This window comes from Lynx rufus, unplaced genomic scaffold (genome assembly GCF_022079265.1).
Source record: "Lynx rufus isolate CCGP_SWC_20201006 ecotype Redwood Valley unplaced genomic scaffold, mLynRuf1.p SCAF_3, whole genome shotgun sequence".
Taxonomy (NCBI): domain Eukaryota; kingdom Metazoa; phylum Chordata; class Mammalia; order Carnivora; family Felidae; genus Lynx; species Lynx rufus.
This window is the reverse complement of record NW_025814845.1, coordinates 187,914,884-187,986,972: the sequence shown is the minus strand read 5'-3', so window position 1 is coordinate 187,986,972 and position 72,089 is coordinate 187,914,884.

Here is a 72,089-nt window from a genome sequence, read left to right as displayed (position 1 = left end):
AAAACTCCAGACAGTGTTTTCTAACTCAAGTTGAGTGATCAAGGGATGCCGGGGTGGCTCAGTTGCCTAGGTGACCAACTCTTCATTTCGATTCAGGTCATGATCTCACGGTTTCGTGAGTTCAAGCCCTGCATCGTGCTCTGCGTGCTGACCTTGCACAAGTGCTTGGGATTCTGTCTCTCCCTCTTTCTCTACCCCTCCCCCACTCAAGTTCTGTCTCTCTCAAAATAAAGAAGTAATTTTTTTTAAATGTTTATTTTTGACAGAGATAGATAGAGCATGAGTGAGGGAGAGGGGCAGAGAGAGAGGGAGACACAGAATCCAGAGAGGGGCAGAGAGAGAGGGAGACACAGAATCCGAAGCAGGCTCCAGGCTCTGAGCTGTCAGCCCAGAGCCCTATGCGGGGCTCGAACTCACAGACCATGAGATCATGACCTGAGCCGAAGTCAGCTGCTCAACTTACTGAGCCACCCAGGTGCCCCAAGAAGTAATTTTTAAAATCAAGTGATCTGGGGATGCCTGGGTGGCTCAGTCGGTTGGGGGTCCAATTTTGGTTCAGGTCATGATCTAACAGTTTGTAGGTTCGAGCCCCGCATTGGGCTCTGTGCTGAGAGCTCAGAGCCTGGAGCCTGTTTCAGATTCTGTGTCTCCCTCTCTCTCTGCCCCTCCCTTGTTCACGCTCTGTCTCTATCTCAAGAATAAATAAACATTAAAAAAATTGTTTTAAGTAAAAACAAACCAAGTGATCCACATTGAAGTGTACATACATTTGCTAAAAATACTAGGGTTGAGTTAGTAGGTTGTCAAAATCCAGGATAACATTCAAATCTCTGACCTCTCCTGGACTAAATGTTCAAACACTTGAGTGAATTGCTTCATTAGGCGTCCTCACACTGAAACAACTTCTCTCTCCAGCTTCTCCATTTCTATCAGTTGTATTGCACTCTTGTGGGCTCCTGAGCTCCAAACTGGGAAGAAGGGAAGAGGTGTCTCCTCCATATTGTAACTCAGGAATACCAGAACATTGTTTTCTCTTTTCCTCGTCCTCTCCATTCAGATTCTTCCTGGTTCACTGATGCCTGAAATTTCACAATTTACTGTTTTGGCTTAAATCCAGGAGGAAAAAGATGTAAATTTCTTCTTTTCTAGTGCTGACTGTGTGTCAGATACAATCTTATTTATTCTCCATATCAATCTTATGCTTTAGACCCTTTTATAAATGAGGGAAGTTAAGTGATTTTTTTCAGGGTCACAAAGCAGGTAAATAGAAGAGATTATAATTGAGCCCAAGTTGGGTTGACTCTAGAATCTGATTTATCTACTACTCCAGGGTGATATTTCTGTGAGCCTAGCACTGTATTAAATATTTGTCTTATTAGATATATATATTCTGAAAGTAAACAATTTTATCAGTGTAGTTCCTGATGAAGGTGTCCCACCCATGCCTCCTTACAGTTTATGATGGTAATCACCCTGTGGGATTTCTGATGCCTGAGGTCTTTCTTTGGCTACAGAGCCTGTCTCCTCAGAAATGTTAGTATAGCAGACTAAAAGTACATAATCAACCCCTCACCCCAACCCCACCAATCCTCAGTCAGTGACTGATGGAAATGGTGTACTAAGATCAAAGTTCCCTTGTCCCTAAGGTGGGCTAACCCTCCACTGAGTCCCAGAACTCTCCACTGGCCTTAACCTCCAGTTGTCCACAAAGAGATGTGCTTCGTAATACACCTTTTATTGGCTGCCGTTCTTTTCGTTTCTCAGTTTCCAAGTTACCCACAGATGTTCCTGGGATCCTTTCCAAAATAAACAACTCACACTTGAATACTTTTCTCAGGATTCTCAGGGTCTGCTTCTTTGGAATCCAAACTAAGGCAATCAGTAACTGTCCTTTTTTTTTTTTTTTTTTTTTTTTAGTTTATTTATTTATTTTTGAGAGAGAGAGAGAGAGAGAGAGGGCATGCACATGGGGCAGAGAAAGAGGGAGATGGAGAATCTCAAGCAGGCTCTGCACTGTGAGCACAGAGCCCAACATGTGGCTTGAACTTTCAAATCATGAGATCATGACCTGAGGCAAGATCAAGAGTTGGACACGTAACTGAGTCACCCAGGGCATCCCACAACTGTCCTACATATAGCTTTTCATGAGAAGAAGAATCAGCAGACTTTAAGATCATCAAACATTAGAAGGAAAAGAAGAACCTGTCAGCTCTCATTTGTTCCCAAAATAGTCTTTACTAAGTCAGCTGTTTATTCGTTATCTCATTAGCTCCAGCCAGGGAGATGAAGGCGTGTATTTGTCTACGAACAAATATCATTCCAGTTCTAGGGAACAGGGATAAAGCAGGGCACTAAGTGCACTAAAATGCCCTACCCTTGTGGTGGTTATATTCTAGTGCCTGCAAGGAGATTTTGAAAAAGAGCCAAATAGATCTCCTGGAATTAAATAATACATTTCTGATATAAAACATTGATTTGATACACTTAACAGCAGAAGAAAGAATCAGTGAATTTAAAGACAGATGGATAGAAATCATTCAAGCTGAAGCAAATAGAATAAAAAGACTTAAAAAACATAAACAGAGCCTCAATGATCGTGGGACAATATCTAACATGGGGTCCTAGAAGAAGAGGAGAGAGAGAAAATATGGCAGAACAGTCATGTGAAAAACAATAATGGCCCCAAACTTCCAAATTTGATTAAAAAGTATTTCAACCTATAGACCCGAGAAGCTCAGCATATCCCAAGCAAGATAAATTCAAAGAAAACTATCATTGGGTAAATCATCAACAAACTGCTAAAAACCAAAAGATAAGCAGCCAAAGAAAAAAAGCACTTCACATCTAGAAGAACAATGATCAGAAACAGTGGAGGGAGAAGACAATGGAAAAACATCTTTATAGTGTTTAAGGAAGAAAAGATTGCCAACTTAGAATTTCATGTCCAGTAAAAATATCCTAATCATCCAAAATGAAGCTGAGTGAATTATCTGGATAATTTACTCTGTGAAAACAACGGATTTGGTTGATTTAAGCTCCAAAGTGCATCATATGTGCAGTAGAGCATGATTCTGGAACCAATACGCCTGAGTCCAACTTTTTTTTTTAATTTTTAAAAAATGGAGAGAGGTATAGAGTGCAAGCAGGGGAGGAGCAGAGAGAGAGGGAGACACAGAATCCAAAGCAGGCTCCAGGCTCTGAGCTGTCAGCACAGAGCCTGACGCAGGGCTTGAACTCAGGGACTGTGAGATCATGACCTGAGCCAAAGTCGGACGCTTTACCAACTGAGCCACCCGGGTACCCCGTCCAACTTCTTATTGCAACATTCACTAGCTTTCTTCACAACATTCAGACCACCTCCGAGGGTCATTGTAAAGATTAGATGAGTTGACCCATGCAAAATACTTAGCATGGTGTCTGCAAAATGGTAATCTCTCAACAAACCGCATGTATTGATTTCAACAGCAACTGTCTAAATTGACTGAATGAACCAGGCAGAACAGGACCTTGAATGAGTTACCCAGGGCTGCCAAAACTAAGTACCACAAACTGGGTGGCTTTAAACAACAGAAATCTCACAGCTCTGGAGACTAGAACTCAGCAATTCAGGTGCTGGCAGAGCCATTCTCTTTCTGAAAGCTCTAGGGAGGATCCTTCCTTGCCCCTTCCAGCTCCTGGTGTCTGTTGGCACTTCTTGGTGCTCCTTGGCTCGTGGCATTATTGCAATCTCAGCCTTTGTTGTCACATGGCCCTCTTCCGTCGTGTGTCTATTCCAAGTTCTTTCTTTTTCTGAGGATAGCAGTCGTTGGATTAGGGCCCACCCAAGTCCAATGGGACCTCATGTTAGCTTGATTACAACTGCAAATACACTCTTTCAAAATAAAGTCATATTTACAGATTCTGGGTAGACAAGAATTTTGGGGAGACACTATTCAACCCAGGATAGACCTCAACTGTCCACATCTCTTGACAACTTTATGTAGATAGGCAAGTTTCTATTTTTCTTCATCCCCTTCGGACAAAATATTTTCAAACTCCCTTGCTTACTTTTCCACATTTTAAAATCAGATGTACTGATTGCAATTGTGCCTTTTTTTTTTTTTTTGGTAGATTTAGGCCATCAAATGTGTGTCACAGGGTCTGTGATGAGGTTTGAAGTCTGCTATGCTCTCTGGTAGTTGGGTTGGCACTAGAGAGTTTATCTCTTTCCTTTCCCTTTGTTTGTTATTACCTGTCACTTCTTGCTGATGTTAGTGTTTGTGTGTGGGTAAATAAAGCCTCTGTCATTTCTAACTTCTGTGAGTTAGAAAGCCAGAAGTTTGCTGTAACTGTAGAATTTAGCCTTAACCAGTCTCAATAACAGGCTGAGGGGCTTCCCTTGAACAGAATAGATTCTATTGAATGCAAGTGTTGTTTGCAGCACTCCCAAAAATAAGCCAGGAATCTAAAGGTTTACTAACTTGGAACTTGTTGAGAAAGCTTGAAATCAATGAGACAATATTATAGCCCATTTAGACAGGAATATAAACAGTTGTAGGTATTGATATTGCTTGCCTATTCCTTGTAATTAGGGTCAGCTGCTAACATTTTGTCCTCACAGCTAAGGGCAGAGACCCTGTCCCAGCCATCTAGGGCACCTGCCCTCTTTGCATTGTCCTTGTGTCTGGCTCTTCTCTTCTGTGTTGAGTTGCCCCTCCCCTTTTTTTTAATGCTTGTATCACTAACCATGGCTCAGTGCAGTTGTTCAAAGCAGTCTTGAAGCATACAAGTTTCATTAATGGATTTCTTTAGAAAACTTTGCTTCACTCCAAAATACTCTACAAAACGTGGGCTGCCTGCTTTGTGGTTTAGTAGGAATGGCTGCACAGTTCTCTGTCTGTTTGTCTGACCGATTGTCCCTCTGTCTCTACCCCAAGCATTGTTTTCCAATGCCTATAATCTCTACTCCATCACAAGCCCTTGTCTGCTTTCCTGGTTCCCCCTTATGCATTTGCTGTATAGTTGGGTTGTAGATGAGTGAGGTGTTACTGTATTTATTCAGTCTGATAATGTGTAGAGGTTCAAGTGATGATGGAATGCACAGTTCTTGTATCACTGGGCCTTGGATTCCCAAGTCCATTAACCTCTGGCCCCTTTCTGCGAGGATTCAACAAAGAAGTCAGAAGTTAGCTCCCGGGTAGGAGAAAATTGACTGCGTAAATGCAGATTCTTCTAAGCATTAAAACGAAGGCTCAAATACTGACCCCATTGTGTCTTGCAGTAGTCTCTTCTGAGAAGAGAATCAGCAGACTGTTTTCACTGAGCGTATTTTTAGACACTCTGCATTAAATCCAATTTTGCAGGTATAGGCCTGGCTCTGGGTAAAACATGGCCACGTTTGACTTTGCTGCCTTTGCAGCTCCTGTCTGATTCCTCTGCCTGTCTGATAGCCCTTTCTCTGCCCCAGGTCCCCCACTGGAACTCGCTCCTGTAGGCAACACCCAATGCTCCAGACCTTCTCATTTCTAAAAGCCTAGGCCTGTCCTATGTTCTGTTTCCTCAGGGTTGAGCTACATAACTAATGCAATGCGGAATCCTGGAATATTCAAGCTAGAGGAACTCTAGAGGTAAATTAGATGGATTAATTTTAGTTAAGAGCTGGACAAAGGATATATGTATATGTGTATATACATATTTATATGGGGGTGGGTAGGTGCATATGCATATATATATACATATATACACACAGAGATACTATAGAAGTATAGTGTAGTACTAGGATGCTATGAGGGGAGTCCTCCCAATGATTCCACGTCAAAGATTTACTCTCTCAAAAGACCTGCCCAGTAAATGATACACAGCTGAAATGATCTTATCTCTTTGGTTCATTGAGCCACCCAAGACATAGCATTATACCAAACAGGAGATATTAGTGAGCCATTATCTTCTTGGAGAATTTTTGCCATGAGAGTTCATTCTTTACTTATGAGGGCACAAGTGTCCTTGAAATCTTGGAATTCAGTAATTTTTTTAAATTAGAATTTTTATTTTGAGGTAATGAGCTGATCACGTGCAGTGCAAGAAATGTATTCAGTACTTTTAATTTAGGTAACGATTTCACAATGCCTTACATACTGTAGGCGTGCTCAATGTGTAATGACTGATGGATACATTGATGAAACAACTATAATTTGTGCCATACAAGAGGTCTCTTGAGGGAAATATGTTCGGAAGTTACTGGGCCCAGGGATAGAAAGTAAGTCTCCTGGATTATTCAGTGGCTTTGTGTTTTGTTTCTTACACGTTTCTCACTCTTAGGGTAGTTTGATTTCATTTCCGCACATGCAGTATGCACTTAGTCTCACTGTGTTTAGCTATTGTTAGTGGGCATGAGGAAATCTAACCTGTGAAATGCTAGTATTCTCTTCACTGAGTTGGTCAGGGGAGAGAAAGAACTGAGGGGCGCAGTGGCCGGGTCGAGCCAAGAGCTGGATAGCAGCACCTTCCTGAAGGCCACGGGCATCTCTGGTTGTGTGGCTCCGAGGAACAGCCTGGCTCACAGATCTGTCTCCCACGGCGCAAAAGGAACATCACTCCCTTTCGACCCAACTCACCCACAGTGGATTCTATTTATCATTCTTTTCTCTGCCTCTAGAATCCTGCCAGGCAAGAATGCTGCCTCAGGGCCACCAGGCTGCAAAGTACGACAGCCTGCTCTCAGGGAACCATAAATATTTGGAATTTGAAGTGCATTACAAACTTAGAAAAGAAAAGAAAAGAAAAGAAAAGAAAAGAAAAGAAAAGAAAAAGAAAGAAAGAACGAACACCTCAGGAAACTAAAGTTTGGGAACAAGTTAGCTAAACCCTGGATTCCTTGAAATGCATTTGATAAACATTGCCTTAAAGTTGACCTTTTTGCAAGAGTTTCTGGAAAGTGATGGTTAGTGGGTTTTTTTTTTCTTTTAATGTGATAAGAATTCACTCTGCCAGCTGAGCATGTACTTTGGGGTGAGAGCAGGTTCCTTTCTCTGTGGGAGACAGAAGCGTTCGAGTGAGGCCCTCTGGGGGAGTTCTTGATGCTGGCTACAGCTTTGATGAAGGCTTAAGCTGAAAGATACATCAAGTTTGAAATACATATTTTACAAGTGGAGGGCGTGGGGCACTGTCCTGGATTCCGTCAGGCATGCACAGAGCATCCTGTCACGCAAGGCAGAGGGCGGGTTGGGCTTACTGCTCAAGTCCCTGAGGAGACAAGGTCCCCTCACTCACCCTCAGGAGCAAAGTCACACAACTTCTTCTGAGATCTGTCTAAACTAGGAAAATGAAATTATCTAATTCTGAGGAAGGCAAAAAGCAATGTTACACAAAGAAAGAACAAAGTAATCATTTGGCTAAATTGTTTGGTGAAGTTTTAATGCTTCCTCCTCCATAGTCCTAAATGGGAAACTCCCGGAGCCGTGGTTTACTGTGCATAGACCAGAGTTCTCGAGGCCGTGAGCACAATGGACTGTCAGGGTCAAAGGCAGGGCCTTGTATCCTAAACCACCACATCCTTTTGGGGAGCTATCACAACTGGAGAGGGAGCGGTGGTAGGAGTCAGGGCTGGGGCTGGGATCTGGGACGTGGGGAGAGAGCAATGTCGGCAGATAGGAAATCAGACCCTTCAGACTTGTGCAGTAGGACTGTTTTCAAATCATTTCCCTCCTTCCACCCCAAGACCGCTGTCACTGGCGGTGGGGCTAACCCAAATTTCAGTGTGAGGGTTAACCCCCTGTGTTATTTATCCTTCCTCTTGACGTCTCACAGAGGGAAAATCTGGTGATGGCCTACATCGAGGGGAGAGCTAAAAGGAAAGAAGGACAGAAAGCATCATAAGCATCATCAAAGGCCCCAAGGTGTGGAAGGCAGACACTCAGCTCTGACCGCCCTCGTACTTGGGGCATGACTGGCTCAGACCCTTTTACCACCAACTGGAGCACCAGCTCCTTCTCCATCCTGTGCCTCTGACCCCTGCCAGCTTCACCACCCCCAATCCTGTCACCTTAAGCATAGTTCTGATCCCTGGTCTCCAAATCCAGAGTGGCAAATTCTAGGAATCCGAAGGAGATGTGAGAATTTGATAGAATAGCTCCAGGGATCAGTTTGGATCAGAGTCTGGTAGTAAAGAACAGTTTTTTTTTTTTAACCTTATATTAGGCAAAATGGTTCTATTTCATATTGCCTTTTGATTAGCATTGCCAGATGTAGAAATAAAAACACAGATGCGCTGACATATGCTACAATGTGAATGGACCTTGAAATCAGGCTAAGTGAAGAAGCCAGTCACAGAAGACCACATATTGCATGAGTCCATATAGGTCAAATGTCCAGAATGGTCAAATCTGCAAAGACAGAAAGTAAATTAGTGGTCGTCTAGGGCTGCAGAATAAGGGGACCCTGGGGATGGGGAGTGACTGATAATGGCTACAGGGTTTCTTTTTAGGGTGATAAAATGTTTTAAAATTAGGTTGTAATAATGGCTGCACAACTCTGTGGTATACTAAAATCTATTGCCTTGTATAATTAAAATGGTGACATTTCATGGTACATGAATATCTTAATAAAGCTGTTTTAAAAAGTATAAGATAAGAAGTTAAATTTGAATTTCAGATAAACTATGAAAATAAATTTAGCATAAGTATATGCTATGCAGTATTTGGGACATATTTATACTAAAAACATTTTCATTACTTATTTGAAATTCACATTTAACTGGATATCCTGTATCTTAGTTGGCAACCCTACTTAGGATTTGATTAGATGTCTCAGAAAGCACCAATCAACAGCAAAAGTAAGAAGAAATAGTTCATGAGATGTCATTTAAATGAGATTTATGGGGACCCCTACATACTACTTTGGGGCATCAGAATGCTTAACAATTAACCAAGGCCAAGAACTTCTTGATTTAATAATACTTATTTTTAAAAAGTCTAAATGTAGCTTCCATTGTGAAGAAATCCAGGAAGAAAAGAAATAGCCTTGAAATTCTACATTAAAAAATTTCTAAAAATTATAGAAAATGTTTAGAAGTGAGAAGAGCTGGATATTTTATAAGAGCCTTCTGATCTTTACATTTAATGAATCTTGCCATCAAATTAGAAACATTTTGGGGGAAGTTCATCAGTGTGGATCTTAAAAATTTTTGACTTGTTCAAGTAGATGAAAAATTATTATAACATATTTACTATACAGTGTTCTTACACGGTAAGATTTGCTATAAAGTAAATATTGTCATGCTTATGGAAGAAAATGAAGGCAGCACCTCTGAAGGTGTTACATGTATATATATCATACACACATGTATATGTATATACATGTTATATATGTGTATATCATACACACGCACGTGCACACACATATGTGTATGTACATATATATGTATACATGTGATACATGTATCTATATCATACACACACCCACTCACGCTGGTACATACACATTCTTTGGGTGTTTTGTATTTGTTTTAATGGGATGTCTCGAGTTGCAAATTCTGATAAGCAGAATTGTTTTTTTTTTTTTTTAATTTTTTTTTTTCAACGTTTATTTATTTTTGGGACAGAGAGAGACAGAGCATGAACGGGGGAGGGGCAGAGAGAGAGGGAGACACAGAATCGGAAACAGGCTCCAGGCTCTGAGCCATCAGCCCAGAGCCTGACGCGGGGCTCGAACTCACAGACCGCGAGATCGTGACCTGGCTGAAGTCGGACGCTTAACCGACTGCGCCACCCAGGCGCCCCAAGCAGAATTGTTTAAGTTGGCACTCGCATAATGGTCGTCTCTACAGAATGACTACATCCCTGCTTTGATCCTGGAAAATCTAGCATAAAATTGCTACAGCGGTATAAATCAGTGCTGGATTGGGGCACCTGGGTGGCCGAGCCAGTTAAGCATCCAACTTCAGCCCAGGTCGAGATCTCACGGTCCGTGGGTTCATGCCCCATGACGGGCTCTGTGCTGACAGCTTGGAGACCGGAGCCTGCTTCGGATACTGTGTCTGCCTCTCTCTCTCTGCCCCTCCCCGGCTCATGCTCTACCTCTCTGTCTCTCAAAAATAAATAAACTTAAAAAATCAGTGCTGGATTATGTAGCAATTATTAGCAAGTTGTGCTTGCAATACTCGTATTCAGGCTCTTAGGCCAGTGGTAACAGCAGCCAGTATTATTTTTCTTATCTTACAACTGAGAAAACATAAAACTGCAATACATTTTTCTGAATTTAATAATTTTATAAATTGAAATTCCAATATGTTGGGGTTACATGGCATGACATATAACCAAACCTTAGATTTTTGATTACATATTTTGAGTAAGTAATAGGTGTTGAGTTAATTCCTTATACTGTGAAAGCCCAACTTTCCCAGTGATATTGGTGAGATAAAGGATACCATTTTCTAAATAAAAATTAAAATTACACATTAAAAGATACTAAAATTAAATTAAATTGGCAAGTTCCACATAAGTTCAGTGGAAGAGACCAGTCTTGCCCCTTGAATAATTTCAAAGAGCATAAGTGATGGATGTTATACATGATCTCAACAGTGGGCGATGATTTTCAGAACACTTTTCCTCTTCCTACTTACACCTGGAGTTTTAAAAAATCATTCATTTAGGTCACATCTTGAGAATTAGATCCCTAAGAGGCCGTTACATAATTGTTCTCTTTTGCAAAAATTCCTTTTAAGGGCTGAGGTCTTTATATAAGAAAGAGTTTTCAAAAAGAGAGAGTGTGTATTTTTTTTTTTTCAAAATAAGAAGCAAAGAGTACAAAGAGCATTTGGGGATTGAATCTGTTTAAAAGAAGAAAAATTCAGGCAGCTAATGTTGTTCCTTAGATTCATGAGGGTGCTTTCTGCTGAAACTTTCCAGGACTGGGGTGTTTCTGGGGACCGGAGCAGGGAGAATGCTGAGCACCCCGGAGCTGGCACTGTATCCGGGCGTCTCCCTTTTCCACCTTATCTAGTGCTGCCTCATGTGGGCTGTTGGATTCTGGCCCCAGCCATGTTAATTAAAGCCACAATACAAATGAAGACGTTCCAACTTCCCTAACATGCCAAGATAGGAAATTTGGGGTCGTAACTGAAAAGTCACAGAACCGGTGGACTCAATAGTCCCCTCAACTGGAGAGAGAGCTCGCTAGATTCAACCAAATGGACAGATACCACAGGAGAAGGAACAGCTGGAAAGAGAGGAAGGTTTGTGTGCTTGCATGGCTAAGTGATTTAATTAGAATCTCTCATTAAAATTAACCACATCGCCCAGACGTTATTTAGCAGGCAAGAATATTTGCAGATCGCAATGGTACACAAGGCTGGGGAAGAAAATGACCCATGATGTTCCCACTTGGGATTAGTGTAAAAAACAGAGATGAACTTCACAAGGGCTGAATCTCTTAGACGTGAATCACAAAGTAACCCATTCCTTTTCATTCGTTCCTAAAGACGGAATATATTTGAAGTCGGTACCACCATTTTCCATTTTCTTTTCACCCAGTGGCAGACCCTTTCTGTGCTATCTCATTAAAGTCTTAGTGTCCTATCTGTGGGTCCAGGTAACCAAGTTACCAGGTTTCAGTCAACCAAATAAGGAAAGTGTTAGAGCCACTACCTGCCACTTGGCTAACACATTGAATCAAGAACACATTGAATCTCTGTTTCAATTTATATTATGTTAACATACATTATTATATATTTCCGTAAACAAATTCAAAAACCCAATTCAACATTGTATTCCTTCCACTATGCTCCAACATGTTTACTGGGTTCACAAGCATGCCCTCAAAGTTCCTATTGATATAAAGTGGTAAAATCTTGCAGTTCTTCTGGTGTGTATGGCATAGGTCCTATGTTGTACCTGTTGGGGCCTGCTGGAATTTGAATCTGGTCTAGAATGAATAAGTTCACCCTGAGGAAGGTCACCAGTCTCTTGTGTATGGCCTCAGAAGAGACCACGTCAGGATCTTCAAGCACAGGGATGAAAACTTCCTCAGACATAGGAGAAAGAATTTCTTCTACTGGTAAAAAACACTCGGCAGAACTTGGGGACTCAAGGTCCCTAGCTGTGTTGATTTCCTATATCTCCCCTTCCCAGTTTTTAGGCTCCTCCTCCTTTCTAATTATTGCCTTAACTTTAGCAAAAGAGATCCTGTAAAGTTGGAAATTCAATTGGATTGGACTTTAGGTTTGGTTTTCAGAAACCTTGGCCCCATAGCTACAGAAAAAAGGTTTGAGGCGCGCCTGGGTGGCGCAGTCGGTTAAGCGTCCGACTTCAGCCAGGTCACGATCTCGCGGTCCGTGAGTTCGAGCCCCGCGTCGGGCTCTGGGCTGATGGCTCAGAGCCTGGAGCCTGTTTCCAATTCTGTGTCTCCCTCTCTCTCTGCCCCTCGCCCGTTCATGCTCTGTCTCTCTCTGTCCCAAAAATAAATAAACGTTGGAAAAAAAAATTAAAAAAAAAAAAAAAGAAGAAAGCCGTGGTGTAGAAATTAAGATCATCCTGACTGACATGCTAGGAATCTGCAGTCAGACGTTAATATTAGAAAAAAAAAAAGAAAAGAAAAAAGGTTTGACTTTGGGGAAAAAAAGCATAGATTTCTTGTCCCTTAGTCAGAACTTGAGTTAGGAATTTAAAGCCCTGAGCGTGTCATTTCCCCCCCAAGTTCTCCCGAATGCAACTAAACAACCCCATTATATATACGAAGTTTTTTATGGAACAAACTACTTCATCACCCAAAGCTTTGTTTGCTAGAGACATTTGATTGCCAGTAACCATTAAAGTAACTTTTGCTGTGCATCTCACAGACCACCATTACCAATTATTACTAATGATCCTGGTCATTAGTGCCTTTCAGTTGAATAAGGTCAGAGAACCAATTTCAGATAGTCTAGAACTGGTTCAGAGAACATCCTCTGACAACAGTTGCCAAGTCCAGGCTCAGTCAGAAAAGCCAGATCGCTGTAAGTGATGCAGAATAATGGGATTATTTTAGGAATCAGAGCTTACACAGTTGTGGAAGCTGCTTGGGGACTCTGTGCAAGGCTGTCGCCCCTCCGTCTGGTGATGGTCCCGAAGTCCTTATAAGTTACCTAGACCTATAGCTCATAGGTACCGGGGCAGTTCGCAGTCAAAACCCATGGCAGTAATTGTTCCTCCGTTCTGTTTATTCTGCATGAAGCCTTCCCCAGGCACTCAAACTGCACAGTGCTTTCAGGTGATATCACAGATTGTGGCCGTTTATTGCATTCATACTGTTTTGTCCTGTAATTTATTGTTGCATTTATTGATAATCCTCTCCAGCTAGACATAAATCTGAGCAACAATATGACTTTTATTTTTGCATGCCGGCTCAGCTGCTAATAGCGTGCATTTAGCGGGCACTGTTGCTCTTTGTTGTGCTTGCTTAATGCCGTTGATGGAGCAAGGTGTGTGTACCTGCGGCCTGAGCAACACTGAATCCGAAAGAAATCTTTCCTCAATTGCTTTTGTCAGTTCTTTGAAATGTGCCGAAGAAAAGAGAAAACAGTCAGGGCTCCATCAAGGGTCCCCCGGTGTGCTGGTCTTGTGATAATCACATAATCCAGACAAGTCGGGGCAAGAGAAGAGCCGGGGAAGAATGAGGGGTCAGCGCAGAAGCTGGTCAGGTGGTGCTCTGTGCTTCCATCTTCCACGAAGAAGGATCATTCCACAGGATTATTAAATGAATTCCTGTAGTTCACTCAGCCGATGGAAGGTCTCAGAGACTTGAACCTTCAGGACCGGGCCCTGCAGTTTTGTATGTCCCCGGATGAAAAGGACCTTTGTTGACTCTCGCTTAGATTGATTTAACATTCGGCCCACAGAAAACGGAAGGTGGTGTATGACATTGAGGGGAAAGGGGCCCCCACCCAGCTCCCATCACTTTGGGCATCAGCTGTTATTGGCCTCCCATGAAAACACTGGAAGGGAATTTGTTTTGTGGTCAGGTTTCCTTTTTAACATCATTACAGTTATATCTGCAGTATTTCCTCAAATATGTGAGGGGAAGGGAGCGGTGACTTCCTAAAGGAAAGTATTTATATTTTTAGACTGAAATATGCTTTTATAAAGCTTTTCTCAAAAAAAATACATTAAAAAAAGAGAGCTCTGAATAACAAGAAAATACCTCTGAAACCATAGTTAAGGCAGTGTGGCCTGTAAAATATAGTTTAATGTAACAGGGAAAAGATGAGCAATTTTGGTTTATTTCAAAGGTCGAGCAGAAAGAAAGTGCTTCTGGATTGTGGAATATCTGCCTTGACCCCACTGTATTTTGCGTTGTCTTGCTTTAGGCTCACAGGCCGGCAGAGTCAGGAGAGCCATTCTCTTTGGGGTGATAGGGTCCAGCTCGCGCTGTGAATGATGGAGGGGTGTGAGTGGGGAAGTGGGGGAAGCCTGGGAGAGATGCTGTCTTGTGAGGACACAACCCATGCTGTGTTATAAACTCCCGTGGATTATTGCTCAGGAGGGTCCTAGAGGGCATCCAGTCCAGTGTTGTGCATGTTGTTAACCACGTCTGCCGGCGGGGGGAGGGGAGCCCAGGAGTCCACACGCTTAGTGTGCAGCCCAGGGGAGCTAGTCCAGCACCTACTGGTGCGGTGGCCTCATTTCATAAATGAGCAGTCTGTGGTCTAGAGAGGTAATGGGACTCAGAACAGCAGCCAGTTTAAGACAGAACCCACTTGAGACATGTGGCTTAAAGAGGGACACTGTGTCGTGCAAGCATGGGTATAGACGGGCAGACAGAGCCTCCACGATATGCTTTATGGGGCTCTGAGAAGACAGCCTCCCTGGCCCTCCAATTGTCTCTTACTTGCTCGTGCTGAAATCCTTTAAAGAAGACACAAAATCTTGGGGCGCCTGGGTGGCTCAGTCGGTTAAGCATCCGACTCTTGATTTCAGCTCAGGTCATGGTCTCATGGTTCTTGAGTTTGAGCCCCACATCAGTCTCTGTGTTGACAGCATGGAGCCTGCTTGGGTTTCTCTGTCTCCCTCTCTGCCTCTCTCTCTCAAAAATAAATAAATAAGCATTTTTTTAAAGACCCAAAATCTTTATGTCACAGTTAGAGTAACATATGAATGCTCTTTTAAAAAGTAACCAGAGTGTGCCCTGAATAGAGGGAAAGTCACAGGTCACAGATGGAGGACGGTTGGAAGGTAGGAATTTTATTTCCTAAAATTTTTGTTATGAAAGTTTCAAACATTCATAAAAATTAAAAGAATAGTATAGTGATCACCCAGATACCTATCATTTATATTAAAAAATTTTAAACATATCCCCCCATATTTGTATATTTGTATCACCTATCCATGCATATACATCTGTGTGTGTGTGTGTGTGTGTGTGTGTGTGTGTGTGTGTGTGTGCGTGTGTGCTCCAGGATGAGCATTTGTCTAAGAATATGGAGTGCAAGATAGAGGAAAATACCAAGATCCACCGCATAGACATTTAGAATTTACTCAGGGTCATGGAGTCAGAGGAAGGAACTAGACCCAAGATTTCTGGGATCTCAGACTCTGCTCTTTCCTCTGTGCAAAACATCCTATTATTAATCATGATGATTCATACCCAGCACTTTGATCACGTGTTAGAGCCTTCAAGTTGCTTTCGCATAATGCATATTATGTTCACTGCCACTCGACCTAGTGTTAGGGAAAGAGGAGAATGTCAGGGGAAGGGGGATGACACAGGGTGTGGGATGTCCTGAAAGCCCAGGTCTTTCCAAGGAGTTAAAACTCAAAAGATGAGGCGCTGTGTTTTCTCTTGTTGGTTCTTTTGAAGTTTCAAGCAGGAAAAGTTGGAAAAACTAACTGGGAGCTGTCAATATGTAAGGAAGAGGCCGCACATTTCGTGGGGAGACAAATGGGGTGGTGACGCTGGGATCTTGGGGACACACACCTGCTTACACTGTGTGTCGGCACCTGTCTCTCCTCTAGCCTTCTCACCTGAGACTGCTTCTTTCCGGGATTCCCTTTTTCCCATCTTTTCAGCTGGGTTGGGTGCCCCTCCCCCCCACCCCCAGCCTCTGCCCGCCACCCCCACCCAGTGCTTAGTCCTATGCTTGCATTTTCACTCTGGGCTGTGATTTCCTGTTTATTTATTTGTTTCCCCCGCTGACCCACAGACATCACAATGGCTGAAATTGTGTCCTCATCGCTTGTATTGAGTTCCATCCCTGCCACCGGCAGACACACAATAACATTTGTTGAACAAATGACCAGAGACCATAAACGTGTGAAGGTTTGAACTTAAACTCGGTGTAGAGGGTTTAACTGCACGCGGAATAACGTGGAGCGGGGTTTGTTTTCATTTCATTTTATGCTTTGTTTTTCGAGAGTGAGAGGCCAGTGAAAGAGTTCAACAAGTATCTGAGGAAGAGAGGAAACAGAGTTCAATGCAGTCAGGACAGAGGCTTAAGCAGGTTGGCAGGTACCCCACGGGAATATTTGAGGCGCTAATGACTCATTCTTGGGGACAGAAAAAAGTGAAACGAAGAGTTTATTGAGTCCTGTGCTGTAGTCAGCAGGGTTGGAGGGTGCAAACCGCAGGTGGAGGAAAACACCAGGGGCAAGAGAGGGACATGGGTGTGGCCGCAGCACTGCCCCCCCCCCCCCCCCCCCCCCCCCGAGCAGCCACTGCATTGCTGGGTTTTCACAAAGGGCAAAGGTGACTAGTTCAAAATAAGCTCAAACGCACCCTCAGCAGGTCTTTTCTAGTCTCCAAAGGAAGAGGCTTAAGTTCCCAGAAAAAATTTTAAATGTATATTTTCATTTAAAATATGCATAACATAGGGACGCCTGGGTGGCTCAGTCGGTTAAGCGTCTGACTTCAGCTCAGGTCATGATCTCATGGCTCGTGAGTTCAATCCCTGCGTTGGGCTCTGTGCTGACAGCTCAGAGCCTGGAGCCTACTTTGGATTCTTCTCCCTCTCCTTCTGCCCCTCCACCGCTCGCACTCTGTCTCTTTCTCAAAGATAAATCAACGTTAAAAAATTTAACATATACATAATATAAAATGTGTCATTTTAACTATTTGAAAAACGTTTTAAAAATTGTGGTAAAATAGGGGCGCCGGGGTGGCTCAGTCAGTTGAGTGTCCAACTTCGGCTCAGGTCGTGATCTTGTGGTTTGTGGGTTCAAGCCCCGCATAGGGCTCTGTGCGGACAGCTCGGAGCCTGGAGCCTGCTTCGGATTCTGTGTCTCCCTCTCTCTCTGCCCCTCCCCTGCTCATGCTCTGTCTCTCTCTCCTTCCAAAATAAATAAACATTAAAAAATTTTTTTTAATTGTGGCAAAAGACATAACATAAATTTACCATGTTAATCATCAGAAAGCATATAATTCAGTGGCATTAAGTACTTTCACATTGTCGTGCAGCCAACAGTACCATTTATCTCCGGAACTTGTGTCATCTTCCCAAACTCCATACCCACAACAATAACTTCCCACTCACCCCTCTCCCTAGTCCCTGGCAACCACCATTCTACTAAATCTACCATAACTATAATTACTATCACTGCCATATCTATGAATTCGACTCCTCTGGGTGCACGTATAAGTAGAATCATACAGTATTTGTCCTGTTGTGATTGCCTTATTTCACTTAACCAATAATGTCTTCAAGCCTCATCTATGTTGTAGCATGTGTCAGAATTTCCTTCCTTTTTAAGGCCAAATAATGGAATAATATTCCATTGTATGTATGGACCACATTCTGTTTATCCATTTATCTGTCGATGGATACTTGGGTTGCTTTTTGGCTTTGGTGAATAAGGCTTCCGTGAACACGGGTGCACAAATGTCTCTTCGAGAACCTGCTTTCGGTTCTATATATACCCAGGAGTGAAATTGATGGATTATATGGTAATTCTATTTTTGATTTATTGAGGAACCACCATGCTTTTATAGTGGTTGCACCATTTTACATCCCACTAGCAGAGTACAAGGGTTCCAATTTTTTTTCACATCCTCACCAACCCTTCTGTTTTGTTGTTGTTTATGTTTGTTTTGTTTTTGATAATAGCCATCCGAATGGGTATGAAGTCGTATCTCACTGTGGTTTCGATTTGTATTGCCCTGATGATTAATGATGCTGAGCATCTTTTCATGTGCCTGTTGGCCATATGGATGTCTTCTTTGGAGAAATGTCTATTCAAGTCTACTCGTTTATAAATCAGGTTTTTTTTTAATTGTTATTGTTTAATTGTAGGAGTTCTTTGTGTTCTGGACATTAAATTTCCAGGAGGTTTAACCAATGTCCTCTTAGTATTGGCCACGGGTTGTTCCTGATCAGACATACTCATTTCCCCTTTTTGCCTATTGACAAGTCTAGATTCATCAGAGTGACAAATTAGGTCCTCCATGCACACTCTGGTTACACCAGCTCCCCATAGATTCACCCCACCATCTGGACCTCCTTTTCCCAGCACATCCAGCCTGCAATGTTCAACTCACTTTTCAAGATCCATCTCAAAGACAAGTTTTCCCAATTTCCATTTAAAATTAATAATTTCTTTTTTAATTTCTAGGGTACTTGGTCTTCAAACTTTTTGGTCAAACACCCCCTTAAAAAGATTTTGGAAAACTGCTTGGCCCTTATAATATGATCAAGTTGAGGGGTGCCTGGGTGGCTCAGTTGGTTAAGCACCCAGCTCTTGATTTTGGCTCAGGTCATAATCTCATAGTCGTGCGATGGAGCCCCACATTGGGCTCTGAGCTATCAGCGCAGACAGCTCAGAGCCAGCTTGGGATTCTTTCTCTTCCCCTCTCGATGCCCCTCCCCTGCTTGCACTCACTCTCTTTCAAAATAAATAAGCTGAAAAAAAAGATAAAGCTGATGATACTCCCAAGTTTTTTCATTGTAAGTTTAAATAGATTTAAGCGAGATTTAATTTCCAGAGTATTATAAAACTGATAGTTTCAAATACAATTATTGTGTTTCTCTTTTAAACGTATCCGGCAGTGGTACAGTATTCCCTCTGAAGGCTCTTGCTGTGCGACCGGATCCTGGAGCATCCCGTGTGTGTGCAAACCATTTGCCCCTTTCGACATGGAGATTTCATCTCCACCCTTACCCATTAAAAAACATACAAGAAGAGCTTTTTTCCTAGTAAGAATGGAATGAAAGTGATAGAAGGCAGCGAGAGTGTAGACGTTGGTCAGTTCCAGAAGGATGAGCCCCACATCTGCTTCTCCCATCACGGTTAGCAAAACCAGACAGGTTGTGTGTCAGAGGGCAGAGAGAGTGTGTGTTCCCTGCCCTCCTCGTGCCCCAGGAAGCCACCGGATCCTGGAGAAGAGGTGACCATGGGATGAGTTAGACATCCTGCACCTCCACATGTCACAGAAACATCTGGATGATTCTCGGGGCCCCACAAGGAGCCCAGGATTCAGGGAGAGAACCCTAAAACTCAAGGGAGCAAGTGTATTGAAAGGGAACTATCTCTGTGATCACGTGTATAGACCAAATTCTAAGGGCCAGGCAACGCATGTCTAAGCAGATGCCGGCGTGGACAGATGACAGCAAGGGACTGGTTCACTCTTCTCCACTTCTGGACACCTTGGCATGACATATGACCCCCACACCCCCCCACCCCAAAATGTAGAGACAACCTCGGGTAAAGAATGAGATTTTGTTTCTACCACTCTGATGTAATGGTGATGGTGTAATGGTGGCCTGAAAGATAAAATACTATGAGTTGAAGAAAAATAGAGCTGTATTTCTTACAGATCTGGGGGTGCAAGAAAAAATACACTGAGATATAGACTAGCTACAAATGTATAGAACATATTATTCTTGCTTCTCTCATTAGACATATGCTCTGAGAATGGAGGTTGTATCTGCTTTACATTAAGTGTTTGCACACTTGTGCTTGTGGAACGTGTGTGTGTGTGTGTGTGTGTGTGAGATGGTTAGGGTGGCTGTGATGTATGAAGAAGAACCATCCTGATTCCAGACAACTCAACCAATATTTCCACCATTCAATTTGATTGATTTATGCCTTTTTTTTTTAATCTTATTTTGGAATCACAAAGTCTCTCATGAGTGTTGGGAAGTAAGCATTTTCACTGAGGAAGAAAATGAACATTAGAGAGCAAACAAGTAAGAAAAAGCAGAAATTGGAGAAGGTAGAAAAGTACTAATGAGAATGAAGGAAATTGTGAGAATTTCTACCCGTTGGGGAACCAGAAGAAAGCAAGAGGTCGGGTCAAGTTCACTGGGCCATCAGACAGCAGTCCAGGGGGGCCTCCAACTAGGCACAGGATGGCAGTCTAAGGTTCTCAGATTTAAATCCATTTCATAAATGGGCTTTCAAATCCAATTAAACGGGGCCAGAATTATAATAGCTTCAAGTTAAGCTGTTAACTGAAATCTGAGGCCTGGAAGTTGACTCATTCCTGTGCTTTTGATCAGAGCACGAATAGATGGTTAGACACAGCAAAAGCAATAGTAAAGCAATTTTATATCTTTAGAATGTTGCCGTTTACACACGCCAACCTGTGCTGTTCATTCTATCGGGTGAGGAGTTTTGGAAGGGCTCTGTGCAAAATTCATGTCCCGGACTTGAAATAAGGGCTTAGATGAATAAGGTGCCTTGTGTTGGAAAGGTGCGTGGGTAATGTAAGCACCATGAGAACGCACATCATGGGCTTGATCTTAAAAGGTCACTGGGGAAAAGAGGCTGGTTAAGAGTTTCCTTCACTGGGAGAGGCGAGGTACTTGAAAAGATACATATTCGAATGGGAAGCATGTTACAAAAAAGAGGAACCCTTGTGTGCATGTGCATTTAGTCACGGAAGCAACACCTACTCATTTTTAAATATATAAACAATTACACAGCAGGGTAAAATAAAATGTTAAACCGTTTATCAATTCCTCCTAATTGCACTCACCGATGGTAGCTCCTTTTTTATCGCTTGGATTGTGGCAGGAAACAGATGGCACTCTCAAAACCGGTCATTGAAGACAGTCTTATGAGGGGAATATTAACAAAGGAGCGGGGAGGGTTAAGGGACTCTAACAAGGGGAGTGGGGCGTCCTGGGGCTAGCTGCCACAGGGACTCTGCTACTCTCTCCGAGGCCTGAGGAGCAACATAAGGGATCGGATGCTGGCCCAGCCAGACCGGCATCGTAGACAAGGGCCCTGGAGAAGCACTCGGGTAGAGGACCACACTATGCTACTCTCACCCCAGCTGTCTGACCAGGAAGAGCTGGGGCGAAAAATACCCCGTTGTCTCCCTCCCATGTCTTCACCAATTTCTGTTCCTAGGCCAGACACCCGGAAGTAAGAGGGAAGAGACCCTGGCGGTGGAGTATATGGCGGTCCATGTCTCTTGGCGGAGAGCAGGAGAGAGGGAGGTGGAGATGGAGTCTGGAGGGGAAATGGAGAAAACCAGTGGGTAGCTTGCCCACGGCCCCGGTGAGTCCCCATCCCTAAAAGTCTCTCCACAGCCCACGCTTGTGCAGATTTCCCCGGGCTTCCCCTTAGGGCAGAGGCAGCCTCCATGGAGGATGACCCCTTAGAGAGGAGGGCTGGCAGGGGAGGGGCAGAGCCTGGGGACCTGAGCCTCCCACACAGTTAGGGTCTCCAGCCTCGAAAGGGCAGATCTGAGCAACAGACATGGCCTGCGGTGATGTTTTAATATTTAGAGTCTGACTCATCAAATCCAGGTGGTAATCACTTAGATCCTTGGGCCACCAAGCAAGGATCTATGAAAGAGCACTTTGCTCTTAATTAAGGCATGACAAAACACTGAAGCATTTTCCCTTTCCGCGAATACAATGCTTGGGCTGGTCTGACCACATTCACCAGCACAGCATTGCTTTTGTTCAGATGCCATGCCTTCCCAGCTCGCCGCACTCTGTTGTTCTTTTAGATATTGGGCAATTCTGCATAGATGCTGAATTATATCGAAATGATGACTGAGTACGCTATTTTTATTTTCGACATGTTGTTTCTTTAATTTACCCGTGGCGTTGATTAGGACAGACTTAAAGGGGATAATGATGCATAAAATGGACCATAAATTGAGTGCTAGGAGTTAGGAGCTGTGGCTTAGAGGAAAATTTATCTGTGAGTTTCATTGAATTGTGAATTGAAGACTAGGCTAGGAGAGGATTCAGTGATAGGAAACTTCTGGAGGAAATGGAGAACTCAAGGGTAACACGTTCTCAGCTTGAAGTGTGTACTTTCTCGAGACCGTGTGGTGACTAGCAGAACTGTGGAGTGAAAGAGAACCCTAAGTACTTTAAAGTGGTAGGGTCTAATGCAGCCTCCATTAGCGTGACTAGAACTTTCTAAATCCCTGTGCATTTTCCCCACTCTCTTTAGCATGGTACTCAAGCTAGTCACCCACTTTGTGGGGCTTGATTCCTAGTGTGAACACAGCCCTGTGTGCCTGGTCTCACTCGTGACCATGACAGGCTGTCCCTCACATAAATGGAGACCCACTTACTGCACGTTTACATAGTCTACAGTTTTGTGTCAAGCTAACAAACTATTCAAATATGCTCTGAGAAATTGGGGTACCTGGGTGGCTCAGTCATTTGAGCATCCAAGTCTTGATTTCGACTCAGGTCATGATCCGTGGGTTGTGGGCTCGAGCCTTGCGTCAGGCTCCATGATGACAGAGTAGAGCCTGCTTAAGAGTCTCTCTCTGCCCCTCTCCCCTGCCTGTGCACATTCTCTCTCTTTCTCTAAAATAAAATTTAAAAACTATGTTCTGAGAACGTACTTCATTTGCTTAATTGATTATTTTTACTTTATTTTTAATTTTAACTGCTTTATTGAGATATAATTTACATAGTATGACATTCACCTCTATCAAGAGTTTTAGCATACTTAGGGATGTACATTTACTACCACAATCTGAATTGAGAACATTTCCATCACCCCTAAAGAGAAACCTACTGCCCATTAGCAATCACTCCCCATTTCTACCCCAGCCCTAGGGAACCACTAATCTACTTTTTTTCTCTACAAAGTTATCTTTTTTGGAGATTTCATGCAAATAAAAACATACAGCCTGTGGTATTTTGTGTCTGGCTTGCTTCACTGAGAATTGTGGTTTTGAGGTTCTCCCACTTTTTAGCATGTATTAGTACGTCATTCCTTTTTATTGCCAAATCCATTCCATTGTATGGATATATGACATTTTGTTTTCCGTTTAGCTGTTCTTGGACACTTGGGTTGTTTCCACTCTTTGGCTATTATGAATAATGCTGGTATGACCGTTGTGTACAAGTGTTTGTGTAGATATATGTTTTCATTTCATTTCTTTCGGGTAGATAGTGAGAAGTGGAATTGCTAGTCACATGTAAGTCTGTATTTCATCTTTTGAAACACTGCTGAACTGTTTTCCAAAGTGGCTACACCATTCCATTCGACATTCCCCCCAGCACTATGTCAGGGCTCTAATTCATCCACATCCTGGACAACACTTGTTCCTCCCTGTCTTTTTCATCATAACCACCGAGTAGGTAAGAAATGGTATCTCACTGTGGTTTTGTCATGTTGACAGTGTGCATTTTCCTAATGATGAATCACGTTGAGCATCTTTACTTTCTTAATAAATTGTTTTAATGTTTATTTATTTTTGAGGGAGAACAGGACAGAGTACCAGTGAGGGGGTGGGCAGAGAAAGAGGGAGAATCCAAAGCAGACTCGAGGCTCTGAGCTGTCAGCACAGAGCCTGACGTGGGGCTCGAACTCACGGACTGGGAGATCATGACCTGGGCCGAAGTTGGACGCTTAACTAACTGAGTGAGCCAGGTGCCCCACATCTTTTCTTTAAAAACAAAACAAAACAAAACAAAACAAAGTTTATTTGTTTTGAGAGGGAGAGAGAGAGAGAAAGAGCGGGGGAGAGAGCGAGACTGGGGGAGGTGCAGAGAGAGAGGAAGAGAGAGAATCTCCACACTGACAGTGTGGAGCCCCATGTGGGGCTCTATCTCACTAAACTGTGAGATCATGACCTGAACCAAAATGAAGAGTCAGATGCTTAGCTCACTGAGCCACAGGTGTCCCCGAGCATCTTTTCATGTGTCTGTTGGTCATTTTTACATCTTCTTTGGGAAAATATCGATTGAAATCATTTGCCTTTTTAAAAAATTGAGGGATAATTGACATGCAACATTATATTAGTTTCAGATGTACTATATACACCCTTTTTTAACTGAAATTTTTATTGAGGTAACTGTAGATTCATGGGCCTATGTAAGAAAAAATTCAGAGACTCTATACACTTGCCCAGTTTCTCCCACTGGTAACATATCGTAGAATATCACGACCAGGATATTGACATCGATATAATCTACCAATCTTACTCAGATTTCTCATTTTGTTTGTACTCGTGTGTGTGCATGCGCGTGCACGTGTGCTTGGTTCTATGCATTTTTGTCATCGGTGAAGGTTTGAGTGCCATCAAAATCAGAACATGATGTCTTGTGTGGTTCTTTATAACCATATCCACCCACCTACCCCCGCCGTCCCTAACCTCTGGCAACTGCTAACCTGCTCTCCATTTGTACAATTTGTTATTTCAAGAATGTCACATCATGGAATCCTAGAGTATGTGACCTTTGGAGATTGGCCTTTTTTTCACTTCGTGTAATTCTCTGGAAATTCATCCAAGCTGCTGCGTGCATCAGCGGTTCCTGTTGAAGGACATTGAGCTGTTGTGTTTTTCACTATTGTGAAGAAAGCCTCTGCGAGCATTTATGTACAAATGTTCGTGTGACTTGAGTTTTCATTGCTCTGACATAAAAGCCCAAGAGTGCCGTTGCCGGGCTGTGTGGTAACCGCGTTTACATTTATAAGAAACTGCCACACCGTTTCCCAGGGTGCCTGTACCATTTTGTGTTTCCACCAGCAATATATGAGTGATAACAGTTTCTCTGCATCCTCATCAGCATTGATGATGTCCCTCTTTTAAATTTTCACCGTTCTGATGGGTGTATAATGGTAGCTTATTGTGGTTTTAATTTGCATTTTCCTGATGGTTAATGATGTTGAACATCTTTTCATGTGCTTCCTTGATACCTGTATGTCCTCTCCGGTGAAATATCTCTTTATGTCTTTTGCTGATTTTCTAATTGAGCTGCTTATCTTTTTGCCATCGAAATTTGAAGGTTATTTATGTACTCTGAATACACATTCCTTATCAGATGCATGATTTGCAAATATTTTCTCCCAGTGTGTGGGTTGCTTTTTATTTTCATGATAGTATCTTTTGATGTACACAAGCTTTTAATTTTCATTAAGTCCAATTTCTCATTTAAAAAAAAATTGCATGTGTTTCTGGTGTCGTAGGTAAGAAGTCATGGCCTAACCCAAGATCATGAAGATTCATTCCCATTCCTTGTAGGATGTTTATAGTTTTAGCTCTTACATTTCAGTCTGTGATAATTTTTAAAAATTTTTTTTTAATATTTATTTTTGAGACAGAGAGAGACAGAGCATGAATGGGGGAGGGTCAGAGAGACAGGGAGACACAGAATCTGAAGCAGGCTCCAGGCTCTGAGCTGTCAGCACAGAGCCCGACGCGGAGCTCGAACTCACGGACCGTGAGATCATGACCTGAGCCAAAGTCAGACGCTTAACCGACCGAGCCACCCAGGCACCCCAGCCTGTGATAATTTTTGAGTAAAGTTTTTTTATATGATGTGAAGTGTTTTTTGTTTGTGAGTATTCAGTTGTCCCAGCACTATTTGTTGGAAAGGATATTTCTTTCTTTTCATTTTTCATTTTTTTTTATTTGAGAGAGAGAGAGAGAGAGAATGAGATTATCTTTTTTTTTAAATATTTTTTTTAACATTTATTTATTTTTGAGACAGAGAGAGACAGAGCATGAACGGGAGAGGGTCAGAGAGAGGGAGACACAGAATCTGAAACAGGCTCCAGGCTCTGAGCTGTCCGCACAGAGCCCGACGAACTCACAGACTGTGAGATCATGACCCGAGCTGAATTCGGCCGCTTAACTGACCGAGCCACCCAGGCGCCCCGAGAATGAGATTATCTTAAGCAGGCTCCATGCCCAATGTGGAGTCTGACATGGGGTTCAATCCCACAGCTGTGGGTTCATGACCTGAGCCAAAATCAAGAGTCAGACACTCAACCGGCTGAGCCACCCAGGTGCCCCAAGGATAGTTCTTTCTTATTGCTTTTTTTTTTTTTTTTGGCATGCTTACTGAAAACCAGTTAACTATAAATGTAAGGCATTTATTTCTGGGCTCTCAATTCTTTTTCATTGATCTACATGCCTGTCCATATGCTAGTACCATACTGTCTTGATTACTATAGTATATCTCTTTATTTTGATAAATACACAGTTATGATCTCCTGTAGAACCTTTTGATCCCTTGGCATTATACCTGAGGACATTCAGAGACAGGCCCTTGCTCCCAGCCTTCCCTTCCCCCTTCTCTTTACACTCCCATCTCTGTCTCATAGTGCTAGAAGTCTCCTGTGCACATGTTCAGATGCCCCAACCCTCACACGTGGTACTAGGTTCTGTTTCTGTGCTGCCTGTCCATTGTGGAACACCATCAGCTCCTAGAGGCCTCTCTCTCATTCTTGCACATGGGCTTGATTATCTCAGAGCTCACCATGATGCACTGAAGTCTCCCTGACCTTCCTTTCTGCTATATCTTTCTCCTGCCTTTCTCTTCACCTTTGGCTGTAAGGAAACTCTGCTTGTAAAGGCTCATATGATTGTGCATGGTTCACTCAGATAAACTAAGGTAATCTTCCTATTTTCAGGTCAGCTGATTAGCAATCTTAATTACCTCCTCAAAGCCCCTTTTGCTATGTAATGTAACATATTCATGGCTTCTGGTAATTAGGACGTGGACATCTTTGGAAGGCCATTATTCAGTCTATCGCATGGGGGTTAGAATTATTAAGTTATTGCTATGGTTTTGATGGTCTGAAAATATTTTTAGTTCACCTTCACTTTGTAAGAGTGTTGTCACTGACTATAAAATTGTAGGTCAACAGTTATTTTCCTTCTGTATTTAAATTTTTTTTTTTTCTCAACGTTTTTATTTATTTTTGGGACAGAGAGAGACAGAGCATGAACGGGGGAGGGGCAGAGAGAGAGGGAGACACAGAACCGGAAACAGGCTCCAGGCTCTGAGCCATCAACCCAGAGCCCGACGCGGGGCTCGAACTCACGGACCGCGAGACCGTGACCTGGCTGATGTCGGACGCTTAACCGACTGCACCACCCAGGCGCCCCTTCCTTCTGTATTTAAAGAGGAATCACTCCATTGTCTTCTAGATTCCATCATTTCTACGGAGAAGTCAGCTGTTAATCTCATTATTACGCTTTTGAAGATAATGTGCTTTCTTTTCCTTTGGCTTCTTTTAGGGTATTGTTTTTGTCTTTGGTTTCCAGCAGTTTTATTTTGATATGCCTGTGTGTGATTTTCTTTGTGTTTATTTTGCTTTAGCTTCTGAAGTCTGTGAGATGATGTTACACATTAGTTTTGGAAAATTCTTTGTTGTGTCTTCAAATATTTCTTCCGTCCCATTCTTACTTTCTAATCGAATTCGAATTATACACATAATTAAACTTTTCCAGTATATCCTGCATATTTCTGTGCTCCTCATTCTTGTTTTCCTTTGTGCTTTAAAACATATATTTCCTGTGGACCTATTTTTCAGTTCGCCAATTCTTTCTTGTACTATATATTGTTCATAGAGCCATGTATTCAGTTTTAATTTTGGTGATTGTACTTTCCATTTTAGAGTTTCACTGATGTTTTTAAAAAAGATTTCCGTTCTGGGGTAAAATCCTCTAATGGTTTATTTTTCTCCATCTTTTCCTCTATTTTCTTGAACATATTAGTTATTTTAAAAATTCTTGTCTACTGTGGGTCTGTTTCTAGTACATATATTTCTTCCATAAGGACTCAGTAGAGTTGTTTTCCTTGGCATGCCTTGTAATTTTTAAATAAATAGAGTGTGTGTGTGTGTGTGTGTGTGCACGTGTGTATGTGTGTGTGTGTGTGTGTTTCAAATATCATCTTCTTCCAGAGAGAGTTCACCTTTTTCCTTGCTAAGTAGATAGACTGGGGGCTGATCACATTGGTTCAATAAGGGACTAAAGTGGACCATAGTCTGGGTTGCAGTTTGGGCACAGCTCAGTTTACATTTGGTTCACGCTCTTCACATCCTGATGTCTCTTAAGGCTTTCGGCTGACAGCTTGTTGTGTGTGCTGGGACTCCTCCCCCTGGCAGATCAGGAACTCCAGTCTTTGTCTCATCGTTACAATGAGGTTGCCAAAAGCTTTACTTTACTTTTCTGAGGGTTTCAGCCCAGCTTTTCTTTGTCCCATCCTTTGCGGCTATCTTGAAGAGAAAACTTCCTCATTTGAGGCCTTTCAATTATGTCACTGAAGCTGCATAAAACTGCCGTAAGTCTGTTGGCTTCTCCATCAACCAGAAGCAGCTCTTTCATCAGGCAAAGACTGGGTTTTCGGCTTATTGCTTGCACCTAGGGATTGAATTAACCAGTTTCCTTTGGGGAAAGTGGCTGCAAAAAGATCGGCTCCCTGCTTTACGGGTTTCCCCTCCGAAATGTTATTACTTTCTTTCCTTCTTGCTTCAGCAACTATGTGATGCATTTAAGCAATGTTTGTATTAAAAATTTTTTTAAATTTTTTTAATGTTTATTTTTGAGAGAGAGAGGGAGAGGAGCAGAGAGAGAGGGAGACACAGAATCTGGAGCAGGCTCCATTCTCTGCACTATCAGCACAGAGCCTGACATGGGGCTCAAACTCACAAACTGTGAGATCATGACCTGAGCCAAAGTCAGACGCTTAACCTACTGAGCCACCCAGTTGCCCCTAAAATTTTTTTTAATGTTTATTTATTTTTGAGAGAGGGGGAGAGAGACAGAGAGAGAGAGACAGACAGACAGACAGAGCATGAATGGGGGAGGGTCAGAGAGAGAGAGGGAGACACAGAATCTGAAGCAGGCTCCAGGCCATGAGCTGTCAGCACAGAGCCCAACGTGGCCCTCGAACTCACAAACCGTGAGGTCGTGATCTGAGCTAAAGTCAAACGCTTAACCTACTGAGCCACCCAGTTGCCCCTAAATTTTTTTTAATGTTTATTTATTTTTGAGAGGGGGAGAGAGAGAGAGAGAGAGAGAGAGAGAGACAGAGCATGAATGGGGGAGGGTCAGAGAGAGAGAGGGAGACACAGAATCTGAAGCAGGCTCCAGGCCATGAGCTGTCAGCACAGAGCCCAACGTGGCACTCGAACTCACAAACCATGAGGTCATGATCTGAGCTAAAGTCAGATGCGTAACTGACTGAGCCACCCAGGTGCCCCCAGTGTTTGTATTTTATATAGCTTTTCTAGGTTCCTGGAAAAATCACTGGTCTAAGTAAGCAACTCCATCCTACTTAGAAGCATAATGTCAGTGCTAGAGGTGGTATTTTTGATACACATCACTTTAAATGCTTGCACTAAGGTTTAGGATAGGTAGTGTGCTCCATTGCCAGAAATGGAAGGTCTAAAATGCACTTTTTCCTTTTTAATCAATATGTTTTCTATTAAAATATGTCTTTGTTGCATGTATATAGTTAATTCTTTTTAAAAAATGTTTATTTATTTTGAAAGAGAGATTGTGTGCGTGCATGAGTGAGGAAGGGGCAGGGAGAGAATCCCAAACAGGCTCCACGCTGTCAGCACAGAGCCCGCCATGCGGCTCAATCTCGTGAACCTTGAGATCATGATCTGAGCTGAAATCAAGAGTCAGACACTTAACTGAGCCACCCAGGCGCCCCTGTATGTATTTAATTATGATATGAAATACAATATTTAGACATGAAATGTTTATGTAGTTGCTTTTCCAAATTATATTTATACCTTTTAAAATATTTAAGTAGGATAAATAGGACGAATTGAAAGTGGTGAGCTGAAAAGACACCAGGGTTTGCACCAACTGTCGCAGGTGGTAGACAGTTCTCGTTGATGTGCCACTTACCTTGTGCTTCTAAATTTTCAAAACAACCCCCATTAAGAGTATAAAGGAAATGGGAACAAATTGCAAATAAAACTACTATTTTTTGCAAGAGAAGGTATTTATAGTTTTTCATCTGCAATACATGGGTTAAATATTTAGAAGTTAATAACTTTATCTTGAATCATTAAGAGTAACCAACTACATTAAATATCTTTTCTAAACTCTTTGGTTAGTCACATTTCTAAAGTAATTATGTGTAAAAACAGCCTAAGAACCTAATTCCATTTATAATTGAATGCCCAAGATACATGTTTTGAAGTTCCACTTTTTGACAATTACAACATGAATTAGATCATTAAGCTTTCTCTTGTGAATGCCTGTGTTTCTGCCTTTTAAAATGTTTTGATATCTGCATGTTTCAGATAGCAGTTATCTGATTAACTATAGCATTTTCCTAAAACCGTCTATTTTTAGTCGGCCCTTCTCTTGCCTTTGGAGATCTGCCATCTGCAGTGATCTCAGAGGAGGGAGGGAGGGCCTGTTTACTGGAGAGTACGTACTTTGGGTGACATGGCAGGGTCCTGGCAGGTTATAATTTCCACTGTTGGAGATCTCAGACACTGAGCACTTCCTTATTTGGAGGAGACATAGTCAAGGGTAGAACTTGGCAATTACATTAAAAAAAAATCAACAGATAAGGAACTTACTGCATTCTAGCAAGTAGGAGAAAATATACAAAAATTGTGTTTGCTTTATCATGTTGCTTTATTATTAATATTAGCTTTTGTCATTTAATGAAATATCAACAAAGTGTTCTATATGTTCATCTATATACTTATAAAATTAATGACACTATAATATGTATTATAGTAGTACTTTGCCAAGTTTTTTTTTCTCCCACATAACAGCTTTTGTGGGAAATGCCATTTACATGAGGGTGACAGCCCCATGGGAAAGCTAGTGAAATGCACAAATTCTGGCAAAGTACTTGTAACTCTACTCTTTTCTTTCCCTATGTAAGGAAGCCTAGTTATTTGCAAAGGGATGAGAGTAAACTTATTGTTGGAGGAACTTTGAATCTACCCTAACTTAAAAACAAATAGAAAGGAATCAATCCCAAACTGATACTCTGTTGTTAATAACCATTTTCTAGGACACATTTCCCAGTGATAGAAACTCACTAGGAGATCATATCCCTTAGTTTGGAAAGAGTGTGCATAAATACATCAACATCATACGGTAAATACTTCCCTTCCAGGTGTTAGCTCAGTATTTTCAAGCTTCATACCTAATGTATGAAATCTTATTCTCAATGTCACCCACTTAATGAACTTCCCCTTCATTTTATCTTCCTCCCTCTTTTCTGCTCACATTGATATGTACATGTTTCTACCATTGCACCAATAAGGCATAATTTCATTTTAGGGAGATTATTTGTTTCCTCTTATAAACTGTGAGAACTCCCCCCTCCCCCAAATAAAGACTAGGTCATATTTATCTAGTACTCAGCACACTGCCTAGAATACAATAGTTGCTTGCTATATGATTGTTAATGAACGGGAACAAGATTTAGTAACTCTCAATCACTCAGAGTTAAAGCCTGAGGCATGCATGGTAATGATGTGGACATCTAGTATTATAAAACACTTCATGAAAAAATGAAACACACGAATTTTGTGTGGCTGATGGAATTTTTGTTCAAATAAAAATGATTTTAGCATGAAATTTGGGGAATATTGAATTGGGTTTACAATAATAGGCAGGAAGATCGTAAAATACTTTAATGGGGGAAAATATATTACTCTAGACTGGTTTCTACTTTTTTTCTACTTTTTTTTTAATGTTTATTTATTTTTGAGACAGAGAGAGACAGAGCATGAACAGGGGAGGGTCAGAGAGAGAGGGAGACACAGAATCTGAAGCAGGCTCCAGGCTCTGAGCTGTCAGCACAGAGCCCGACGCAGGGCTTGAACTCATAGACTGTGAGATCATGACCTGAGCCGAAGTCAGACCCTCAACTGACTGAGCCACCCAGGCGCCCCTAAACTGGTTTCTACTCTTAATTGCTGCCCTGCACAGCTATAGGAATTGAACATGAATTAATAATTAATAGAAACATAAGACAGAGAAAAATATATTTTGTACGCTGCTCTTTGAAAATTGGTTTTGGTTAGGATGGGCTTCTGCCACTGTAATTGAGATGCCATGGCTGATGTCATATGAAAGCCACAGTATAGAGGGGTCATGGCTGGGTGATTGTCAACAAAGCATTATTCGGAAGCATCTCAAGAACCATCTAGATGGACCATCTTAACTTTTAGGTCATGTGAGTCTCTCAGTTATGGTGGCAATAATAAATTTTGTCCTAGAACAGATTAATTCTTTGGGGGAAAACTGAGTGAGGAATCAGAGGAGCATCTAGGAGCATTTTGAGTCATTTTGGAAAGGTGTCGCAGGCAATGAAAAAGGAAGATCATTATAGGTCTTGAAGTAAGGTATAGGTCAGGTAAGAATCTTTGGTAGGTTGTTGGGAGAAGTGAAGCATCTGTGATACTTTTGCAGTCTTTCCAATCTCAAATTAATTCTAAACCACAAATATAGCCAATATCCTCAAGCAAGTGATTCACACATGTGTGGCTACAGTAACAAGATGATCGCTAAACTCTTTGCGGAAGAGTGGAGGGGACCTTATAGTATAGTTGTCAAGAGCACAGATGCTGGAACCAGACTGCCTGGATTTGAATCCTGGCTTGGTGACTTGGCAACTGAGCCCTTGACTGTGTTGCTTAACATCTCTGTGGATCAGTTTCTTATCTATAAAAATAGAGTAACAACAGTATTTACCCCACCGGGTCATTGTGTGGACTAAATGAATGAATATACATAAAGTGCTTAGCATGGTAAGTGATACATAGGAAGCACCATATAAATGTTAGTTATTTTTGTTATTAATCTAGGATAAGCAGTTACAGACATGTAATTCAGGGCATCAATGATCAACGTATGTTCTTCTTTCCAGCTAGTTGGTAAGCATGTAGTCATAAGGGTCAAACAAAATCATTAATACTGCATAAATGGTGTGATACAATTAAGGATGTAGGTTGATTACCCTTGAAAGAACTTTTAGGAAGCTTTTTTTTCTTTTTAAGTTTATTTATTTATTTATTTTTTTAGTAATCTCAATACCCAATGTGGGGCTTGAACGCATGACTCTGAGATCAAGAGTCACATGCTAGCTAGCCAGGTGCCCCTCGTTTTAAAAAGTTTGTTTGTTTGTTTGTTTGTTTGTTTATGAGGCTTTATTAGAACAGGTGATTACTGCATGGTTATAGAAGCTCTGTGGAAATTCTGGACTCCTAGTGCAGCAAGATTTTATTAAGTGTTTTGTGCAGATGCCATGGTTTCTGACACATTCATTAATTAGTGCCTTAAATTATTAGTCTAAATCCAACTACAACACTTGTGACATAAACATAACATAGCAGGACTTCCTTTTTCTTTATACAAGTTGACTTTCCATAGATACCACACTCAGGATGTCATTGAAATATTATTTCCTGCCTGGATTCTTATACATTTGAATTCCATAAGAAGTATGCAAATGCTGCAGGAGCCAACAGTGGCCCAATTATCTATTGCTTTGTAACCAATTACCTCAAAACTTGGTGATGAAAAGTGGCTGCCATTTTATTATGCTCACAATTCTGTGGGTCAGGCATCGGGCAGGGCTCAGTGGGGATGTCCCCCCCGCCCGCTACACTAAGTTGGAGGCTTCGGTTGGGATAACTTAAATACCCAGAGATGTCTCTATTGGGGTCCCGGTTCTTCTAGATTTGGTGGCTGCTGGGGATAGAATGTCTCCTTTACTCACATGTCTGGTGCCTATGCTGGCAAGAATGGCAGGGAGTTGGTTGGCTCTGCTCTCTCTCTCTCTCTCTCTCTCCATACTCTCTTCGTGTGACTAGCTTGAACGTCCTCACAACATGATGACCTCAGGGGAGTTGCACTTGTTACATGGTGCCTGGCTTCCAAGAGGCAGGAGTGAGAACTATGAGGCCAATAACATCTAGGACCAGAAGTGGCACAGCATCAGTTCAGCTCTGTTCTATTGGTCAAAGCAATCACAGCCTGGCCAGAGTCCAGGAGGTAGAGAGAGAGAGAGAGAGAGAGGAAGACTCTATCTTGTGATGAGGGAGTGGCCAAGTTATATTCCAGAAATGCACATACACGGGTACTATTGTGCAGCCATCTTTAGGCAACACTATCTGCCACCAACAGAAATTCCAAAGCAAAGGCCCTCAGACTGGAATGCACCTCCCTGAGTGATGATTGTCTGAGCTTCTGTTAATCCCAGGGGACAATCAGCAATTGATAAGCCTGGACAAGAGAACGTTTAGCAAAGCCCACTTTCCGCATAGGAATGGCAGGCAATGAGAAGAAATGCTGACAGAGAATTCATTCACAGGGCTCTTTCATCCTGCCCCAAATGCCACTCGATCTCGAACTTTAGGATGGAGACAACTGAGACAAGTGTTCCCCCCATGTTATTGGAGTTGGGGTTTTTATTTGATTAGTACTCGAAGCATTCTTCATTGTTTTTCTTGAGTGTTTTCAAGTAAATTGGTGCAAGAATTTCTTCTGAATGAAGTAACACTGTCTCTCTCATGGGTTCTTAGTTCCCTTGGAGGCTGCAGTGAATGCTGAAGAAGCATGGGTTCTGGAGTCATATAGATCTGGTTTGAATTTGGGGTTCATCAGCTATTAGTTGTTTGACTTTGGGCAAATGACTTCACGTCTGTGAACTTTTCTCATTGGAAACACTGAAATAATCATTGTTCCTCCTTATTGAATTTTGTAAAAACGAGGCATTTGATCAATGTTGAGCACCTTTCCTTGGAAAATAACCAGGAAATCTTCATGCTATTTGGGTCAATACAAAGGTCCTGAATACTGAATCTAGGGAAGGAAACAGTTGCTTGCCTAGCAACAGCTGCACCTTCCTTTGTGATGACATACACAAGTGCCCCTTTGCAGGGGATATAAAGCACAGCACGGCATTTCTGGAGACATGACAGATGTGATCATGGCACTCTTGGCAAGGTGGGCTCCTTCTCAGCTTTTGGGCCAGAGTAATCCCTGCCTCTGCCGAGAGGCCTCCCCTACCTGTCGTGTCTGGTGTAATGCTCCCTATTTCTATCACTACACCTGTGTGACACTTTCAAGACTTAATCTCATGCTGTAATTATACTTGTGGTTGTTACTTGGGTATTGCTTCCCCTATCTCAGTCTTTTTCCCCTCGATTGGTTTTTAGTTCATCTTCAGAACAGCATTTGCAGGAATGTTCACTTCATCTCTGTCTTAGCTCCCTGCTGCTGAAGCAGTTAGGGATTGGGGGCCACAAGAAGAGAGACTGGGGCTTGGGAGGGGGGCAAAGAGAGAGGAAGAGTGAGGAAGAAAAGAAAGCTGTATTCATGGATGGATTTTGGCAGAGTGTCCTGGAGCAAAAGCAATTGAGTTCATGAATAACTGGGAATTGAGGATTATTGAAAATGAAAATATGTTTGATTACTTATCTAAAACCTATTATTGCCATTATAACTATCTTCTGAAAAAAATCACAATAATATCACCACATATAAAAAAGTTACTAGCACATTGCCTGGCATTTTGTGAATAATCATAAATGGCAATAATGACCTTAATGAGGTTGCTATTCAGGTGATAGTGGTAAGAATTGATTAGGTAGCTCCTCATATTAATTCCACTGAGTTCTGATGGTATATACCCTCACATGGGCTTTACCTGTTCAGAGGATCAATACTATCTGTGAGTGAGTGTGTGTGTGTGTGTATGTATGTAAAGAGCTTGCTATCTGTATGTGAGAGAGAGCATTTATATTAGAAGTTGCTCTTTTGTCACATTATTACAAACGTTGTAAACATGGAACTTTTCATTGGTTCATTTTAATATGGTAGACAGACTCTAAGATGATCTCAAATGATCCCTACCTGCTGGTCTTCATACCTTTTTGTAATCTTCTGCCTTTGAGTTGGAGTTTGGCTTTAGTGAATCACTTCTAGCAAATAGAATGCAACAGACATGATGGGATGTCACCTCTGAGATCAGATTGGGATTTCAGACTTGGGTGATCTAAAGGAAGCAGCCTTATATAGATGTTCATACTGGAGTGGGTCTCCAGAGAGTGAGGAACTAAGGCCAGTCCAACCATGCTCAAGGAACTGAACCCTGCCAGCAACTATGTGAGTGAGCTTGGCAGTGATCCACACCCAGCTGAGCCTTCAGATGCGACTATAGCCCTGGCTTGACTGTAACTTTATCAGACACCTTGAGCTAGAGGCATTCAGTTGGACTGTGCCTAGATTCCTGACCCACAGAAAGTGTTTCTTTTAGATTTTTAAAAACATGTTTATTTGTTTTGAGAGAGAGAGAGAGAGAGAGAGAGAGAGAACATGCATGTGGGGGAAGGGACAGAGAGGGAGAGAGTCCCAAGCAGGCTCTGCACTGGCAGCACAGAACTGGATGCGGGCTCAGTCTCACGAACTGTGAGATCACGACCTGAGCCAAAATCAAGAGTCGGATGCTCAACTGACTGAGCCACCCAGGCGCCCTGTGTTTCTTGTTTTAAGCTACTCAGTTTGGGGGTATTTTGTTATGCCACAATAGATACCTAATACAGATGTCAAATGCCATTTATTCAAGAGGCACCATTGAAGGACTTTTCTGGAAAATGTTACCTGCCGGTGGCTGATCAGTTTAATGGAACACATGTAAAAGCATAGGACACAGATTGTCTAGGTGTCGATTCCAGTTCTACCACTTCATGACTGGGGAACCCTAGACAAATGACTTACATTCTTTTTGCCTTAGTTTCCTCATCTATAAAATGGGGACGGTCATATCTAACTCAAAGGGCTGTTGTAAGGATTGAAGACCTTTGCATACTCTAAGCACTGAATTAATTTTACTCTATTATTACCAAGGGGGACTGCTGCCCACAGAAGACCATTACCCCTGCCTGGAACTACATGTTGAAAGAATATGTCCATAGAACTTATCCAGACATCTCAGCGCTGAACTCCTAAGCCTTGCATTTGGGAAAAGGGGCTTTCTTCTTGCAGATGCAAAAAGTCTTACTTTTTTTTGTCTTACTCTTGACTAAAACATGGCCCTAAGACCTTCGAGCCTAGATAGGAGTAGCAGAAGATGGAAAGCCTGTTATTTCAAAGCTTCAAGCAATCTTTCAAGAGTTAGCTATTTGAATATGCTATTCCTTTGTATATTCTAGGAAACATTCTTTATTCTGGGAAAATCATTCACTCAGAGCATTAACTCCTAATGCTTCTTCTGATAGTCATCTGTCTAGAAAAATGACAATATAATTTTTTCTCAATGGAAAATAAGCAAAACACAGTTTTACACAAAAACAACCTTAATGAAAGTTTTCTTTTTCTTTTTTTAAGCATAATTGTTATCTTTTCTAGTAATATCTGTATCCTCTTCGTAGATGGATTTTTGTGTAGATAACACCGGGAATTACTGGGTTTCTTCTGTAGCAGGCCCACAGTACTTGATGGAGATATGACAGGAGAGTTCCAGAAGAGTTTTGGAGGAGGGACTGATGACACGTTTTCGTGGTTGACTAACTTTTTAAAAAAGCCACTTCCAAGGGCCCATCAACCAGTCAGCTAATCCACTTGTTACGGGGGGGTGGGGAGGGGTGGAGCGTGGGGAGGAGCGACACAGCTCGGGAATCCTTGCCTTCCAAGTGTAGTCTTGCGTGCCGTCCCCCCTCTGAGCCCGGCCACCTAAACGCACCCCCCCCCCCCCGGCCTTCCGGGCCACCTCTAAGACCTTCCACCCCAGACTCCTGGAGATTTCTCTGGGCCGAGTCCAGCCAAGAGCGCTCCCGGGACTCGGCGAGATCTGCCCTCCTCCTCCCGTGTCTCCGCCCCCTGCCGGGGCCGCCGGGCGCCGAGGGAGGCGAGGGTGCAGCAGCTGGAAAATGAGCGGTGCCCGGAGGGTGGCCCGGAGCTGCAGGTAACGCGCGCCAGAGCTCGGGCCGGAGCGGGCTCTGCGCACCTTCTCCTTCCCGGCGCGGAGACCCTGGGTCTGCGCGGGGCGTCCCGGGGCGTCCGGGGCGTCCGGGGCGCGGGGTGGGGGGCGGCACTAACGCTCCCCGCCTGTCGCACAGCGACGTTCCGGCGGCTGTTCCCGGGAGCGGCGGGAGGCGGCGGCGGCGGTGAGCGGGGGCCGCGCGGCGGGCGCCCGCCGCTTCAGAAGATGGAGAAGTTTCTGCAGATAGCGCCTCACTCTCTGGCCATCGTCCTGGGCCCGGCCGAGGGGCCACCGGGGGAGAGGTCCGGGGCCGCCCAGCCTGCGCCCCCGGCCCAGCCCCGCCAGCTCGCCCGGCACCACATCGGCTACGAGATCTTCGCCGACTTCAAAGCCGAGAACATGCAGCACTTCTGGAACAAGAAGGTCACGGCCGCAGTGGCCGAGACCTTCTTCCTGGGCTGGATCGACGAGCAGGTCCTGCTGATCCAGGGCAAGGAGGAGCATCTGGAGGCGCTGCGCGAGGGCTGGACGCGCCGGGCTCTGCGGCCGCCCTCGGGCTTCCACATCCGCTGCCTCGGTGAGTCTGGCGGCCGCCCGCCCCGTCCCGCCCAGAGCCCGCGCCCGGCACCGCGACGGGGACGGCCGGTTCCCCCCGGGCGCCCCGCGCCTCCCTCCGCCTCCGCGCCCCGGCCGTGGGAGGGGCCGGCGGGCCTCCGCGAGCGCGGGATTGGGGAACTTCCTGGCACCTAAAACGGGGATTCGTACCTTTCCCCACACGCCCCCCCGCCGGCCCGCCGGAGCCTCCCTGGCGCGGGCCGCGCGCTCCAGCGGGGCGGTGCCTGGGGCCGGCCAGGTAGGCGGCGGCGCTCGGCGCGGGAGGCTCGGCGGTCGGCGGCCGCTCGCGGATCCGCCTGGCTCACCTTCTCCGCGCTGCCGGGATCGGGCCGGGGACGCGTGCTATCGAGGGAGAGAAGTCGAGAGAGGATTCAGGTAGCATCGGGTAGCCACGGGCTCTACGGCGGGAGGCGGCGGCGGGCGGTTCAGGTGCGCTGTTGTCCCCCCCACCCCCGGCCTCCGTCCCCCGACGTCCTTTCCGCCCGCGACCACTCTGCGCCTCCGCGCGGCTCCTGGCTGATTTCGCCTCGGGGACCCGTCCCGCAGTTCTGGTGCAGGGTGGGGTCCAAGCGCCGAGGTTTGTGTGCAAGACAGAGCTGTGGATTTCGTTTTAAATATCTTGCCTCCCGTACATCTTTCCGAAGTCATTTTGTGTGTTTGAAGGGAGGAAGGGACACGAGGAAAACGGGAAACTCTGATCCTCAACAAAAGAAGATAGTGGTGCCAGGGAAGAGAGGCCGATAGGTGACATTCGCTGCGCCCTTCCAGTGTTGCTTGACCTGCTGCTTGTTTGTTTTTAAATTGGTTTTTAGATTGCATTCTGTATTCTTAACCCAGATTGCATCTCTTTTTAGAATATACTTCTTAGTTTTGTACCTTGGGCCCAGTGGTTAAAAACGTATATAGTAAATAGTAGTGTTTTATGAAACGATTTCAAGAAAGAAGGCATTCTTTCTAGTACTACGGTTTCGAAATTCTTTCATGACATTTTTGGGAGGAGGTCAAAAGTTCAAACGCTAAAAGACTGTAAAGCCGCCCTTTTCGTTACCCAGTTGCTATGCCGCCTTCCTCTGAAGGATAAGCTTATACCCGCTAGCGTGTCTTCCTGTATGCGTATGGCAAATTTATAGCATTCTTCATTTACTTGTATTTTGTCTGTGTTCGCACTGCAGAAATCTTTACAAAGATTCTTTTGAATCGAGTGGACAAAAAACCAGGAAGGTTTGCATCTTGTGTGTTTTGTAACCTGTGCTAAATTTCAAAAGGTCCTTTAATTTTTTTTTTTTACTTTAGCGAAAACCTCAATGGACTACCTGTAATTAAGCTGCCTTAGTAAAGGGGCCAAGATTAATGCCTCTGAGACTTGATCTGCTCTTTTATGTAGGACTGCAGCACATCAGGAAGCGGGGATATATGTGGTTATTTTTCATATCCTGTATAGATTATAGCACTTTAATAATTTTCTTTTGAACTTGACTTTATTCTTATTTTTTACTTTTCATTTTTGAAAATCTCAAACATGCAGAAGTAGCATATTTCAAAAACCTTATATTGAATCCCCCTGTACCTGTTGTCCAGCTTTGAAATTTATCTGCACGTGGCCAATCTTATTTCATCTCTACCCTTGCCCTCCCCACCCCCATTTTGAAATCCCAGATATGGTATCAATATCATTTGATTTGTAAATATTTCAGTTCATTTTTTTTTTTTCATTTCAGCGGAATTTGTAAACTCATTGGAATTGACGATCTGTCATATTAACCAAAGAGAGCTATTTTGGCAATTTGAAAGGTTCCAAATTGCTGTAGTTTGACCGACAGTTGCCCTGGTCTGGCTGGGTGGCTGGAGCTGTCTCAAGCTGACTGGTAACTGGTGGGTGGAGCTGTTGCTTTGCTCAGCTCAGCCCTTAACTCTGTACCAGGATGGGAAGTAAAGAGACTGCCTCCTGGAACAGAAGCAGCAGGTAAGGGAGCGGGAGTGATGCCTGCTGGGATCCAAGCGGTAGCTTTCTTTTGAACTACTTTGGGGGTTCATACTTTCTACTAGAATTCCAATTGTGTTTCAGTAATGATAGTAAAATGCAGAGTAGTTGGAGAGAGTATATCTACTGTGAGAATTCTCTGTGGGAAGCTCAGTGTCTGTGGCAGGCTGCCATGTGCTTTATTGAAGGTGCAAGCAATTCCAGATTTCTTCTGCCTGTAATTCCAAAAGTATGTAAATTTCAGGGGCGAATGGGACAATGAGGAGATGACTGTGGAGTCAACAAGAAGCAGGGAACTAAGGAACTCAAAGGAAGAGTTTTGATTGGGAATACTCAAATCCATTCCTTAGAAATTACCTACTCTGGGCATGTAGAAAAAAGTTCAGACTTTGGATTTCCAGGACCCTTAAAAGGGATATGTGTGTTCAGGAAACTAGGAACGTTTCAAAATGGTGCTGTATATTCTGAGTAAGTTAAATCCCATACACGTTCATTGAGTGCGTACTAGTTCCAGTCTCCGCGTTTCTCCTGAGATTGTAAAGACTGGTGAGGCATGCGGTCATTTTGGGGGAGACTCCCACAAAATCGGGAGGTGCTTCTTTGAAAGGAGCAAGGAGTGCCTTCCGCCTGGTGAGCTGGTGGAGAGGTTTCCCAGAGATGGGCCCCCCCCCCCCCCCCCAGCTAGACCTTGTGCGGATGTGGGCCTCAAGGGGCTTGTTCAGAACAGGACAGCTTTCCCACCCAGGCAAGAGCAAAGTCACCGGGTTGGGGAGCTCATGACACATTTGGAAACTGGCTGGTTTGGGTGGGTGGGGAGAGGGTTGTGTTCCGACAATGCAAAAGGACGCTAGGCCGAGATCTGAAGACTTAGAAGCCACTGGTGACTTTTGAGCAGGGAGGGGGGGACGTGATTTGGTTTTTGGTATAAGGAGAATTCTGGGGCCAGTGGGAATGGGGGAGGGGATTAGACACAGGAGCCCCGCTTGAGTCCACGGACACAGTTGTGGGCAAGAGGTGATGGGAGCTGCAACAGAGCGTTCAGTCTGGAAGGCACATCCCATGGCCAACGGGTCATTTCCTTAAGGAAGATACCATTTTAGCTGGCCTGTGTCTGGAGGGTCTTCCAGCCCCGGCTCTTACCTGTAGGACTTGTGTGGAGCCCACACGCTCCTTCTCCTGGGGCTCATGGGGTTTTCCCACCCGCCATGATCCAGCAGTCCACACCACAGGGTCTCCTGACTTCATATATCAGGGGGCATGGGCGGTTCTCTGTCCCTGCCAGTGGTTCTTCCTATTTCCCCAGTTTATCCTTCTGTATTCAAATGCTTAGCACCAAATACACTTTTTAGACTTTAAATCAGAACTTATATTTTATTTGTTTTTTTATTTTTTTAGTGTTTATTTATTGAGAGACAGAGAGAGACAGAGCATGAGCATGGGAGGGGCAGAGAGAGGGGGAGACACAGAATCTGAAGCAGGCTTCAGGCTCTGAGCTGTCAGCACAGAGCCTGATGTGGGGCTCGAACTCATGAACCGTGAGATCATGACCTGAGCCGAAGTCGGATGCTTAACTGACTGAGCCACCCAGGCGCCCCAGAACTTCTATTTTAATTATAAAATGGTTTAGAACTTAATGGGCATTGAGATTTTATTCTATTTCAGTATCTTTATTGGTTTTCCCAAAAGGAGTTACTTTCTTAAAGTGGTTTCTCCCAGGAGTAAAATTTTAAGACATAATTTTTTTTTTAAATGCATTCTCTTGGGGCAAAATGGGAACCCTCTTACACTGTTGGTGAGAATACAAACTGGTGCAGCTGCTCTGGAAAACTGTGTGGAGGTTCCTCAAAAAATTAAAAATATAATTACCCTATGACCCAGCAATAGCACTACTAGGAATTTATCCAAAGGATACAGGAGTGCTGATGCATAGGGGCACTTGTACCCCAATGTTTATAGCAGCACTATCAACAATAGTCCAATTATGGAGAGAGCTCAGATGCCCATGAACCGATGCATAGATAAAGATATGGTTTATATATCCAATGGAATACTACTTGGCAATGAGAAAGAATGAAATCTGCCATTTGCAACAACGTGGATGGAACTGGAGGGTATTATGCTAAGTGAAATAAGTCACTCAGAGAAAGACAGATATCAGATGCTTTCACTCATGTGTGGAATTTGAGAAACTTAACAGAAAACCGTGGGAGAAGGGAAGGGGAAAAAACAGTTTCAGAGAGGGAGGCAAACCCGTAAGAGACTCTTAAATACAGAGAACAAACTGAGGGTTGATGGGGGCAGGGAGGAGAAAATGGGTGAAGGGCAGTGAGAGCACTTGTTGGGGTGAACACCAGGTGTTGTATGTAAGCGATGAATCATGGGAATTTACTCCTGAAGCCAAGAGCACACTGTATTCACTGTATGTTAGCCAACTTGACAATAAATTGTATTTAAAAAAAGTGTCTTCTGGGTATCTGGCTGGCTCAGTTGGTAGAGCATGCGACTTCTGATCTTGCAGTTGTGAGTTTGAGCCCCACGTTGGGGGTAGAGTTTATTTAAAAACAAAACCAAAGAAACGGAAAAACCCAACCAAAGCAGAAAAATATACTCTCCAAAACAATTTGTATATGCTCCTCCAAAGGTTGATTTATTTAAGTCAACTTCGAATAACATTCCTAGAAGGAGGGTTGGGATTGATTAATGAGTGTTAGGAAGCTTTCTGAATGAGAAATACTGATTCATTCAATGACCAGAAGCCTGCTGTGTTGTAGGATTTCTGGGAGCCGAAGTGGAAGTTCCATCCTAGTGGGGCAACAGGTATTTCAAAAATTAAACAAAGAAATAAGAATTTCAGATAGTTGCAAGTGCTGTAAAAGTTATGCAGGAGATAGGATAAAGGGTGATGAGGAGAAATGGGAAAATAGTCGACATCTATTGATCATTTATTATTTTCTAAGTACTTTATTTTTATTTTTATTTATTTTTTTAATGTTTTTATTTATTTTTGAGACAGAGAGAGACAGAGCATGAGCAGGAAAGGGGCAGAGAGAGAGGGAGACACAGATTCCGAAGCAGGCTCCAGGCTCTGAGCTGTCCGCACAGAGCCCGACGTGGGGCTCGAACTCACGGACTGTGAGATCATGACCTGAGCTGAAGTCGAACGCTTAACCGACTGAGCCACCCAGGCGCCCCAGTACTTTATTTTTATTAACTAATCTTTTTTTTTTTAATTGAAGTATAGTCGACACACAATGTTACATTAGTCTCGAGTGTACAACATGGTGATTTAACAAGTCATACGCTTTGCTATGTGCATCACAAATGTAGCTATGATCTCTCACCACACAACACTCACCATACCATTGGCTGTATTCCCTGTGACGTACTTTTCATCCCCGCGACTTACTCATTCCTCGCCTGCAAGCCTGTGTCTCTCTCTCCCCTCCATCCCTTTTGCTCATCCCCCACCCCCTCCCCTCTGGCAAACATTATTTGTTCTCTGTATTCATGGACCCCCTTCTGCTTTTTGTTTGTTTGTTTGTTTTGTTGTTTAGGTTCCACATGTAAGTGAAATCCTATAGTATTTTGCTTTTTCTGTCTTATTTCACTTAGCATTTTATTAACTAATCTTTAAGATAATTATCCTCTTTAGGTATCATTATTTTACCCATTTTACAAATGAAAGAAGTGAGGGACAGAAAGGCAAGTACTTCTCCAAGGACACCTAGTTCCTAAGCAAAAGAGCTAGGATCTGGGTCCAGACAGTGGGTTTTCTTTAAAAAAAAATTGTTTTTAATGTTTATTTACTTTTGAGAGAGAGAGAGAGGACCGAGTGTGAATGGGGGAGGGGCAGAGAGAGAGGGAGACACAGATTCCAAAGCAGGCTCCAGGCCCTGAGCTGTCAGCGCAAAGCCCGACACGGGGCTCAAACCCACGAACCGTGAGATCATGAGCTGAGCCAAAGTCAGACGCTTAACGGACTGAGCCACCCAGGCGCCCTTGGACAGTGGGTTTCCTTTCCTTTCCTTTCGTTTCCTTCTCTTCCCTCCCCTCCCCTCCCTTCCCTTCGGTCAGGTTTTCCTGACCAAAATTTCCTTCCCAGCCCCCAATACACACACCCTCCCAACAATTTAGGGGCCAGGTGGCCTAGTGGCAACTGGTTTGGTTGGCAGTGGCTACGTTCTTTTCTCTTAAACACAACGGAAGAGAGAAATCAGTGCCAGGGTCCAGGATGTTGCATCGGAGCATCATGTTTGAGCTCCCTTTGGGCCCAACAGGTGGGTTCGTTACTTTGTGTGCCTAATACTGTTTCCGCAGGGCTTATGCAAAGCAGGGCACATTCTTCACTTTGGGCCCTGAAGCTAGCGCCCCTCCCCACCGGTGTCTTGAGTGCCTGCCTGTCAAACATCTTGTTTCACGTCCGCTTGACTGACGATCAGTCTGCCAGGGACAATGGAGGAGCAGATGGAAATCTGCTTGACGTGTTGGCGGAACGGAAAGAGCCAGGGAGGTGGGGCGGGGGGCTTGTGGAGGCGGCCAAAGAAGGGAAGGTGTGACAGGAGATGAGGTCAGAGGGGCCCCAGGCCATGTGGGGCCTCCTGGGATTTTATTCTGTGGTGACGAGGCATCCCCATCCTGCAAATACGGAGGGGAGCGCCGGGTTGGGGTCTGTAGGATGTACAGAAAAGTTTCACTCCTGGGCCTCTCTCTTAGAGAACCTCACCTCTCGTGTTAAAATCTTAGGATGAAGTCTAAACAGTGAGTGATGATGTATTTCAAGTTTTATTAATTTCTGGCCAGTCATAAAAAATATTTTTATGAATTACCTCACTCTGGCTCAACGACATTTTCAGTGAAGGTGTGTCAGTTTCATTGTAATAAAGCATTTAGAATGAACTTCTGAGGCTCTCGGGCTTGCCGTGATAACTGAGAGGCTTGGCAGAGATTTATAGATTTCACCTCTTAGGGCTTAATTCTGATCTTGAGCATGTGTTTTTTTTTTCCACTCTTGCATTAAGAGGTAAATTTGCTGGTTATCACCAAGTTCTTTCTTTCCCCTCCCCTCCCCTCCCCTCCCCTCCCCTCCCCTCCCCTCCCCCCTTCCCTCTCTTCCTCCCTTCCTCCCTTCGTTTCTCTCTCTCTCTTTCTTTATCAAAATTTTATTTAAATTCTAGTTAGTTAACATGTAGTGTAATGTTGGTTTCGGGAGTAGAACCCAGTGATTCATCACTTACATACAACACCCAGTGCTCAGCACAAGTACCCTCCTTAGTGTCAGTCACCCATCTAGCCCATCCCCCACCCACCTCCTTATTACCAAGTTCTTTTTCTTTAAAAAAATTTTTTTTTAAGTTTATTTATTTACTTTGAGAGAGAGAGTGCGTGAACAGGGGAAGGGCGGTAGGGGGAGGGACAGAGAGACAGGGAAAGAGGGAGAGTCCCAAGAGAGAGGGGCTTGATCTCAAGAACCATGAGATCATGACCTGAGCCGAAATCAAGAGTCAAACGCCTAACCGACTAAGCCACCTAGGTGTCCCCAAGTTCTTTTTCTTTTCTTTTTTAAATTTTTTAATGTTTATTTTTGAGAGAGAGAGCGTGAGCAGGGGAGGGGCAGAGAGAGAGGGAGACACAGACTCTAAAGCAGGCTCCAGGTTCTGAGCTGTCAGCACAGAGTCCGATGCAGGGCTGGAACCCACAGACGGTGAGATTATGACCTGAGCTGAAGTCGGACGCTTAACCCTCTGAGCCACCCAGGCGCCTCTAAAGGAGCATAAAACTGAAAGGTGTCTGCCTGTGTCTTTTGTACTGGAGTGAGTGCACTCAGATGCTTTGGGGTAAAAAAACCCAGAGAGGTTTGTTGTATACAAACTACTTGCTACAAATAATTTTAAAGGTTTCATTCCGCTTAAAATATCTCACACAGGGATGTGTGGTCACCACGTGTATGAGATGGGCTTTGCGATAGTTGCTGGGAGTTTGGAGATGTGCCTCTGTCATTATTCTTCTCAGTGTGTGCATTTGTAAAACAAGTTTTGAACCCTTCCATTCTGTATTATAGCTGTGGAAATAGTATAATCACATTCATTCTTTTGCTTGGGGAAACTAACGATCTGGTTTACTTGAATGAGGAGGTTAAATAGATGTATTGTGAAGGAAGGTCCAAGCTGTGAATATCATTAATATATAAGTATTCTATATATGCGTATACAGAAGGAACTTTATCTTTGAGAAGATTCTGTGCCAAGAACTTTTTAATAAACTTTAATCACACTAGTCTCAGAGGATGTTTAAAGCAGCTTTTGATATTTTGATATCAATCAGTTTCTTGATAGAGAACAGTAAACTGGGACACTGTCAGGGACCAGAACTAGAGGACTCTCTGAAGAATTTGATAGGTGACTTAGGTAGAGAGGATCCATCAGAGTCTTTGCGGGTGGCGTTGAAGGTCAACCCTCCTGGGAGGGCAGACCCAGCTCATGAGAAAGTCCACAAGGTGGTGGTGGGCACCGTGTGGAACAGACCGGGTCCTAAGATGTTCTTATGACGTTAACAGCATGAAAGCATACGTCTGTGCTGTCACTTTGACTCTTAAGACGCAAATAAACACAATACCATCCCTCTGGGTTTTTTTTTTCCATCTCTTGTGAAGGCCCTAAAATACAGTTTTCTAAAGCGAGAGCCCATCTATTGTTGATGCAAAAGGACTTGTGTCTGAAACCAGGATGTCCCCTTCCCCTTCCCCAGGACCAAACATGTGGGAAGCATATAAAGTCCCTCGGTGTGCATGAATGCTGGCTGATTAGCGGGTCATCCAAAATAACCTTCTTCTCATGAATCTGGAGGTCCCTGGCATCACCAGTGCCTTTAAGGGGTGCGGTGCACTCTGGTGGGGTTCCATTTTGGTACCACCCGAGATCATTGCAGCAGGTGCGTTCACAGTCAGCCTTGGGGCTGAGGGGGTGCTGGCTCCAAGGATGGCTGCCAGTCTCCCACTTTGTTGCTCCCTGGGGAGAGTTGCTGTCCCTGAGCGTTTTCCTTCTGTCCAGGCCAGCCTTCCTCCAGTGCTGTGTCAGACACCCTCCTCCCATGACCCCCCCCAGGGTTTGGGCAGTTTTTCCTTTCACACCTTTGCAACAAAAGATGATGATTACATCTCAGCCTTTCTAAGTAGTTTCTCCCCCCCCAGATTTTTTCTGGAGACTAAGATTCCACGCCCCCTGCCTTAGGTATCCATTTACAGGACAATAGAGCTCAGCACCTGCTCCTCTAAGGAATGTTATCTTAAGAAATTCCAGTCTACCCCTTCCCTCCCCTCACTGCTGTGCCACCCTTGACAGTGACCTTCATAAGTCCCAGATAGTTTTCTGACAGCTTCATGCTGGAAAAGAGGGGGAGAAGGGTCTACACGTTTAACCCCTTAAGGGTCGATATGATTCTCGCGACAAAATTTTATGTGTTTACAGATATTCCCAAATCTTTGACTCTTGCCCCGGTAGCCTGTGTTCTGCTCCTGGCACAGTCCTGCAGTTCTGAGCCGACCTGTCAGCCCCAGGCACCTGCAAATCCGCCCCAGAGAGCTGTGGGCGATTGGAGGCACTCCTGCGCACCTTCTCAGTTCCTTCCCTCTTCGACTTCAGCTTGGTGCAGCCTGCGTGTTTTTCATAAAGTCACGCACCCGCCAACCTTCCAGCTCAGTTTCCTAACATTTCCTGCCTGTTCGGTGATGGCCCTGGGTGGGTGGCTTGAGCTGGAGAAGCTGTACCAGAGCCACGTGGGATGGGGCGTGTGTGAGGGGAGAAGTTGGTGGTGAGAGGAGGATACGGGTCCAAGATCGACACGTGAAAAATGCAGGGGGGAGAGAAGGCAGAAGACAAGGAGAAACCGGGGCACAGGGATCACAGGGGAACATTGGAAACTGTCTGGTTTATGTGGGCTTGCAGAACGGTTCGGGCTGGAAAGAGTTGCTTCGAACGAGGTCCCCCTCTCAGAAGCCTTCTCTCCCTGTCTGACAGGGTGGGGGGGGCCCTGAGCTCTGTGCATCCTGGCTGCCATCTTGCCCACGCTTGGAGGAGGCCTACGGGCTCAAGTGTGTGGCCTGCAGAGGACAGCTTTCCCCCTTCCTGTGTGAAAAGAATTGTGCAGTCTGAACAATTCACCTCCATTTTTTTCCTTCAGCCTCTGCTTCTGGTCAACAAACCAGGCGCTTCTAGACTTCTCCTGAGGCAGTGAAAGCCTGATACAGCTCAATGAACACTGCCATCCTTCTGGGAGGAAATGCCAGCTTTTGTTGATCTCGTTGATTATGTATGCCATAATCTCCTTATATGTCCCGTATTTACCCAGATCCTCAAACCTTCTTCCTCCAGGATGACCTCTTGCCCTCTAGGCTCTGATGACCCATCCCTTCCCCGCTGCCTATTCCCTTTTGGTCTTGCCCAGCACGGGAAGCCTTGGAAAGCCTGCTGACTTTGGAGTTAATACGGAATCTCAGGAGAGATTAATGATTTTTTGTTACAGGGGACTTTGTGACTGGCACAGTTTGTCTGGGTTGATCACTTTCTTTTCATCAGAGTCTGGTTATTAATTTGCTTAAAAAAATAAAAAGGAGGCTTTAAGTTAGTAGAGTGTGAAATACTAACATAGAACAAAGAAATCAGTACTTTAGAAACCATGTCTCTGAATGCTCCCACATAGTTGGGGGTTACTCAGGCATCTTTTTCCTCTTTCGTGTGTCTTCAACATTTCGTCTTACGCTTGAAGAAGGAGCATTCTAGAAGACAATCTATATGCCACATGCTCCTTCATTTTATGAAATGTTTACTGACTCTACTCCAGAGTTGATAATGTGGGTCAGGAATTGTTCCAGGCACTTTAATACATGGGCTCATTTAATTCTTACAGAGGTAATGGTAACATTATTTCCATTTTATAGAAGAGAAAACTGAGGTTCAGAGAGTAACTCTGCATGAGCAAGCAATCTCAAATTTCAACCCAGTAATCTGATTCCAGAGTCTGTCAACCTTTTATTTAAAAAAAAATTTTTTTTAATGCTTATTTATTTTTGAGAGAGAGAGAGAGACAGAGCATGAGCAGGGAAGGGGCAGAGAGGCAAGGAGACACAGAATCTGAAGCAGACTCTAGGCTCTGAGCGGCCAGCAGGGCTCTAAATCACAAACCTCGAGGTCATGACCCGAGCCCAAGTTGGATGCTCAACCAACTGAGCCACCAAGGTGCCCTAACCTTTTTATTTTTTTTAAATGTTTATTTATTTATTTTGAGAGAGAGAGAGAGAGCAAGAGAGCGAGTGCACAAGTGGGGTAGGAGCGGGGTGGGGGGGAGAGAGAGAGAGAGAGAGAGAGAGAGAATCCCAAGCAGGCTCCACGCCATCAGCACAGAGCCCGACTTGGGGTTCGATCCCATGACCACGGGATCATGACCCGAGCAGATACCAAGAGTCGGACGCTTAAGCAACTGAGCCACCCAGATGTCCCAGAGCTGTCAACCCTTTTAAAACCAATTGTCGTTTCCATTTTTCTTTCTTTCTTTTTAATCAGACCATTTTAATTTATTGAACTTTGGCTGTGTCGGATAAATGGAGCTCCTAACCAAGTCCTCCTTAGTAGAAAGTCAGATTACTCTGCAACTACTTCCTAGTTCATGAGAGTGGAGTTGGAATTGACGTTCTCAGCAACTGAGAGAATCTCCATCCAGATTGACTTCCTGACCCGGTAGGGATGGTTTTGATGGAGAGGGCCACGTGGCAGCCCCGGGTTTCCCCACTTCCAATAGAAGAGTCATAAAATGTCTTGTGTCTTTGGAGAGGCTCACAGAATTTAAGACTACATCAGAGATTTGAAAGATGCAGGATAGAAATTTCTATCTCCTTCCCATTTAACTCTGAAGCATGACAGGTGCAGAATGAGAGAGAATTGCAAGCTTAATGAAGTAGTGACTAATGTCATAGCTCCAGATCTGGATGTGGTCTTAGAACATACCAGTACAGGGCCGCCTGGGTGGCGCAGTCGGTTAAGCGTCCGACTTCAGCCAGGTTACGATCTCGCGGTCCATGAGTTCGAGCCCCGCGTCGGGCTCTGGGCTGATGGCTCAGAGCCTGGAGCCTGTTTCCGATTCTGTGTCTCCCTCTCTCTCTGCCCCTCCCCCGTTCATGCTCTGTCTCTCTCTGTCCCAAAAATAAATAAACATTGAAAAAAAAAAAAAAAAGAACATATCAGTACAGCCATCAGCACAGTGATCCCCAAATGATAAATACATCAAATTTGTGAAAGTTTCCAAACACAAACTGGTATACGTAAAAAATTTCCGCATACAACATACGTACGTACGTAAGTACACACACATACATAATCATATTAAAACAAAATATATGTAACCATGATCCAATTTAAGAATAAAGTATTACAAGAACCACTGCAGTATCTTTTGTACTTTCCTTCCATGGGATCCTCTTCTGTCTGCAAGAGATAATAACTGCCCTGAAATGTGTTACTCCCTCCCTTGATTTTCTTTCATAAGTTTACCACGTACGTGTTCTCTCCTATTTTGAGCTTCATAGAAGTGGAATAGTACAGTGAAACTGATTGTCATTTCTGCTGATCGAAGGTTTTGGTTTTGTTCACTATCACTGATAATTGTTTTCTCTTGGACTGTAATTTCTTATGAATGTTAAACAAAGTAGACTCATTTGTATGATGAATCCCGAAACGTCCTTAAAACTTACAACGATATCTCACCAAACAGGTGAAGCAGGGTCCTAACAACAGTACTGTGGTCTTGATCTTTAAAATGCAGGGTCAAGAGGGGCATCTGGGTGGCTCAGTCAGTTGAGCGTCCGACTTCAGCTCTGGTCATGATCTCGCAGTTCATGGGTTCAAGCCCTACTTCGGATTCTGTGTCTCCCACTCTCTCTCTGCCCCTCCCCCACTCATGCTGTGTGTCTCTCTCTGTCTCTCAAAAATAAATAAATGTTAAAAAAGTGAAAAATAAAATAAAATGCAGGATCAAGAGATGGTGGCAGGATAGTGGCAGGTGTTAAATGTATATTCATAGTGTTACCAAACAGGAGCCTTAGGAAGTAATTAATGATACAACTTTGCTACCAGGTGAGAGGTATTCCTTTTTAGAAAAATAAAAGTTCAGTGTGTAAAAGGTCTTGAGAAAATTGTTTTAAAATGGAATACGTGCCAGAATTTATCACACGTTCTTCACTGTTTGTATTTATTTATTTATTTATCATTTTATTTATCATTTTATGAATTTTAAATTTTAATTCCAGCAGAGTTCCCATACAGTGTCATATGAGTTTCAGGTGTACAATATAGTGATTCTACAATTCTGTACATTATTCAGTGCTTATCCTGGTGAGTATACAGTGTTTTATTTTTCTTCTTCTTTTTTTTTGAGGTTCCAGAATGAAAAGGCATTCGTGTTTTCAGATTCTATAAGCAAATTATCAACTCTTTTATGTAATCTAATAAGAAAACCTTGCTTCTCGTAGTCAATTATTTCTATTTTCCTAGTCAGGTATTTTTATTCTCTGCATAAGAAGTTACACTAACAGTTTTAGGTCTGAAAGAATTATTCCTTTTGAATATTCCTAGCTTAGAAATTAACTTGATATGATAAAGTGTATTTCAGTTACTTTTGGATATGGTGCCAGAACACTTTTTCTTTTTTAAAAAAAATTAACAACAGAGATATAGATTCTGTGAGTGACTATATTGGGTAGTATGATTTGTATAGTACATGTGTGATTGTTAAAATATAGTCTTTAAGGCTGTGAAATTGCTTTTGAGTACAGCTTTGGCTACATCTTGTAAGCTTTGATATATGATATTCTCGTTGTGATCACTTCAGCAGCCTGTAATTAGTATTTTCATTCTTTTTGACCTAGTAACTATCTTGGAAAAGTTTCTTTTTCCTTTTTCCCTTGTAGAAATTGTGAGTTTTTTTTAAACTGCTGTGATTGTGTTCTCATATTATTTTATAGTTGCCTGAATATTTATTCTGTAATATGTATTTTTTTTCAAGTCTGCTGACATTTTTATTGTTACCTAGTATAGCTCAAGATTATATGCTCCATAGAAACTTGAAATAAGGGATTTTTTATAGGAAGTGTGTGTGTTATACTTTGTTACTAAATTTATATTATATTGTTTAACTCCTCTGTATTCTCATTTTTTTGTATCTCTTATTTGTCAAAGACTATGATAACTGTGCTAATATCAAGTCTTCAAAATTGTGTGATTTCTTTCACTCTATTACTAACAGTTTTAACTTGATATATCTTGATATTTCAATATCCAATACATATCTCTATTGTTAATTTTTTTCTTTTATATACATATAAATGTACATATAATCGTATATTTATACATATGCATATAAGTGTATGAACATTTATATGTACATATTTTAAATATTTATTTTTGAGAGGGGGGGTGGACAGAGACAGAGAATTTGAAGAAGACTGAGCCCCATGTGGGGATCAGATTCATGAACTGTGAGATCATGACCTGAGCTGAAGTAAGATACTTAACCAACTGAGCCACCCAGGTGCCCCTGTACATTTATAATTCGTGTAAATATGCACTTAACACAAATTTCTCTCTCATCCTTTTTACCTTGAAATCTTTTTCCAGAATTAATATTGCCACGTCTCCATTTTGCTTGGCATATCACCGCCACCTTTTTCTTTTTAATCTTTTGTATCCTTCTGTTTTAGTGTGTGTTTTATAATAAAGCAAGATGTAGTTAGAGTTTGAATTTTAACTCAATGTGAAGAGTATTTTAGATATATTGAACCATTAAATGTACTGTAGTAACTATGTTTGCTGTTGTTTGAAACTTTTTTTTTTTACAATTTTTCAACATTTATTTATTTTTGAGAGAGAGAGAGAGAGAGAGAGGCAAAAAGAGAGAGAGATATAGAATCTGAAGCAGGCTCCAGGCTCTGAGCTGTCAGCCCAGAGCCTGACCCGGGGCTCAAACTCGTGGACCATGAAACACGTCAACTAGATTTTCTTGAATCTGAGAAAACGGAACTCAACAACTGTCATAACAGCTGAATCAATTTTCCCAAGTAAGGCAAACATTTAAATTGTGGCCAATTAAATAATTTCTTGGCTTTGCTTCCAGGTCTTCTTTATAAATATTTCTGCTCTAGCCTCCCATCAGGGAGACCCCCAATCACTTTTTGGTTTTGGTAGTGCCCAATTGGAATTGTTTTCTCAGATAAATTTTTAAAAATGTGACGTGTCTCAGTTCATCTTTTTGTACATATTAACATTGGGAAAAAAACAACTCAGGTCTGGTAAAGGCAAGATAAGTCTGATACCTTAATATATTGACAGTGATATTGTAAATTGAAAAAAATGTTTTTGGAAAGCATCTTCTCAATATGTATTGAAAAGCCATCTAAATACTCATATAGTTTGATGTAGTAATTCTACATTTAGGACTACATCTAAGATAGTAATCCAGAATATAGAGAGCTATATGTAGGAAGCTATTCATTGTACAATTTTTTTGAAGTTTATTTATTTACTTATTTTGAGAGAGAGAGAGAGCATGTGTGTGAGTGCGGGAGAGGCAGAGAATCCCAAGCAAACTTAGCACCGTCAACATAAAACCTGATGTGGGGCTCGAACTCACACTGAGATAATGACCTGAGCTGAAGTTGGATGCTTAACCGACTGAGCCACCCAGGTGCCCCTCATTATATAATTTTTAAGAAAGTAGGATTGTAAGTAACCCAAATATCATGAGTACAGAGTAAATTATAGTCCTGTCTACTGGGTGAATACTATGTAGTCATTAAAGTGACTATGATGGTTATGAAACCACATGGAAAAATTCTTACGATACATAGTTTACTTGAAGCATGTGTGTTATTTCATAGCAATACAAATCAGAACAAAATCTCAAACCAGATGCATAGGAAAAAATGGGAAAGAATAACCATAAATATTACGTACTGAATAATGATTATGTTTTGAGCACTGTGCCAAGTATATTTTCTCATCGAATTTTTTTTTTTTTTTGAGAGAGAAAGTGAGTGAGTGTGAGTGGGGGACAGAGGGAGAGACAGAGAATCTCAAGCAGGTTCCATGCCCAGTGTGGAGCCCAACTAGGGGCTCGATCCCATGACTGTGAGATCATGACCTGAGCTGAAATCAAGAGGCAGTTACTTAACTGGCTGAGGCACCCAGGCTCCCCTTCATTGAATTTTTATAAATGGCTCTTCGTGTACCCATTTTGTGGATGAGGAACTGAGCTTTGAGAGGTTGGATACCTTTGCTCAGCCTTGTTCAGTGATGGGACCGGGTCTGGACCCAGGTCTGTGGGATCAAAATGTGTGCTTGAAACTGGTGATTCACAAAGTTGACTGTGCATCAGGATCATCGTGGGACTTTAAATAAATACATGAATTAATAAATGAATAAATCCTGAATGGCTTACTCCAGCTCTCCTGGGCCACCAGTCAGACTGCCAGAAGGCCATATTTCTTTAAAAATAATTTTTTTTAACATTTATTTATTATTGAGAGAGAGAGAAAGAGCATGAACATGGGAGGGACAAAGAGAGGGGGAGACACAGAATCTGAAGCAGGCTCCAGGCTCTGAGCTGTCAACACAGAGCCCAACACGGGGCTGGAACTCACAAACCGTGAGATCATGACCTGAGCTAAAGTTGGACGCTTAACCAACTGAGCCACCCAGGCACCCTGCCCCATAGGAGCCTGTATTTCTAATACACAAGGTGGGTTCTGTGGCCAGTTGATGGCCAGCATTTAAGACCCTCTGCAAATTCCACTGTTTGTATATAAAAATACACTATTGATTTGTGAATGTTAATAGTGGTTGAATTTAGGTAATAGGACTAAGGGTGATTTTATTTTTTCCCTCCATTTTTCAGATTTTCTTTTGTGAGAAATGATATTACTTTATTTTTAAAAAAAAATTTTTTTTTTTTAATGTTTATTCTTGAGAGGGACAGAGACAGAATGCGAGTGGGTTAGGGGCAGAGAGAGAGGGAGACACAGAATCTGAAGCAGGCTCCAGGCTCTGAGCTGTCAGCACAGAGCCCGACGCGGGGCTCAAACTCACAATCTGCGAGATGATGACCTGAGCTGAAGTCGGACGCTCAACCGACTGAGCCGCCCAGGCGCCCCAAATGATGTTACTTTGAATATAAACACTTAATGAAGAGAATTGAATAAAATACTTCATTTAAAGAGTCTCTTCTTTTGGGGGAGGATATTATATGCTGCTTCTTTTTAAAAGTCCATTCTGAGGGTACATAAATGAAAATGGAATGATGTCCAAAAGAGACATAATTTTCATGAGATATTACAAAATAGATTAGTCTAATGATGATTGCAGTTAACAGCATATGTTAAATTTGTTTGTGTTGTAACAGTGCCTTAGGAAATAGGACTTAGACTATAGATTTAAAAAATAACTTAGGTGGTATAATAATTATATTTTAACGAAAAAAAGAAAATAAATAAATTGGATGATTAGACAAAGCCCCAGAGAAACTGGTCTGTTTGGCTCTTTGACGAGCAAGGGAGACTTTGATCACGGAATATTTTTGTTGTCAAGCAGAGGGAAAAGAGTTCTTTTTCTCATAGTTTGGAGGAAGGGGTGTGAAATGAGATCATAATTACAGGAAATAATGGACTTTATTGTTAACATGCAACCATGTGACCCTAGTGTCAGGGAGGTTGACACAGGGCCTTTTTCATGGGGTGTCTGTGACACTGCACATTGCCATGTTGGGTCACCTTAAGAAAGGAATAACCATGTGGCACCTTAAATCAGATGAAAGCAATGCCAGGACACCTGGTGGCTCAGTGGATTAACTGTCAGACTTCAGCTCAGGTCCCAATCTCACGGGTTTGTGAGTTCGAGCCCCGTGTTGGGCTCTGTGCTGATTGCTCAAGCCTGCGTAGGATATTTGGTCTCCCTCTCTCTCTACCCTTCCCCTGCTCATGCTCACGCTCTCTCTCTCTCTCAAAAAGAAACATTTGTAAAAAAAAAATATGGAAACAATGCTGGCAAGTTTCTGTTTTTTAGGAGGACAGAGAAAGATGTCAGAATTGGACAAATCATATGCACATATCCTAAAAAGGAAATGTTCACAAAATTATATTTTTGTATTTATTAGGATCCATGAAATGAGAAAATTTGCTTACTTGATTGGATGCCTGGCGTAGCCTCAGGCTCCAGTGTGCAAGTTCAACATCTTCCTTTAAAGGCCTGGCCAAACAGTCTTCAGAATTTCTGGGTGAATTACAATTGCAGGAGCTATAAATCATGTATGGATTCATGAATGCATATTGTAAAGAATAAGTTGCATAGCGTCTATATTTTTATTTTTTTTTTTTAATTTTTTTTTTCAACGTTTATTTATTTTTGGGACAGAGAGAGACAGAGCATGAACAGGGGAGGGGCAGAGAGAGAGGGAGACACAGAATCGGAAGCAGGCTCCAGGCTCTGAGCCATCAGCCCAGAGCCCGACGCGGGGCTCGAACTCCCGGACCGCGAGATCGTGACCTGGCTGAAGTTGGACGCTTAACCGACTGCGCCACCCAGGCGCCCCACGTCTATATTTTTAAAAGCTGAGTGATGATGTCATTTAGCCTTAGTTGTGAAAACCTTATTTGAAAAGTGGCAAAGTTTTTTCTTCCTCGGAGCACTGACTTTTCTTCTGCACAAGAGATTAGATGGAACTGGAATAGGTAGATAATCAGAAATCCACAAAGACTGAAAGTTTTTTTTTTATTAAAATTTTTTTAAGTGGTTATCTATTTTTGAGAGAGAGAGAGAGAGAGACAGAGCATGAGTGGAGGAGGGGCAGAGAGAGAGGGAGACACAGAATGCCAAGCAGGCTCCAGGCTCTGAGCTGTCAGCACGGAGCCTGACGCGGGGCTGGAACTCACAACTGCGAGATCCTGACCTGAGCCAAAGTCGGACGCTTACCCGACTGAGCCACTGAGCCACCCAGGTGCCCCCCACCCCCCACCCCCCGCCCAGGAGTGATTTTCAAGAAGTGACATCACATTTAGTCTGTCTGCTGGGTGAATCCAGACAACATACTCTTGTCACTGGTGGAAAGTCAATTTTCTTTGGAGGCGAGAGCTTTTCCTCGCTGATGTTCTTGAAAAGAACACTCCAAGAGGAGTTTTGGAAAAGAGATTTGACACAGGTGTCAACATAGTTTATATATCGCTGCGGTGATCTCCTTATCTGTACTAAAACAAGCTTTTCCAGGTATGATGTTATTTCTTTCATTTGCATGCGTTAGCTGGGCTGGTTTTCTCTTTCACTTCTGCATCTGAAGGCAAGCAGAACGCTTTGATGAGGCAGCGACTCTCATTGTCCTTTCGGTGAGCAAGCATCCTCCTCGGTCTTTAAAAACATTGTGGGATGGAGAAAAATATGTATATTTCAAGGTTACTCTAAATATTTTTCTTCAAAAATATCGTTGCCTTGACATTGTTCATTGATCAAATTAATTTTGAAACGTCCAGTACAATTCAAAGAGAACATGAGATTTTTTTCCATTTACCAAAAGGAGGTGTGGTTGAGAAAGCTTGGCCATGGTAGAGCACAAGTGGGAAGATAAACTTCTGACCCCCGTTGCACTTGCTAGTTTTTGCGTTGTGTTTTGTTTTTCTTCCCCTCCACCCCCCCCCCGCCCCGCCCCTCAGGTGAACTGTCCCTGGAAGAGAAGGTGTGAAGTTCATGCTCTTAAATAGAGTGAGCAAATATTCTAGAAATGGTTTTTTTTTATTTTTTTTATTTTTCAATATATGAAGTTTATTGTCAAATTGGTTTACATTCAGCACCCAGTGCTCATCCCAAAAGGTGCCCTCCTCAGTACCCATCACCCACCCTCCCCTCCCTCCCACCCCCCATCAACCCTCAGTTTGTTCTCATTTTTAATAGAAATAGTTTTACAATGTAGTTGAGATTAGGAGTGCTTAGAGAATGCAGCCTGTGGCATTAGTACGTATCAGAATTAAAGTTATACCCCACTCCATATTAGCGGTTAAAAATGATTTGCATACTTCCCTCATTAATCTGTTTTTGAGGTGTTTCCCAGTTGCACAGCGAATAAAATCTGAAAACTCCAGGTTATTTTTATTTTGTTACTAAAACAATGTTCTCTGTTCAGGAGACTGACACCTGACTGTTTATCATGTCCCTCACTTTTTTTTTTTTAACCATTAGTCCCAATTATTAGGGTCGTATCTAGTAAGGAGGAGGGTCACGGTGCCTTATCCCAGCACCCTTTCCTGCCCCGTGTGGGAAGGCTTTGGGATACCGCAAGCCGGCCACCTTGCTCTCTGGGTTTGGTGCAGGTAAGCCTTTGTCAGGTGATAAACCTGGATGTGAAGTCAAGAACGCTACGTAATCTGGGGTGACGAGTCACTGTTCTCCTGGAGGATTGAAGGAAGTAAAAAATATAAATGTAGCCGTTTATTCTTTTTTTCTTTCTTGTTTGTTTATTTGTTTTTTGATCTGTTTGCGTGTTTATGCACAACAGTGTATTTTTGGGTTCCGTATCTTGCAAAGGGTTGAATGTTTCATACCTGGTTTCAAAGTGGGCTGGTTGAATAGCAGGCTGCTGGTAGAGTAAAATTGGGCTGATTCCAATGGTGGTTTTTGAGAAGATCCAGGTAGCCCTGAAACGAGAAATATAAAAAAAAATGAAGCCAAGGAGAGTTGTTTTTTTTTTCTGCTCACGGCTCTGTTGACTTCCTGGCCCTCCTTTCTGACACTAATCCAGTATAGTGTGACAACTTTATTTTGGTTTTGAATCGTACACAGAGGCTTGGTTAGAACCCTCCCTTGGCCGGAAGCCCACGTGTAACCATATGGTGCTTCACGGAATGCAGATAATGGCTCCATTTTCCTGTGTGTTGTAATAGGCAGAAACCTGTGCCGGCAGGTAGAAGGGCTTTTATACAAAGTACACACGAGAGCGTTGCACAGTATTATTCATGCCGGAGCACAGCAGACTTCATCTGTTCAGAAATGGTGATTCTCTTCTTTCTGGACATTTCACGCAGGACTCTGAAGAGCGTTGAGGGTGGCCCGGCTCCTTGCTTTCAAGGTCACAGGTCCCAGCTTCAGCCCTTTCTAGGTTCCTTGCTCTGATGTCACAGGTGCTGGGCTTGGGGCTGCTCAGGGAGGCTGCTAGGCAGGTAGGTCACGGTGGTGAGGTCTGCAGTGCCAGGAAGTACCAGTTTCGCTGCTGGAAAGTACCAGTCCCCCTCCCACCCCCGGGGCGCCTCGTGGAGCCCGTCCAGGCCGTGACTAGAGGGAAGGGGGCCCCCTGCTCTCTCAGGCAGCCCCCACCTCCACAGCTGTCCCTGTCAGGCTTGACTGAACCCTTGTCTCAGGGGTCTGTTGTTGAGTGGGCTGGAGGTCTAGGTCACAGAGGTGGGGCCTAGGATATTAGATCGGGACAGGACCTTAGGATTCATCGTGTGACAGCCCGCCCTTCACTCCACAGGAAACAGAAGTGCGGGAAGATCTGATTTGTGTAGCGTCTCACAGCCAGGGTGACCCAGAACCAGGTCCAGAGCTCTCAGCTTTGTCCTCCTCACACTCCCTTCCGTCTCTGTCCCCGGCAGGCTTTCAGGCTCCGGACGAGAGGGTCTTTGGCACCCACGTGCTGGCAGTGAAATGGCTTTTCCACCTGTGGCCCGGGAGGGTCAACCCCCACACACTGTGAGCCTGGAGGGGATTCCTGTGCCCTTGTGGAGATGGCAGACCCCACTGTTGCTCAAGAATGAGGTTGAAAAAAGCTGTTATTGATTGTATACATGCCGTATGTTAGACTCGGAAGCAGCCCGTGTGTGTACGTTACTGTATTTCATCTACAGTTGAAACCCGGTGAGGTGCTTCCTATCTCCATCTTACAAGAGGCTGACATTCAGAGAGGATGTCCTCTCCGCTGTCCAGCAGATAAAGAGTGGCAGTACTGAGACCCTGGCCCTGCTCGCTCCACAGCCCAGCGTTCCCCCGTGGGGCCTCCCCCTGGGTGCACCCCTGCTCCCATGCTCCCCTGCTTCCAACCTGGTCATTTTTGTTCTCCTGGAGCCTCCGGGCGCTCTTCAAAGCTTATTCAACCAACTTTTCCTCCAGTATACGTTTTACCACAATAATCTCATAAAGGTCCTCTTTCTTTTTAGCACTCTATTATCAGGAGGCCACGGCTGGCCAGAAGTAGATGAACAAACCCAAGAGATAGCCATTCCCAAAGGTGTTTACTGCCCCTCAAGTCCGTGGAGGGGGTGGTCAGCTTCGACAGGAATGAAAACTTGCCTGATGAGCAGGGCTTTCAATTCCAGTGACTTCCACAACTTTCCCGGGGTTTTTACTTGGCTCTTTCCATTGGTGCCTCCAGACTGTAAATGCTCCGGGGCAACGAGTTTGTTCTTTGGCACGTGTTAACTGTCGTAAGGTCGTAAAGTCGGTGTATACTGTATGTTAAAAAAAGATACAACAACAATACAACCTCGTCCTTCAAATGCAGCCTCGGGTTTCGATCTTTTCCCCAGATATGCAGGCGTGTATAGCCATGTGTCTTGTAAAATCGGCTACCGTGCTTTCCACGAGAGGTGGTTTTTAACAGGGTACATTTTGCTGTGTTCTTGCAAACTTGAGAAGTCATGAAGTGTTAAAGCAGCTTGACAGTTTTATGTAATGGTTTTGTTTAGTTCATCCCATAAGCTGTTACCTACTTGAAAATAACTTCGGGATTAAAACAATCTCGTGATAAATTTCGACTGGCCAGAATAGGAGAATTTAAACAGGGATACTGTTATATTAAGCTTGACGGTTTTTTTCCCTGCGTCACAAAGCTCATAAAATATTTTTATTATTCCCAAGATTCCCCATATTTTAATATGCATTATTTCTCACCTACGTTCTACTTTCATTTTAAGCCTAGTTTATTTTCCTAGGCATGGGCCTTGGGTAATTTCTTTAGATACATTTCAGTTACACCTAATATGAAAAACATACTAGAGAGAGTTACATGGCACCTCCAACCATCTTGTTAAACTTTAACAGCTTCTCAGGGCGCCTGGGTAGCCCTGTCTGACTCTTGATCTCGGCTCAGGTCATGATCTCATGGTTTGTGGGTTTGAGCCCTGTGTTGGGCTCTGCACAGTGAGTTCTTGGGATTCTCTCTCTCTCTCTCTCTCTCTCTCTCTCTCCTCCTCCTCCTCCCCCTCCTCCCCCACACGGTCTCCCTCTTTCTCTCAAAGTAAGTAAATAAACTTAAAAAAAAAAAAAACTTCAACAGCTTCTCAAGTAAACAACCACAAAAGTATTATATTGTGTGAGTGTTAAAAAAAAGTTCTTCTTGATAAGCTAGTTAACAAAAACTTCTTTTATTTGACTTGTGGGCTAAACTTGAGAGGGAAGCAAAGAGAGAAAAATGTACCTATTTTAAAACTAACAGTATTTTGGGGCGCCTGGGTGGCTCAGTCGGTTAAGCGTCCAACTTCAGCTCAGGTCATGATCTCGCGGTTCGTGAATTCGAGCCCCGCGTCGGGCTCTGTGCTGACAGTTCAGAGCCTGGATCCTGCTTCGGATTCTGTGTCTCTGTCTCTCTCTGCTCCTTCCCTGCTCATGCTCTCTCTCTCTCTCTCTCTCTCTGTCTTCCGTCTCTGTCTCAAAAGTAAATAAACATTAAAAAAAATAAAAAATAACAGTATTTTAAGCAACTGAGCATTTGTTTCATGCATATTAATCAATACACAGGTACTAAGCGCCGTTAGGAGAAGCAAAGTCACCATGTATTTGGCCCCAGCTCTAGGGGCTCCTGGCTCCACTGGGAGCCCACGGAATAGTAGACTGGCTGCTGGTGAAGAGCCAAAGCGTTCGTTGCTGGGCAAGCTCCATGGGTTCATGGAAGCGGATAGATCAGTATAGCTAGACTATATGACCCTTACCTTCCTGAGTGTGGGATTCCAAGATGGCTTTCTTCCTGGCCTGTACATCCAGAATGCCTGCCACGTCCCCTTTCTCCTCGTATGGTCTTAGGCTTGGGGACAGGGGGAGCAATGAGGTGGCCGATCCTTGGTTCTTAGAGACTAAGGAGGATACTATCAAAGAGGCAGAGTTGAACTGGGGGTCCGGGAGGACTCCATGGTGTCAGCAGGTCAGTGGTGGGGAGTCCAAGGTAGCTGGGACATTCTCGCAACTTGTTGTGCTTTGAAGATCCTGAGTTAATTATTCACGGAGGAGGTGACGAGGCTGCGGGTGAGAAAGAGAGGGAGCGTTCTAAGGTGGGAGAAGAAGCTTGCCCCAAGGCCTCTGAAGCAGGAGGGAACAAGGCAGGTCTAGGGGGCCATCAGAAGCTGATTCATCCCTCTACCTGTGTCAAGCTTGTGTTGGGGCTGGCAGAGGTCAACCCCTGGCGTCTCCGAGCATCTGTGTGTCAGTGAGCTGTGCTTGCACTGGGCATCCACACCGTCTTAGAATGGAGGGGAGCCCTCACTCCAGGGCTGTATGCAGCCTCAGGGGGGGCAGAGTTGGCGCCAGATAGAGGCCTTCATTTGCAAAGGCATGGGTTGGAGGTTGCCACCCCTCCTATCCCCTTCCTCCCTGGGCCTCCCTGTAAATCCCAAGTGCTTGCTTCCATTGCTGTTCTCTGAGGAGGCCTTGAGGTCTAAACCCAGTGGCACGTCAAGGAGTGTCGGAGATTGGGAGGGATTTGGGGCCTGACGTCATTGGGGAGGGAAGCAAGCAGAGGAGTTTGGACTTGATGCCCTAAGCAGTGGGAAGCTGCTCCGGGTGTGATAAAAGCAGTGTTTGGAGAAGACTAGTCTGGCAGTCGGGGGACAGATGCAGGGCAGAGGGCAGGAGCCACGACAGGCCAGTCGGGTGTGTGCTGAATATTGACATCATTTCAGTCACTGAGCCCTTTGGCTTCTTCCTCTTCTGTTTCCTGTTTGCCTCACCTGGAAATTCTCAATTTTTAGTGTATACCAGACTCACCCAGGGAACATATTAAAAATAGAGATTCCTGGGGTACCTCCCGACCCCTACCCCCGCCAGCTCTGGAATCAGTAGGCCAGGAGCGGGCCTGGGAATCTGCATTTTTATTTTGCATCCCAGATGATTCTAGAGCAGTGGATCTGATGACCACCCTTGAGAAAAGTGAGCCAGTTGGTCAATGTTCGGTTCTCAGGTTTTGTTCTTTGCTTTTCCATTCAGGCCCTCAGCTGCTTCCTCTAGCCTTGTCCTCACTGTTCTCTTCAGCGAGCCTGTGCCTGTCACTGAGCCCAGGGCATACCTCGGAGTCCATCTCATTCCTCTGGCTCAAAGGCCTCCTTGTCCCCGTTAGTGGCCTTGGGGGCACAGCTCCTCATTCCTCTTCCTGCAGAACCTTCTGCCGTGGCCTCCCCAGCTGAGTAGTGGAGACCTCCCTGGCTCATTTTATGTGAACTCCAGGGGAAGGGTTGTAATCAGGAGGGGCACAGCCAAGTGGCTCAGAGACCAACGTCCATATAAAATTTAAAATGTGTACTGTTGGGGGGCCTGGGTGGCTCAGTCGGTTAAGCATCCGACTTTGGCTCAGGTCAAAATCTCACGGTTTGTGAGTTTAAGCCCTGTGTCAGGCTCTGTGCTGACAGCTCGAAGCCTGGAGCCTGCTTCAGATTATGTCTCTCCCTCTCTCTCTGCCCCTCTCCACTCACGCTCTGTCTCTCTCTCAAAAATAAACATTAAAAATGTTTTTAAGGGGCGCCTGGGTGGCGCAGTTGGTTGAGCGTCCGACTTCAGCCAGGTCACGATCTCACGGTCCGTGAGTTCGAGCCCCGCGTCAGGCTCTGGGCTGATGGCTCAGAGCCTGGAGCCTGTTTCCGATTCTGTGTCTCCCTCTCTCTCTGCCCCTCCCCCGTTCATGCTCTGTCTCTCTCTGTCCCAAAAATAAATAAACGTTGAAAAAAAAATTAAAAAAAATGTTTTTAATAAAAAATAAAAATAAAATAAAATGTATGTTGTTACTTACACTACTTAATTATGATGAAGGGTAAGCCACCAACCAGCCTGTCGACAGAGTGAGGGCTTTGAATCAGCGAGCCCTGTGACCCTGGGCAGGTCACTTCTTCCCTCTCAAGTCCACTTTTCCTGGCTGCAGAACCCGCCCCACAGAGCGTGGTGGGGTGTAGATGAGATGCTTCCCGGGAAGGGACTTAGCTCAGTGCTTAGTACACTGGATATGTTAGGTAAGTGTTGTTTCTCCTGCTTTTCCTGATGTGTCCGGAATCCCCAGCTGGACCAAAAGACCCTCAACAGAGAAAGACTGTGCCTTATGTTCCTCTCAAGTCTCAGCACGGAGCTTATGGTTCACTAGGTAATCGTAATGCAAAGAGTAGTCATGGTAGCAGTAATGGTAATAATAGCAATAGTAAATTTATAAGGTATCTGTGATATGCCAGGCATTATATATAGCGTTACTCATGTAATCTTCTCCGCCAAGCTCTGAGGTAGGCACTATTATTAACACTAGATGAGGAAGTCGAGGCACAGAGTGATTAAGTAACTTGCTCAAGGTCACCCAGCTGCTCTGTTGCAGAGCCAGTATTTGAACTCAGGAAGTTTGGCTGCAACCTCTGTACTCTTATAGCACTTTTATTTGTTTTATTTTTTACAGAATTCTTAGAAACACTTTTTTAAGTTTATTTATTTACTTTGAGAGAGAGAGGGAGAGAGAGAATCCCAAGCAGGCTTCGTGGTGTCAGTGCCTGGCATGACGTGGGGCTCGAACTCACAAACCGTGAGATCCTGACCTGAGCCGAAGCCAAGAGTCGGACACTTAACTGAGCCACCCGGGCGCCTCTGCAGCACTTCTGTTACTGGGAAAAATGTTAATTGTATACTACAGAAATAGAAGAAAAGGTATAATGATTTCCTGTTTATGCAGCTTCAGTGATAATCAATACATGGCCCATCTTGTTTCGTCTGTACCACCACCTACCCCTCTCTCCATTTTGGATTATTTTGAAGCAAATCCCAGACATCATATAATTTCACTGTAAATACATATGTATGTAGATCTAAAAGATGCCTTTTTTAAAAATGTTTATTTTTGGGGCGCCTGGGTGGCGCAGTCGGTTAAGCGTCCGACTTCAGCCAGGTCACGATCTCGCGGTCCGTGAGTTCGAGCCCCGCGTCGGGCTCTGGGCTGATGGCTCGGAGCCTGGAGCCTGTTTCCGATTCTGTGTCTCCCTTTCTCTCTGCCCCTCCCCCGTTCATGCTCTGTCTCTCTCTGTCCCAAAAATAAATAATAAAAAAAAAAAATTAAAAATGTTTATTTTTGAGAGAGAGAAAGAGTGTGCAAGCAGGGGAGGGGCAGAGAGAGAGAGGGAGACACAGAACCTGAAGCAGGCTCTAGGCTCCGAGCCGTCAGCCCAGAGCCCAGTGCAGGGCTCAAACCCATGAACTGCGAGATCACGACCTGAGCTGAAGTCAGATGCTTCACCAACTGAGCCACCCAGGTGCCCCTGAAAGACGCCTTTTTTAAAAGGATAACTGCGGGGCGCCTGGGTGGCTCAGTTGGTTAAGCGTCCGACTTCGGCTCAGGTCACGATCTCGCGGTCCGAGAGTTCGAGCCCCGCGTCGGGCTCTGGGCTGATGGCTCGGAGCCTGGAGCCTGTTTCCGATTCTGTGTCTCCCTTTCTCTCTGCCCCTCCCCCGTTCATGCTCTGTCTCTCTCTGTCCCAAAAATAAATAATAAAAAAAAAAAAATTAAAAATGTTTATTTTTGAGAGAGAGAAAGAGTGTGCAAGCAGGGGAGGGGCAGAGAGAGAGAGGGAGACACAGAACCTGAAGCAGGCTCTAGGCTCCGAGCCGTCAGCCCAGAGCCCAGTGCAGGGCTCAAACCCATGAACTGCGAGATCACGACCTGAGCTGAAGTCAGATGCTTCACCAACTGAGCCACCCAGGTGCCCCTGAAAGACGCCTTTTTTAAAAGGATAACTGCGGGGCGCCTGGGTGGCTCAGTTGGTTAAGCGTCCGACTTCGGCTCAGGTCACGATCTCGCGGTCCGAGAGTTCGAGCCCCGCGTCGGGCTCTGGGCTGATGGCTCAGAGCCTGGAGCTTGCTTCCGATTCTGTGTCTCCCTCTCTCTCTGCCCCTCCCCCGTTCATGCTGTATCTCTCTCTGTCTCAAAAATAAATAAACGTAAAAAAAAATTTTTTTTTAAAAATAAAAGGATAACTGCAGTGCCATTATCACGCTTAGAAATGTTATCAGTTGTTCCTTCATATTGACTATCCGGTTTGTGTTTAAATGTCTGTGATGGTCACATAAACATTCTTTACAGTTCCCTTGTTCAAATCACGATTCAAAGATAGCTTATTTCTCGTAATGGTTTCTGAAGCAGAGTCCCTGAAAACTTGCACGTCTTCAACTTCATTCAGCACATATTGACCGCGTGTCTGCATTCTGCAAGGCCCAGTTTGAGGAGGATGAAAGGTGTTTCCAAGGGGCTGTCCATTGGCGTGGTAACTGCCTGGCTTCAGAAAATGGTGGAGGGCACTGGCTCATCGTGCCCCCAAGGTTGTAAGCTTGGATGAATAATGCAGGAGTAGAACTCTTGCAGAGATAGGGAAGGTGGAAGGAAGAAACAGCCTCAGGAAAATATTGTGGGTTTGGCTTGTGGTTAGTATTTAGAACCTAAAATCATACTCTGTCTCACCTGGATATTTCCTGCATTCCATTCTTCATCTCTCTTTTTCCTCCTGATCCTTCTTTTAGTGGCAACTGGAAAGTCATTATGCTGGCTTTTTCCCCCCCTTTAAAAAATCGATAGAAATTTGGAGGATGTGCTGAACAGCAGGGTCTTTTTGTAAAGTTAATAAATGTGGTGGGGTAAATCCGTGCATGTCAGTGGCATAATCCCAGCGGTGACAGATTTAAGTTTTTAGATATGCGCTTTTATTGTTCAGCCTGGCTTGAATGTACTGGAAAATGCCTTGTCAAATGAGCAAGCATTCAGAGAATGGGAAAGGTGAAATTCTGTGAAATATTTCTGTTTGCTTTGAAATCATTCATCTTCTAGTTTGGGGGACCTTGCTAACTTCAAAGCGAAGTATTGTGATTTACCTTGAGTTTGATGGAATTTTTTTCTGTGTTTAACCAAGACCACACTTTAAAAACTAAACGGAGAATCATGTACCCAGTGTAAAAATCTACTGCAAAAGCCTGCCGCTGACAGACATATGAGTTTCATCAAGTAGATTTAAGCTGAAACAGGCATATGAGAGAAAGCAACTTGACTTTAGTGCCAACCAGGAGATTAGAACAGCGATTTGCTTATTTCGGCTGTTTCATATAGTATTTATAAAGTCGACTAATTTCCTCCACAGATATTCTGCTAGCTAGCACTAAGAAACCAGAGATTTTAAAAACAAACTTTTTTTTCCTGTCTAAAGAGATGGTATTCAGTTTTTTTAAATCTATTATGTTTTTCTTTGGTTAGAGATCTTATATTTGATGCATGTCAGTAATTTTTCATACTCATTAAAAGTTATTTTTGAAAGTGAATCATGAAACCACTGGAATTTGGGGTGAGCTCTTTGGGTCCATCTGCTGTGCTTTGAATTTAACTTCAAGCCTACAAGTTCTTGTTTTTGAAATATTAAAAATACTAATCTTTGTATTCAGTGTGCCTTAAGGCTGCCGTGAGATTGTGAGTTGCAGTGGTAGCAGATAGGAAAGAAGCGGAAACACGGAAAAAACCTGTTCTCTTCTCTTTCTGTTAAAACTTGTAGTCCATTGTCATTTTATTGTCTTTCCTCCTATGGTAGATCTTTCTAACCTCAAGAACTCACCAGTACAACATAGAACTAGAAAATTATTTATAGATAGAAATTTTTTGTAAGCGAGAAGGTTATTTATTGTTCCTCATTCTCTTGTGTTTTTATGTTATATTATAAGTCACTAGGGTAAGTAACAATACACATTTTATTTTTATTTTTTATTAAAAACATTTTTAATGTTTATTTTTGAGAGAGAGACAGAGCGTGAGTGGAGAGGGGCAGAGAGAGAGGGAGACACAGACTCTGAAGCAGGCTCCAGGCTTCGAGCTGTCAGCACAGAGCCTGACACAGGGCTTAAACTCACAAACCGTGAGATCATGACCTGAACCAAAGTCGGATGCTTAACCGACTGAGCCACCCAGGCCCCCCAACAGTACACATTTTAAATTTTATATGGACGTTGGTCTCTGAGCCACTTGGCTGTGCCCCTCCTGATTACAACCCTTCCCCTGGAGTTCACGTAAAATGAACCAATAAATTTGCGTAATTTTAAAGCAGTTTGACTTGGGGTGTCTGTTACTTGCAACCAGAAACACATAACAAATTCTAATTGTAATGCACTTTATAAACAGATCTTCTGTTTCCTGTTGAAAATGAAACAGAGTCATTCTTCTCTGTGGGCTGAGGAATTTATACTCCCAAAGAGATAAGAAGACAAGTGAGCAATTATTGAGCACCTGCTGTGTGTCAGAGCAGTGTGAGGTGTTTTCATATTTTCTTAGTTAGTCTTGGAGATGGGCATGATTGTGCTTGTGTACCTGCACAATTAATATGCACTTGATCATGCAATTATGAGCGATATGGATGGGATTGGCAAGTCCTTTTTATTGCTTTTCCCACTGTTGCTAGAGTGGTGCTGACTGGGACCATTTCTGGGCTGTCGGTGGATTTTTACCTGATTCTGGGCACCGTGCCACAGGGAGATGGTGCTATTTCCAATGTCTGTGTGAGAAGAACTAATCTCACTCTGTTTCTAATCCAGTATTTTGGGTCACCTGGCGCATTCTTATTTGTCTTAATGCCAGTTTGTTTTTGGTGCACATGGTAGAGAATTTTAATGTTCTGACTATAATTAAAAGACTTTCCTCCTGGGTTGCCTGGGTGGCTCATTCGATTAAGCATCAGACTCTTGATCTCAGCTCAGATCTGCAAGCAGATGTGGTTTATTAAATTCTCAGTTGGCTGGAGTACATTCTAGATGCGCTGAGAGATTACTACTATGGGTGATGACATTGTTTTCTAAATTCCGCAGGGCTAGAGTGGTATTCTTTGTCCTTGGGGAGAAAAGAAGATGTCTAGGGGAGGCCTAAATGCCAGGGGTTGACAGAAGCAGTTATGAAGGTTCTTGACCACCTTGGGGCTGGCTTCATTTTTGACCCTGCTCTCTCAATGTGTGCAGAGCTGGTGTGGCCTGGCCATTTGTCATTCCTCAAGTGGAGTTTAGCTGAGCGTATTTGAGGGTGGTATATATAGGGCATACCTGTTGGTTGAACTTAGCTGGAGTGGAAAATAGATCTTTCATCACAGGCCGGTGGCACAATGAAAAGAAATTAGTCACGAGCGTCACTCACACCTGAAAAGCAATAATTAAGTGTCCTCCTCCAAGAATTGGAAATTTGTCATGGTTTCAGTGTCACCTGATCCACGATGAACACATTTGGGAAAGTCACGGTAATAGGGGACTATTAACTAAGAAAACTATGCAAAATGTTTTAAAAGGTGGTTGTAACAGGCAGTTCTGTGTTTTTAGAATTTTGTTTTTTGCTTTGTTTTGTTTTGTCAGCTGCATGTAATTAAATTGTTCTCAGTTTAGGGCACCTGGGAGGCTCAGTCAGTTAAGCATCTGGCTCTTGATTTTGGCTCAGGACATGATCGCACAGTTTGTGAGTTCGAGCCCCACATCGGGCTCTGTGCTGACAGCATGGAGCCTGCTTGGGATTCTGTCTCTCTGTGCCCCTCCCCTGCTCATGCTCTCTCTCTCTCTCAAAATCAGTAAATGAATATTAAAAAAAATAAGTTGTTTTGAGTTTAGAAATTGTACCTTCTCCTGTTTACATCACTCCTAGGCCAGCCTTAGGAGGATCATGGGATTCTGAGTCAGGCCCTCTTCGTGTAAGATGCCCAAACGCTGGGCTGACTTTTAGGCCTGAACAGCTGGGTTGGAGGGTGTTGGCTTCTTCTTTCTGGGGGAGGGGCGGGCAGTGGAGGATTCCAGTGGGAGTTGTTTGCTGCCAGAGGTCTCCGGGAGAGGCAGGATATAGAAGGTTAAAAAGGTTGTCCTGTAAAAAACACACCCACGATTGTACAAGCGTAAGGAAAAGTTTGACAGGACAGAAGCTTGGCTCCTTTGCCGGCTCTCATTTCTGCCCCCCAGGTCTGCCTTGAACTTGGAACCTTGCTTTGCTCACACTGCCAAATGCAGCCTCTGTCAGGAAGCAGGTGGTCACCCGGTTCCTGAAAACGCTAACGATCGTGTGGATCATGAAAGTTAGTTTTTGATGACCCTGCCGGAGAATTTAGAAGAGGTTTTCTGAGTGTTTTGTGAATGTCAGACTTACATTACAGGGCAAAGGGTGGTCTAGAAATGGGTTGGATATATTGTCATATGGTTGGAATCTGGTGGTGCGGCCAAGAATTCATGTACTACCCTATGAAAACTATACCGTGTGGTAAAGGAGAAGAGAGTTTAATACGTTTTGTTAACCCAGTTCTTTGCCACTTTCTCTCTGGGCCCGAGCGCCTCTGAGTCTGTGCTCTGCGTGTTTCCTCACTGCTCTGCCCAAATCCTCCCTGGCCCCTGGTCCTCTCTCAGAGCCAAGTCTAGCAATTCTGGAGCTTGGTGGTTTCTGTTTGCTTTTGAAAGCAGCGGCTGCACCTATCGCTCCCACCCATGCTGACATTGAATCGGCTTACATCACTGTATATAAGGGGTGTAAGAAATCATGCACTTTTTTTTTAAACTCCAGAAAACTAGATTCTACAGGTCTTTAGTAGCCCATTACTTGATTCTTACCTGTATTGTCACTATATTTTTTCCCCGCGTCATTCCTCAATTAAAATGAAGGCAATGTCAACTTCATGCATTAATATCCTTACATATATATATGTAAGGGATAATAATACCTCCTTTTAATTGTACCTCTGCAGGGGCCCCTGGATGGCTCAGTTGGTTGAGCATCTCACTTCGGCTGGGGTCATGATCTCGTGTGTGTGGGTTTGAACCCCCACATCGGGCTCTGTGCTGACAGCTCAGAGCCTGGAGCCTGCTTCGGATTCTGAACCCCCCTCTCTCTCTGCCCTTCCCCTGCTTGTGCTCTCTGTCTCTCAACAAAATAAGATAAAAAATGTTAAAAAAAATTTAATTGCACCTCTGCAGACCAGACATGACAGTTTCAGTTACTTTCAGCTTTTCTGCTTTGCCATACTGTCTCCTTTTAATCTTAAATGACTTTGGCAGATTAATTAGTCCTTTATTAAGACTATTTTGCTAATTTGCTGCCAGATTTAGATAACCTGCCCTGACAGGGTACCTAAAATTTCTC